Here is a 72,089-nt window from a genome sequence, read left to right as displayed (position 1 = left end):
CAGAAGTTCCTTTAAGTCTGCATTCTCACTTATGACAAGCAGGGGGAAACAAAAAGAAGTCCTATCATAGAGAAGTCTATTAGGAAAGGAACACACTCCTCACTTTGTTTGTGACCTCAATAAACCTTTTCTCAATGTGTTTATGGTCCTGAGCACTAGTTTGCAGTTTTATTAAGTGCTACACAATGATTGTTTTTATAAATGACGGTCTAATTAAGAGTAAAATAGACAATAAAAAAGGCGGATGCCTTGTAACTCACAAGTCTGCTTCTTGGTCAAATCCACGAGTAGATTATCAGATCACTCAAAGATGGTGATGTACAAAATGTTCCAGTGAAAGCTACCAAACCAGGGCTTGACATCATGGTGGCTATATACATGTTTATATGATGAGATGAGATGACATGAAAAATACTTTATTTATTCCACATTTGAGAAAATTATGTGGTAGATCCCTCTCTGCCTGACAGATATATTGAATTGATAGCATGCTGTACGAAAGGTTTCTCATATGTGTCCTTGTGGTAGCTTAGCTGAATCAGTCTGTTAGAGAAGGTGCACCATGCACTAAGCAACAGACATGTCTGAAAAGTATCTCAACAGACTAGCTGACCTTTTTTTTTTTGCTTTGCATTGCTTTGCTTTTCAGTTTACTGAAACACAATAGGGAGTGTGCACCACCCCCTGCTATTCAGCTTATAATTGTGCTTATATAAGTTACATTCTCAAGAAGGCAAACCACTAAATAGGAAAAATAAAAGTTAAAAATTCAAGCTTCCCTCAGAGATGAAGCTATCAGTATCTAAAAGTGCTCAATACTCATCAAATCGCCCAGTCCTGGTCTCAGTGCACAGAATCTTTAGAAACATTTTAGCCATAGCAGCCTGTGATGGTACATTTTGTTGGTTCATCACTATTAGATTCTGCACAGAGGTCAGTGGAAGTCTGATTATGACTCCCCCTGACTTTGATGAACCACTGACTTTTTTGCTCTAGCGCTATTATCAGGTCAATTTTTCTGGTTTGAGTGAAATGTCTCAAATTATTGCATGAATTATTCACTTTCCTGTGCTATAAGGTTGTCAAATTTTTCAAAACAGTCTTTGTTTATAGCACAAAGTGTGCAGAGGGAAACGAGAGGATCGCTAACGTGTTAGCTCTTCCAACCATACCTCCTAAACAATGGTTGCCTTGGTCTGGTCCACTTTCAAGTTCTGCTTCAGGTTCAATTTATTTTCTAATCAGTCCATCCCTGTGGACCTTCCACCCAGCCCACATCTCACCCTCCTCCTTCCTCCCCTGTTCCCCTTCAACCGTTCCTGCCCCACCCAAAAGGTTCTCCCCTCCTTTCCGCTGTCAGTACAGCACTTTTAAGGGAATTGGTGCTCTTTGAAATGCATATTCTGCAAGGCCCAACACTGGCATGTGTACACTGCTGAGTAATTGTGTAGGCCAAATGTTTAATTACACATGGCAGGCCAAGCAGCGGGAGGCCACACCGCAGCGGGGCTCAAAAACAACGGACTAGCTTCTCTTCTCTCGGTCAGACACGCCAATAACAACCAGCCCCTCCACACCCCTCTCAAAAAAACATACTGAGAGTACAGATGGCGGGCCTAGGGGAGGTGAAGGGAAGGGAGGGAGGGAAATTTGTTTTCATGTTTATGTGCAACAGCAGATTTAACTATTAAAGTCCTGCACAGTTGATGTTTTATCAGTTGCAAAGTGCAGATATCCTTTGCAGTTGCAGGCAGACACTTTATGCAACAGCACAGCTCACTGAGCTGTGCATACCTACAGCCACAAGGTGTGCAAACACTTAGCCTAAATGTGCTCTTCTGCTGAATGTGCTTAAGCTTTGCATTAGCCCCGCGGTGGTCTTTGGTCTTCTCAGCAGGCCTGGGCTTTGTCCTGGTTCTGCTAATGGATCCAGACTGGTCCTGGGGTGCAGCACGGGGGAGACGGGGAGACTGGGGCCCAATGTCTGTGACCTCTGGATGGCGGGGTCGGTGGTAGGAAGTGCAGAGCAGCGGGGGAAGTGGGAGCACCTGTGCAGGTCAGTGGCAGCCCGTCAAGCTTAACTAATTTTGAAATTGACCTTCAACCTCCATTCCCACGGTGCACCGGGGCGAAGGCTGAGAACGGTCTGCTCCGGTCTCCTCTTCCAGCTTGACTCCTGTTTCTAATTACCGGCTAGAACAAAGTTGTTATCTGATTAAGCCTCCTTATAAAACCATATCATTGATTGTATCCTTTGCTCAGTGTCGGTACAAATTAGCCCATTAACACACAACAGGGACGTGGTGAGTGATTTAATAAAATGAAGCTAAAGCCGATAATGGCTGCAGTTCTTTGAGTGGTTGACCTACTGTGAGGGATTAAGGAGGCCCGCTTTCAGCCTTACACCAATACTGGCGTTGTCTACACACACACGTACAGGCCAGACTAACTTTACACTGAAGATATATGTTTGAAAAACTTGGTTCGCACAAACCAATAAAAGGTCTGTGTGTATTTTTGTATCTCTACCACATGGCTACTGTTGATGGTTTTACAGCTTGCTGATCGGTTAATCCTGCATGTCAAAATCAATGACGCGGTGAATCACTCTAATCTGCCTGCAAGGCCTGTTAAAACTTTCTCCCCCCGTGCAGCCACACTCGCGTACAGTATGTCGCACCTGTGAGCATCCATGCATGCGTGTTTGCATGTGTACATTAGACCTGTGTGAGTGCATTTCGGTCCGCCGGTGTGGTCTGCAACCATGTGCCTACAAGCTGGAACATGCTCAAACAATCACATAACAGTTAAACTGCTGTGGCCCCTCAATTTTCAGCCACACTCGGTGTCACGGGGAAAGCCGTCTGGCAGAAGGAGCGCTGCCAGATGTCTGGATGCTGGAGTCTGTACATAAGAAAGGGTTGTTGGGGGGAAAAGCATTTATTCGTGTAGTTATCTGATTGTATGATCCTATGATGTAATGTAACTTAAGTGCAACAAAAAATTATTTCTATACAACAATAATTATGTGCTTACTATTTCATTTAAAGTACATATAGCAGAAATAATGTAATTATCTATCGTTACCTAGAAGTGGGATCCATTATGATCAGTTAAACCTTGAGTGTATCTCAGAAAGGAAATGCACTGAGCAGATGGCACATTTCACTCATTCATATGGGTGCTTTCAGGCTCCTGTTAGATTTCATACTGATACATTTTTAGTTTTTAGATGGGCCTATTCATTTTATTTAGTTTTATGTGGATGTGTTGCTACAGTGTTACAGTTGGGGACCATTTATGCCACTAAATTAACCCTTTATGTTCAAACAGCTCGGCAGCGGCTCTTTACATAACCACAACTCTGTTACCGTTTGTGCTAGATATAAAATTTCAATGGTTTCAGAAAGACGAGAAGATGAGCTTTATGGGGATATTTGGTGGATGACAATAGCACAAAGCATTTACCAGGTACTGCTGTTTGAACACAGACAGAAAAATCAGCTCAACCTAGATTTAACCATGTGCGCTTCACATTACAGAGCTACAGAGAAAGTTCCTAAAATTTTACACCCAAAATGAGAACAAATAGGTCCAGACAGCCTGTCTGCCAGTCATTGCATTGAAGGTTTTTGCATTTGGTGATCAACTGGTTCCTCAGTGGTTTAGATCAGCGCCTTCAACCTCTGGACAACCACTATCAACATGCCAGGCATTTGCACAGGACTCCTGGTAGGATGTAACCTGTCTCCGAACAATCACGGTGCAACTTGGACTGCCTGCAACTCTCTCACTCTCTCAGACAGACCGGTGAGGATTTGTAAGTCATCTAATTTATCAAAGCAGACAGAATCCCAACATGGTGCAATTAACTGAGTGTTGTCTGCCTTGTGTTTCTGTGCAATATGGGACTTGACCCAACTGGTTGCCAATTGGTTGTATTCTGGGTGTATTTGTATATACATGAGAGGATATATATATATATGCTATAATTTGAGTCTCAGTGGCTACACTGACACCCAACAAGTGAAAGATCCATGATTGGATGCTGGGAGAAGACACAAATAAGATCAGTTTGAATCTCGTTGGCCAATAGTTTTTTTCAATGACCTTGTTTTGGACAAAAATAAGACAATAACTAAATAAAAACTATTGCACAAGGACTGTTATGAAATGCGTTGGTGCTTTTGTCAATGATTAAAAATGAGAAACGAGATCCAATCAGAACTAATTAAGTTGTGTAGAAAGGTTGTACTAGTTTTGAAATGATGCTATCAGGAGTAATCTCCTCCCGTAGTAAGGCTAGACGTGCACATTTGATCACCCCCTGGGAAGCCGTACAACAAGCTCCCATGCTCCCTGTTTCTCATGAAAACACGGCACAATGTCCACACTTAGGAGGAAGAGAAGAGCAGACATGTGCGCACATTGAGACGACAAACTTTTACGTTTTAGCCACTGAACCAACGTTAGTCTACTTTTATCTCATCATATGTAGTTGACTAAAACTAAAATTTGATATCAAAGGAAGCACTCAAGAGCAGCTAGTCTCTAAGATGAATCTCAAGCCAATGATAAAGAATTGCAAAACAACACATTTCTGTGTAAATCTGCCAAAATCTTAACTACGGAGGTTAATCAACCAGCCAATGACGCTCACTCCTCTGCTGCGGAAAAGACAAGGATTCAACTCAAGATGTGTTTTAAGGTGGGCTGAGAGGAGAGTTCTGGTGGAGGGTATGTGAAGGATGACAACCAACAGACAACAACATCCGACAGCGGGCTTATTTTTCACCCTAATTGCCAGCGCCCTTTGTCAGGTTGGGTGGGGGGCAGCCAGAACGCTTGGCATTCTTGACTTCCTGCCAACTCTCTCTCTTTCTCTCTCTCAGTATCCATCTTCCTCACTCGTTTTGTGCCGCGCTAATGGATTTTTTCCTTGTTTGTCATTGCCATGGTGAAGGGATCATTGCCAAATGTGTTGTGTGTGTTTACACATCTTCTGCTATGCGATTTAAACGTCATGAAGAAGGTGGTGGTGGTGAAGGGGGGGTTGGCTCTGGCAGATGGGTAGTGACAACCTCTTTAAGGAGGATGGGGAACGTCATGTGCTGATGACTTCTGAACTCTTAAGTGCACGTGCAGAAACAAAACACTGCCATAGAGCAACTTTTAGGACACCTGAAGTTAGATAATTGAAAATATAATAAATTAAAAAGGATAAAAATCAAACTTGTTTCTTTTTTATCAGTTGACATTATGGAGATTTGAGCTTTTCCTCAAAAAAACAAACAAAAAACGAAACAAAAACCAGACCCTCATCTCCTCTGTTTCCCACAAGCATAAACCCTGAATCCCAGCATTCTCCTGGCATTGTTCCTGCACTGCTAGTCATTACCATCATAAAAGCTGTGAGGATATGCATGGCTTCATTCACAAAATCATCTCCCAGCGTATGGGTGATGAAATCTCTGGGAGGAGTAGGAAGAGAGACAAAACTGCCCCGGGAGCAACAACTAAATGAAAACAGCAGTCTCAGCCCAAAGCGTGTTCACTCAAGCAGGAACCCCCCAGAACAAAGGGGCTGTTGTGTATTTTCAGCAACCCTGGTGTTGTACGGGGGCCTTGACCTTAGCCGGTCTTGACCTCAACCTGCAAGAGAAGCGGCTGTTTGTTTGGAAATGACACATTACACCTCATGTGTTGGACAACAAAGCTGCTGTCAGTCACAGCGGTGTGACTCCAGGCGTGATCGATTCTCGTAAGCTGGTAAATTCAAGCTAGACACTACGTCAGGATGTTTTACTTTCAGGCAGAATTTCATAAAGATTCATTCGTGTAGATGATTTTATTCTTTTTTTGTTATGTAGTCACCTCACAACCTATTTTTTCCTGTTTATATAGAGCTGGAAAACTATTCTCTTATTACAAAGCTACTGACATCTATCAGTCTGGAAAGGGTTACACAGCCATCTCTGAGTCTGTGGGACTCCAGTGAACCACAGTGAGAAACATTATCCACACACGGAACAAACCTGGAACAGTGGTGAAGATTCCCAGGAGTGACCAGCCTGAAAACATTTCTCCAAGAGCTTTGATGGCTCATCCAGGAGGTCACACAAGAACCCAGAGCAACATCTAAAGAACTACAGGCCTCACTTGCCTCCAGTGTTGGGTAAGTTACTTTAAAATAGTAACTTAGTTACATTACTAGTTACTTCTCTCAAAAGTAACTCAGTTACTTCAAGTTACTCGTTACTTTCAAAGTAACTAGTTACTAGGGAAAGTAACTTTGGTTTTACTCAGAATTCTCTTGTTAATGTGTTGCTTCCATAACTTTGACAGTCTTCTAGCTTGCTTACTTGCCACAAGTGCACTGTGCCACCTACCAATAGAAAGGAAAAGATAATGTGCATATTTCCACGAGAGAAATCCCACGCCTGGACCGTCATTGACTGCTGCCATGATTCTAGCCTACCTCACAGTGTCATGTGCGCCTTTTACATCCAACACAAAAACTGCAGTCGTGGTGCTTTCGATTGTACTCAGAACTCGGAAATTCTGCCTTCTGAATAGGAAGATGTAGGTAACACCAGGCTGCAGATGAGCTGCATACAGGGCTGGACTGGGACAGAAAATTGGCCCGGGCATTTTGACTAGAGACTGGACCGCCATTATAGGAAAAATCATAAAGCCTTTGAATGAAAATAAACACACAGTGATGTACACTGTTTTGATGGTATATATGCATCAATCTATCAATCGTTTGTTGTAAGATTCAGATAATTATTTTTTAAAAGCTAGACATTTTAAATGAGAATAAGAAAGAAAAGTATTTCCTTGTGCCCACCTCTCCCTGTTAATGCCCTACCTGGCCCCCCTGGCAAAACTTTGATAGATCCGCACCTGCACAGTTACCAGCTGTCAGCTACTTAGAAAAGGATCCTGGTGTTATTTGTCTCTCAGAAACAGTTCATAACTTCTCCATCACCTGTTCAGCTCTGATGATTCAGTAAGGACATCTCCTGGTTTCATCTTCATGTTTCTCACCAGATAACCAAACCGATATCATGACCAGCAGCTTTTTTGCAGCTGTGGCTCCAGCAAACATCAGCTGATACTAGAAATGAATATTAAATAAATTCTAACAACAGCTGATCAAGCTTATACGTGCTGCTGTTGTTTAGCGCGACATCCGCTGGTTTCCTCTTTCGGGGCAAAGTGGCCGATAAACAAACAAGAGAGCCGATCAGCAGATCATTGATCAGTTTTCATGATTGAATTAGAAACAGGAGAGGGAGGGGGGAGAATGAAAGAAGAAGAGGCAGCTGTGCAGCAAAGACACAGAATAACTCCAGCTTTGTGTCTTTTTCATTGTAGCTGAATTACGGGACAAACTGTTCCTTTTCACCTCAATAAGAAACGCGTAATATTTTCTCTGAATACCAGACGGGACGGTTGGCAACTCTAATAACTTATGAACAAAATAAAGTTCAACATCATTAACTTCATAGCACCCACCCAGCTGTATAGAAACTCCGTCATGCTAGCTAGTACGCAGTACGGAAAAAGTCAGAATAACGAAAATAAACTCCACCTAAACTTGGTTTATATCTGACCCAGATAGACTGCAGGTCATAACTTCTTACCCGAAGTTCAGTTCACACTTGGACCGGCGGCCGCCTCGGGTCTCTTTTCCTTCTGCGTCCCCTTTCCCTCATCCACCTGCTGGCCTCCACCACTTGCTAATGTTACTGAATCTGTGGAAGCTCTGCGATAGCCACCACACTAAGTAACGAGTAACGACCCTATCTAAATCCCAGTAACGACTAACGCGTTCCTGATTTTGGCATAATAACTAGTTACCGTGCTCGTTACCACAATAATAACGTAGTTACTGTAACGCGTTACTTAATAACGCGTTAGTCCCAACACTGCTTGCCTCATGATTCAACAGTAAAACAGAGACTGGGCAAAAATGGCATCCACGTGAGAAAATGGCATCCTCCACAGCAATGTGAAAGACTCTGACCTAACTTTGCTTTCTTAATTAAACAGTACTGGCAACTTTTTACAGAATAAATAAGACCATTCTCTGTAAACCATAGAGATAGTTGTGTGGGAAAATCCAAGAAGATCAGCAGTTACTGACCAGGCATCAAATATATGGCACAAAATATCTCCCACACCATTACATCAGCAGCCTAAATTCTTCATATAAGACAGGATGGATGGATGTTTTTTAATGTTGTTTACACCAAATCCAGAATTACCAAACCAGGCAACATTTTTACAGCCTGCTATTGTAAGATGTCTCAGAGTCTTTGTGAACTGTGCCTGCTTTCTGCTCTATCACCTACCTGATAGGAGTGGCATCTGGTGTGGTCTTCTGCTGCTGTTAAGATGCTCTTCCGCATACTTTGGTTGTAACAAGAGATTATTTGATTTGCAGTTTCCTTTTATTAGCTCAAAGAAGCATTCTCCTCTGACATCAATGGGGCATTTTAACCCAGAGAACTGCTGCTCACTTGATATTTTCTGTCTTGAGACCATTTTATGTACCTCAGAGATGGTTGTGTAAGAAAATCTCAGCAGATCAGCAGTTTCTGAAATGGCAACAACCATGCCACATTCAAAGTCACTCAAATCACCTTTCTTTCCCATTCTGATGATCAGTTCGATCTTCAGCCGACTGTCTTGACCATGTCTACATGTGTAAATAAAATGATTTGTCCTGATTGCCTGGTTAGATAATTGTGTTAATGAAAAGTTTAGCAGGTGCACCTAACAAGGTGGCTGGTGAGTGTTAACTGCTGTCGTATATGCCAGTTGCTAGACTGAAATGGCATCTAGCATCTGGCAATTCAAAAGCAGCCATTACTTCACTGTAATTTAGCAGGAAAAGTTTTTATAGTGTCGTTTTTAGTAAATGCTGCTCATACCTGAGGAAATATACGCATTACATCCCAGTGGTGTTCTAGCAGGTATTTACACCATGTGTGTGTGTGTGTGTGGCATTGAAATAAACCACAATGTGTGTTTGTGGTAATTAACGAACACTGATATCTGTCAGGTTTATCTATCATCTCTCAAAAGCAGTCCAATTTTGTGAGTAGACTCAATAGATTGCCATTTTTAGTCTTTATTACCACCTTTACCTTGCAAAAACTCTAACCTCACCTCTGTGACTGACATCCCGGGTGAACTGTAAATACATTGTGAGTGTTTTTTAGCCATTGCCCTGCTCTATGCCGGTAAGCAAAGCTCCCCCACTGTCCTGAAAGACCTGAACATGAGGCGGCACTCAATGCATGCTGGGTCTTCCGATCTGCTGGGAAACATGGTAAATTCTTCACCCCAGAGAGGAGGCAGGCACACAAAAGGCCTGACCTTCTCACTTTAGGAGGGGAATAAAAGTGCAAACAGCTAAAGGTGGAGAAACAAAAAATATAACCAACAAAAAAAAAGGTGGTAAATCAAGTCCATAATGAGAGAACAGCTGTGAAAAAGGCTGTACTTACAAAAACGATACCCCCTGATTGTTCAACTTCCACCTTAAGACATTTCCACTTCTAGTCGTCACATGGACCGGCTCCTGCAAGCACTTAGACAAATGCAATTTCACTTTATCAGCTAGAACATACTTTAGCAATCATCTCATTTTCCACTCGGTCTCCCTCTCACGCTACTAATCTATATTATTTTCACATGCCGATATGGTGATCATACAGCTCATCCACAGGCAGGGGGAGGGATTTGCATCCAGGATGTCGTGGTGAATGATGAGACTGTACTGTAATCAGTGCAGGGGGTGAAAACACAATGCAGGGACATAATGTGTATTCAGTGTTTGTTTTTTCAAATGTTTTATGATGATACATATGCAGGCATACATATACAGTTTGCTTGCACAGGCATAAACAAAACATACTGCTTATGCAGATGCAAGAAATAAGTAACACAGTATACTGAAATGTAGAAATCTAGCTCTCATCAGATTTAACACAAACACAAATGTTTGCAGTTTAACCATTTTCGTTTTAAATTAAAGGTACATTCCAACCATTTTACATTTAAATGTCATAGAGATGTCATCAGGTTTATCTAGGATTGGGTCCTAGATATTCATAATGTTAAGTCATAATAGCAGGCAGTGCAGTCAGTGCAGAGGTCATTTACACAAGTGGGACACTGAAAACCAATATATCAGATTATTGACATGTTGTAATATAAAAAAAGCACACCAACCCTCTTCATGTCCTTCTTCCATTCATCCATGAATATATCTACCTTCCTTTCCGTCCTCAAATCAGGGATTTCCCTCCCTTTAACACTCATACTACCTCCATTTAAAGTTCCTGCTCTCACATCTACACTCCTACCTTTCCTTTTCTCTTGCTTGCTTCCGAATAGCAACAGCTTCCACCAGCACCCTGCTGGTCAAAAATGGAGGCGGTCATTGTTAACCTCAAATTAACCTTAATTGTTGTATTGCAGCTTCCTTCAATATTGAAGTCAGATTTTTGATGATCCACATGACTGATTTGCCAAGATTTTATGCCACAGACCCTTTCTTGCACAACCCTCCCCATTTATCCAGGCTGTTGACCGGCACTAGGAGTATGCTGGCTTATAAGGTCACTTGTAGCACCAAAAATCCAACATGGCAGCAAACAAATTGTTAATGGCAAAACTCCAAAATGCCTCAAAAATCAATGGGAGGTGTCACGTCTTTCTTTTACAGTGTGAATGGTAACATGAATTAGAATGTATCCAGCTTTATTATGAACTCATGCAGAATATAGATGTCACTTACTAACTAAGACCTCACAGAGGCCAGTTGGTGGCTTTTGGCTACCAATGGTTGTTATTCCCTAAACAGTGGCTTTCATAGCAGTTGCTGTGAAATCTGTTTGTAAGCCCCATTTACACAGACCATAAGGCTGTGAGCACCGATTACAAGGGAAAAAAATTGTATTCCCCAAACAGGTGGTCAGTGGTTGCTAGAGGCTGCTGGCATTAGATTTTTTGCGAAGACGTATATGATGCTGCATTGTGATGGTGACTTTGTGACTCTGGTCAGAAACAAGTTGCCACTGCCACTGTCAGTTTGCATAGTGGATGCTGACTTGTTTGCAAACACTCGCCAACTACTTGCTAAGTGGTCGTGAAGCTATAACACAAACTGGAATCAGACACTCATTAGCTTCAAAGTAAAAGCTGGACCTTTTGAAACCTGTCTTACCAAACATGCAACATTTTACCTTTTTATTTCCAGATCAGTCATACTTCTTTAAGTTTCACTATCTGTTAGCGAGTCGCTGGCAAGTGTTTGCAAACAAGTCGGCATCCTTGAATCTTGTTGGTAAGTGTAGCAATCTGTTTTCCAACCAGAGCAATCATAAGGAGAATTTTTACGATGGAATGTTAGGGGCACGTTAAGAAAAAAATACATAGTTGATCATTTTGAGAAAAAAGCTGAAATGTTGAGATTACCGTTGTTGTTTCAAGACACAGTTGCTGTACCCTCGACAATATGTCTTGTTTAGATTTAATGAGGTAGTGAAACAGATTGGTCAGCTGTCTTATGAGACAACATAATCCTCTTTATTGCGCGAGGGTGTAACCATTGATAACCTCACATCTGTCCATTACCAGCCAGTTCCTTTTGTACAAATCCACGGTCTGTGTCTTTGTCAATGTTTATGTGCTAAAATAGAAATCATTTCCTTTGCAGATTTTAGTCCAGTAGACTCTTCATGATGGATTTCACCTGCAACCAGCCAGAAACCTCAGCATCTGCTTGGCCAGTCAGAGATATTTTCCACTATCCAAGAGATCAAGGGGGTTGCCAATGGGTCTCTAGCCTTAGCTAACATACATATACATATGCATTGCTCCTTACTCCCCAAAAAATCAAGGTGGCTGCGACTAAAATGCTAAACATGCACTGCATCCACTTTTTATATGGCCTTTAGGGGAAGACAGGGAAGCTAGGGGAGGGTGGGGGCTGGAGGGCTTGGTACTTTATGACACAGGTGAAGGAGTGAAGCAGAAAATTGAGCTCGAAAAGTGAAAGCCTTACATTGCACATACTGACACAACAACATGTTGCCTGTTCCCAATTAAATATCCATATATGTTAACACCAGCTTGCTAATACAAATGATAGCTCATGCTACATGCGCTCACCTGTATATTTTACATTGACAGAACATTAAAAGTCTCATCTCATATTTAATGGAAAAATGCAGATAATTGCCCTCTTCTTCTTCTTCTTCTCTCCCAGCAGAGCTACTCTCCACTATCAAAGCAGGCTGATCGTTTCAATATGTATGCATGTTTAAATTTTTCACTTGCGATATGTAATATGTGGGGGAGGGGGGTGTAGAGCAGTGAAACAGCCCTCAGATAGTGAGCTTGATAATCAGAGGCTGTAGTTTCCTTTCCTCTCCTCTCTTGGTTTTGCACACCTTGCAGACCTGCGTTTACCGCTGACTTCTGAGTGCCTTTGTTAAACAGCCATTTGCACCCGTGTCCCGTGAATACATTTCCTCGGGGTGAATTCCATAATTTTTCATGTGCCAACGTGATGGATCGTCCCCGATTTTAGATCCCAACTTTGACAAGCATCCGAGGAGGGACCACACCGCCGCTGTGGAGTGGCCTTTGTTTTGCATTGCAGCCCATTTAGTGATAGACAATAAATCTTCCCCATGCAAATTTTTATCTCCCCCTAAGTGCATGATGCTTCCTGAAGGTTAACATGGATTGCGATGGGATTCAGCATTTTTGTGGCCGCAAAACGGCGTCCGCGCTCGTCCTCGTGAGGAAATAAGCCGTGCAGATAAACCGGCAATCCAGGCGAGGATTAGTGACGATGAGTGATTTTATGTTGGTTGTTACAATTTGATGGCTCTTCTGCTGTAAACGCTTGAAATAAAACCCATTAAAGTTTTTTCTTTATTTTTGTGTGTAGCCTGTCCCCCTATTCTCCCGCACTTTTACCAAACCATCTAAAATTGCCCCCTTCAGGATTTCTGTCAGCCAATACTCGAGGTGTGCGCTACGTGCGTGCTCGCGTGATTAAAATGAACCCGCCGGCTTGAGTACCTGCAACTGGCGAATCTGTGCGCCGAAGGAGGCACAACAAAAGCGGGCGGGCCATTCTCCCTCTGATAAACAGACATAATTCAAATGTCAGCATTTGAATGTCATCCTCAAAGAGCCCTCTCCATCAACGCGCGAGTCATTACAGACGATAGGGAGAGGGAAGAAAGGAGGGGGACATTGTTTCATCTGTTTGAGCTTTCTACCCCTCTAATTATTAAAGCAGCTTTCTTCCCCCCCTCCTTCTCCCCTCCATCTTTTGAAAATGCACAGAGGGAGAAAGAGATTAGAAGTATTGTTGCCTTTTGACAATTCTATCCCATCACCAGCACCACCTCTCCTCCTCCTCTGCGTCATCCTCTTCATACAGGTTTGAGTTTTAATTTGTGGCCGTTGAAGAAACAGAGCCCAGATGGCGAGGCACACAACACGTCATCCCTCTGTCTGTCTTCTTCCTCTCTCTCTCCCTCAGAACCAGCACCAGATAACAAAGATATGCAGATGAGGCCGAGGCGGCGAGCTCTGGATCGGCGCCAGGAAGATCGTCTCTCACAATAGCGGGGGACAAATTGATGTGTCCTGCAAACTGTGCCACAGTAGCAGCGGGGTTACTCCGCCGGCCCTGCCAAAACCGTCACTCCACTGGTGCCAGGCAGGCGTGCCCCCGGTGGCAAAGTGAGGACATCAGCTGCTGAGTGATTGCCAGAGGCCCGTGACACAATATGTAGCATCAGTGTCAATGATGTCATTAGACAGAGAGCGACGCTGCCAGCAAACTCATTAGCCCGAGTGGAAGTGCCCCAACTCTTCATATAGCCACAATACGAGCAACAAATGCACTTCTAGAGGATGCGTTGATAGTTTTCGAGTGCTGTGATTCCTCTCAGGTTGGGGGTTATTGGGTCAGATTGATAAGATGAAGCATGCATTACAGGACTACAGTGAGCTGCATATTATGCCAAGTGGTAGCCTGCCATTCGGCGTGGAAAGGTTCAGAAAAAGCACGACAATACAGATGGTGCGCTGCGCAGAAGATCCAGTGAAGTGGGGCTTTTTATAGGGATAATCATCAGTAGTTTCTGGCTTTTGTCAAACTGAAACATCAAGATGTTGGAAACTTTGTGCATTTGCAAGCCTGCCAACACAACACTCCCATTGTTCCATCTACCCATGTTCTCCTGTTTTGATGTTTCCTCCATCCTTTGCACAAATTTACATTTGCATGAATTCCGTGCTTTGCAAAAGTCTTCAGCCGCCCCTCACACCTTTAGATTTTGCTTCCAAGGAGCCTGACTTTGTTGTCATTTTTAAAGTGCTCATGAACAATAGTTCCCCAGACTTTCTGACGGTCTTTCAAATGGTTTCTTTGGACATTGGCTGCTTTTTCACTCGTTTTCCTGTCCTTGTACCTGACCATTGTCAGAGGAATGTTGTTGTTTGTTAACCCACTTAACTCTGACCTATGAATGAACCCACTGAAGCATAAAAAAAGTCTCTTAACTCAAAGGATGAACCGGTGTTGTGTCTACATATAACAGATAACTTAGCAAAGAACCAATTTTAAATTGTTACTTTAGGCTCTTTGTTACTAGCAGTCTGTCACAAAAACACATAATTTGTTTCCATTTCTTTAGTTGAATCTATGAAAAATGCCAAAGATAACACAGTTTGACAGACAAACAATAGTATTTTTGCACCAACAGGGGGATTCCCAAAAAGCTATTAACTGTAAAGTTGGTATATCTCAATATGGTGTACAGTGTGTTGTTAAAACCTAAAAAACTATCTACATTAGATGAACAGTATCTGAAACTCGTGCACAGTACTGTGCATGCCTCTGTGTGTTTAACATCAGCCAAGTTTCAAGATCTTCTATGAAATACCATCTTCAGACAGCCCACTACATATATTTTAACTCCACATGTGACCACAACCTGGCAGCCTACAGTGTAATTTATGTGTAACCAACAAATCCCTGCACAGGCATACAGATTATCCACCCATCCATTCTCTTCCATCATGGAGCCTATCTCATTTACCACAGGGCAATAGGCAGGATACATGGACTGTCCGGCAGCCTGTTAGCAGGGTACACTCACATTCACATGTATGGGCAACAACCCAGTACAACCAATCAACTAAATACATGTCTGTGGAAGGAAGCCCAAGTACCCGGAGAACCTAAGCAGACACAGTTAGAACACGAAAACATACTCCCTTAGCCTCTTTGTTGCTTCACCACTTTGTTCCCATTTATTTCTATGGTCTAAAGCCAAGAGTTAAAAAATATGAAACTAATGTGCAACTAATCCAGACTAAAGTTGGAAAGATATTTATTGATCAACCTTCTTTAATCAATAACTCATAAGTGAGCCATTGTAAAAAAAAACAAACACAAACAGCACTTCTTTTCAACCGTATCAAAGTAGATAATAAAATGAAACTTTAAAATTCCATCAAAAAAGAGCAAACCTCAGGTTTTTCAAAGCAACAGGGACCGTCTACAAAGTGCAACCCTGAAACAAAAACAAAGATACTTAAAAAATATTCAGTCTACACAATGGGGTGTCACCAAAATCACTTCACATGTGTTTTTTTTAACACAGTTCACTACAAAAAAACCAAAAAAACAATTCACTAACTTCACAGATCTCTCGTCATCTTTTGGTTAGGCAGCGACAGTCAGTTTGGAAAACCTCCCATACTCTCAAACCTAAATGTTGGCAGGTGTGTACATGTGTTCCTGTTATCCTAACTACACCTACGCAAGTCAGTTTGGCTGTGTAGGCTGGCTTCTCACAAGAACTACAACCATGAAGTGCAATGCTACTGTAAGATGCTAAATTCTCTTTTTTCTTTTCTAATGTTTTTTTTTCTGCTACCAACTGTAGATTTTCTTTGGATTAGCAGAAAGAGGTCACAACTTGCTGAGTGGGATCTTCCTGCTGAGCGAACAGCATCAGTTTGGTAAGACTCTCCCATTCTTGACTTTTTTGGACCTGTGCTCTTTATATTATTATGTTTTTACCCTCATTGAGATATGCATACCACTGTCAGCAAACAGCGTATAACCTGAAAATACAGCCTGCTTTCATTCTCAGCAGTAATCTAATGTAACCCTGCTTGGATTTAATTTGCAAAATGACAAATAATTCAGAGCTCCTGATTTTTCTGTTTCTGCTCTTCTTGATTAATACAAATAACATAAAAAAACTGGCTCACAATGGTTTTCCTGCATTTCACCAGTGCTTGCTCCAACAAAGTACACATAATAGCACCTAGACCACAAATTGAAAAACCAAAACTCTTCTTATAATCTTGACATATGACCCGGTAGTAAATACTTTAGAAGGTTAGCGAGGCAACTGGAGCCTAGCATGGTTCCAAGAGCCTGGGAATGAGGTTTTAATGAGGAGCTCAAGCTGGTTTGGGCTCAGTCAAAGAAGCCTAAAGACTGGTTGGTGACCATTTGGCAACCAACCAACTAACCAACCAACCAACCAACCAACCAACCAACCTCAAAAGCACAGTCACCATTTGTCTTTAAACTGGATCAAGATACAGCCAACCTGCTTTTTTCAGTGGATGTCAGAGATCTAGACGTTATATGTAGCTACAGTAATTCATCCATATATGGAGGCATCTGAGCATGGAGAGAGATAAAAATCAATAATAGCTCAAATGCTCCAAAAGACCAACAACAGTTCAGCGACTCTAGTTAATGAAAGTAAAGCGTATCAGAAGTGACAACATTTGCTTGTGTCAGGACACCTGTTAACAAAACATGCTGGAATTATGTTCATTTAACCTGTAAAGTTGGACATTTTAACATGGCAGGGTATGAGCACTGGCCTGGTTCTGGAGCCAGTGTCAATCTTTCACTTCCTTTAACAGAAATTTTCAACCCTGATTCTTGTTTGAAAGTGACACGAGCCTGATAGCTTCTAAAATAAAGACGTGATGAAGAACTACAGTTTTCTGAAAAATAATGTTTTTGAAAAGTTTTTAAGCTTTGGGGTAAAGTCAGTTTTGGAGCATAGCGACACTGAAACAAATGGTGAAACTTGCTTCTCCACTTTGCACCAGCTCCTTAAATGTGAAAGCTGAAAATTGCGAGCAACCTTGGAGAGGAAAAAACAACCACTTGGAAACCCATTTATAGGATATTATTCCAAATCTTCTGAGAGCTGATCCTTCATGTTAGAGGAAGTCCCACTGAATCAGCTAAGCTGGAGAGCATGCAGGCCTGCAGAGACACCACCAGGCTCCCAGTAGGCTCTCTCTGCCTCTGCCTCCATCTTTGATGAGTCTCCCTGCTTTTTTTTTTACAATCAGCACAAATCAATATACATGCAACAAACATGCCTTATCCGCCTCTGATGAATGGCCGGGGACTGGAGAGAGTAAGAGAATGCGGAAGAGGGAGGCAAAGGCATGGAGGAGAGATAATCATATCTCCACCCTCAGTCAATAAGCCTACGCCTCATTACCGATGCATGAGGGAGGGCTGCGGGGGGAGAAAGTGATGGAGACAGTATGCACTCACATACTCATACTGTCATTACCTTAAATTAGCGGCAGAACATGATTATCCCTAACTTAATGCCACTCTATTCATATATGAAAACTGTCTGGTGTCATCCACACTTTGCCCGAGGAGAGGAGAACATATTTGAACAAATCTGCAGCAACATTAGAGTGCATATCGAAAAAAATAAAATAAAATCACAGATTATTTATCTTGTGGCAGAAATATTCACCACTCATGCACAAGATTAAAAATGTCTCTCTCAGTATAAAATGATGCAAGGGCAAGATGTTCCCTCCCTGAGCGGGCTTCACCATATTATTATGGCACAGGTCTAAAAATGGCTCTTTTTTTTGGAGCAGGGGAACGAGCTTACTTAATTGCAGGGATTTGGTGAATATCGTTTGAAATGAAACATCATCATCTACATCTTAACAGACACAGGCAGAGTGTGCGGTGGAAATGAAAGCAATTACTGCTCACAAAGGGGAAAATACTCTAAAAATGGTTAAACCACAGAGATCATATCTATTAAACTGTGTGGGTGGGACAGAAATAATGCTTCTTTTTATTTTACTTGCAATTGAAAAACTGACATACTGGAAAAAATAAAAAAAAGTGTGTGGTACAGCTCTCTCCATGCGCTTTCATATGATATGTTACTCAATATGGTTTCTTGAAAAAAAAAATTCAAGGTCAGCTTTGACCTTGGGCGCTAACAATGAAGGTCAAGGTCACCCAGTGAAGGTACCCGTGTCCTCCAAGACCTTGCATATTGTTGTGAAGTTAGTAGAACATCCATAAAAAACTGTGGGCAATATAACGTTTTACTGATTTTCACATTTGGTGTGACAATGACCAATTTTTCACCAAAATTAAATCAGCTCCAGCTGTTATTGGTTTCTACCATCACACAAAATTTAAAAGTGATATCTTGAAAACTGAATGCTAGACTGCTGACAAGCAGACAGACAAACCAACAGAGCTGAGAACATTCTCTCTCCCTTTGGGGAAAAATGAAACAGCTCCTCACCGATGGACATCAGGACCCACTGCATTTGAGTGTACTGTAATGTGTAGGTGTAACCACAAATTTTTCAGTTTGCAGGTTTAACTTTTAGTTGGGGGTGTTTTAACCTAACCAAACTGAGAGTCATTAGTGACAAAAACCAAGTGAAGCAAAGTGCAAAACATCAACATCCCAAATAAAACACTTTCTCCTGGCTGATAAACTTCTGCTACCACGACCCTTTAAACTTTCTACAAAACACCAATGTAGAGACACCACCTCTATTTCACTAAACAGCAGTATTTAACACCCAGATGTGAGAACTCATTGGTTAATGCTGTGCATTTGACCCAAACTGTGATCTTTTACTAAACATAGCCAAGTAATTTTTGGGGCCTGAACCAACAAGTGAGTACAAATCAGTGAGTAAAGCCTACAAACCCTGGTCTAGTGCAGGGGTGATCAATTAGGGCCACAGTTAGGGCTAACTGTAGCATCTACTTTTAGCAGTAACAGTTTATAAAGAGATAAAATTAACTGTGAGCAGAGTTACACTTATTGGTGCCCCCCCCCTTAGAACAGTCACAGGTTCTCATGTGGCCCCTTGGGGCAATTATTGCCCACCCCTGGTCTAATGACAGACTCAGGGATTAATTCACCCAGGACCATTATCTCCTGGCAACCAATATCATTTAAAGGTGACAATGCTAAACAGCAACCAAAGACATTTAAAAGATGTATGTAGCTACCACTGTGTCAGTTACTGGTTTCTGAAGCTTAGAGAGAAACATTTTCCCTCAATGAGGATGTGAAACCACACTCTCATTAGCTAATGACTTGTGATTGGCAGCTTGTTAGCTAATAAATGTGTGACTGAGAACCTTCACAGACATAATAAATGTGTGGTTTTATAGTACAGATAATGGCCTGTTTTCCAAACAGAGGCGGAGTCATTTCATTTCAATAGCTGTGCAATTTGGCCCAAGTTCGCAAACTAAGGTGGTGTTCAGCTGCAAGTAGTTTAATACCAGCTATAAGCGTTTGAATAAAGCTAAAACACGTGTACGTTAAATGTAGGCCTAGCTTTGCAGTCTGGCAGACACAGTTGGTATAATGGAAACATGCTTTAGTAACTGACACCAGTGCAGGAATGTATGCGATGATATTTCGACACTAGCTGTAGCGTTTTTTATCCCTTCAAGGCGTTGAAATGAATTATTAAAAAACCCGACTGAAAAAACTTTTTATCTGTAACAGCAACTGGTGGTTTTAAGAGTAACACTACAATTTTTCTATGCTGGATTTGTTTCGTCTTAAAAAAATGCGGTTTTCATTGAGTTTTTAAGTTTTTGATTGACCAATAATTTTCTTCATAGTTTTCCTGTTTTTTCTTTCAATAAAAAGATGATAACTAATTAAAAACTGATGCGCAAGGACACAAACTACGATTAAATTTAGTGACGACTTCGTTAACGAAGAAAAAAAGAGAGATGAGATCCAATCAGAATTAATTAAGTTGTGTAGAAAGACAACAAAAGTTTGGAAGTGAGCCAATCAATAAATTGTGCAGCAAGGTGAGACACGTACACGAAATAGCACTACTAACTCCCTGTTTCTTCTGAAAACTTTAGATGTAGTCCACTATAAACTAAAAGAATTTAGTTGCCTTAATTATCTGTGTGCTTTTATCTGTGATCTATTGAAATACCTGAATTTGTGTAGATCCGCCATTAAAACAGTTTAAAACCTTGCACGCTGTCCATGGTCCTGAAATTATAACAGTTTAATTAATTTAACATTTCACTGTTTATTTGACTCAGACTTCTATAAGACTGGAAGTCTTTTAGCAACCGCAGTAATCGCCACCAGAACAATCAGGAAGAACAGCTGTATTCAGCTCCTTGATGAAAATGTTAAGGTTAAGGTTTTGAAGGAGTGAATTTAACCTAAAATATGATTTTGTCCTGACCCGATTCGAGTAGCTTTTAGTGCCTAAACCTGTGACCAGCACCTCTTCAGCCTCCCAATTTAGACTTTCTTGCTTTTTAAAAGAGCGACATTACGATCCCAGATCATGTCACTTTACCAGCGCCAAAGGACACTTTATGCATATCCCCGTGACTCCAGCAGTGTCTGACAGAGCAGCAGTATTTGATGCCCTGGTAAGAAAATGGGTTTCATAAAAAGTATGGTTTTCATTTCCCTTGAGACTTCTCAGAAATCACACATGCAAAGATCAGTTTCACCTGTAATTTTGCATGTGCATAAATTTCAAAATTCAAATGGGATTTTTTCACCTGAAGTAGAATTCCAGATGTCTCGGATGGGCTTTTATTCTTTGATCTGGAGTTTTGTCCACCATCAGTCCAAATTCAGCTAAGAAGCTTTTTATGGGGAAATTTTAACATCAGTATTTAATTTATCTGTAAACCTGACTTCACCTATATTATGTGTATTACCCACACACTGGATTCAAGTTCCCAAATTTTGAAACACTTGAATCCTTTGAATTAGAAAAGATGCACAGGCTTCTATTTTTCTTTTCAGTGAGTTTGTTGTTGAAAGGAATCAGCAGAGGTTCATTAGGAGCATTCTTGTCAGTATCCTGGTCTCAGGTTATATTTCCCTTGCCAGCCTCCATCCTTTCTTGCCTTTCTTCTCTTCTCTACATCTTGAACCCCAGATCCTCCAAGATTAGAGTTTTAGGTTTTACAGCTTCTAGGGGCCATCCCTCCTGTGGCTTAAGAAGGGATGCCAAGTCCCCCCAAGAGGGCCACTGATCCAGAAGGTCCCCAGAGTTCGGCTCTTTCAGCCAGATTGACAGATACTAATAGCATGGATGCCTCTCATCCCATAGAGACGGCCTATTAGGGCACAGAGCCGAGGGGAGACCAGGAAAGTGGCCAACTAGTGGCTGACTTATTAGTGAGATTGGCGAGTTGGCGCCACTGCGGGGTGCTGTGCTGATATTCATATGTCCCGCCTTCCTCTTCTCCCTTCACCCATTCCAGTCCTGCAACCCTCATCTTCTCCTTTCTCTTCTCCCTCCCTTTGCCCCTCCTCTTCCCTCCCTATGTCACCTCTCCTGCTCCTCTGCCTCACTCGTACTCTCGTCATTTACTCCTTCTCCCTGCCCCTCCCTTGCTCTGAAGGGCAGGTCCCTTTTCCTAATTGATCTGTGGAGATTTCGGCTAACCTTCTTCCTCTTGCAAAGAGAGATGAGAGAGCACAGATTAGAGGTGAGAAAAGAGGGGGAGACGTGAAAGATGGATGGGTACTCTTTATGCCACTGCTGATATAGTAAGCACCTAACGCAACAGATCCAGTATGTAAACACGGGAAAAATGTTTTTTAATAAGTGTCCACTGTGCTCTTGGGTTTTATTAATTTGTTTATAATATGAATTGGACTCTGTAGCACTAATGATGATGACATTGATGACAATAATCCTGAATGCACTAATTTAATAAGCAAAACAGGAAGAGAAAAAAAATAGAAAAATAGTGAGGATGTCCCTGAATAGTTCTGGCTTTTGCCCCTTTAGAAACCAGTGAGGTGATAAGCGGAACCATTATCCAGGCAATCGATAAAGTGGGGACCGTGATTAATGTCACCCCAAGCTTGAGCATCCCAGGGCCAGGCCACAGGGACTACCTACCATCCCCTTTCAATACACTGCCCACAGCGGCTCATAACAAGCTTTGTGGACAAGCCAATTACGGTTGTTCTATGGTGGGCGATTTACATCGAGACTCTTTTTGGATCTCTTCATACTGGCTGTGTAATATTTCTTTGAGTATTCATTTATGCTCTTATTGTAACTGCAGTTCTTTTGGGAACTATTGCACTTTAAATTAATTTGAGAAATGAGTTTAATTATGTGTGCTTGACCTATGCTGTGGAAATTGGCTAAATTGGTGTACACTACAATAAAGTCAAGAAAAATTGGTCTTAGCAGCAGTAACAGACTTCAGGAACCGGATAAAAAAAAATATAAACAACAAAAGGCACACTTTGCTTTGTCAAGAAAAATGTAAATTGCTTTTATGTCACAAAAAGTAAAAGACAATAATGTTCAATGATGTTGAGGTCCAGGCTCTGTGGAGGCCAATCCATGACTGATAGTGTTCCACTTTATGTTTTTCTATGCAGGTATGATTTTACTGCATTGGCAGTGTGTGTGGGATCATTGTCATGCTGGAAAATGAATCACATGCTTTCCAGATGGTATTGTGTGTTGGATCAAAATCTAATGATACTTTGATAATTTCATCACTTTTCATCAGTTTTTACCAAAAAAAAAAAGTATATATCACACATTGCTCATTAATTTTCCTAAAAGCAATTAATAACATCACTAGCCACTAAAATAAGTAATTTGTGACACTACTCGTTACATTGCTTTTAACCTGAAATGCATTGTGACTTAATTACAAGTTAATATTGTAAACAGACCCACACATAAACAAAAATTGCTTTCCTAGTGACACATACGATCTTTGAAAACCAGCCCAAAAAGACTTCAAAGTGGTTTCCACACTTCAATGCTACAAGCCTGACTGCTCATCACTGCTGTTGTTACCTGTTGAAGCTCAGCTGCTGAGATGGGGTCGGCATTCGCTCAGCTTTAACGTCTCTCTGGGCTCTTCATTAGAGCCGTGTTAGCACGCTGTCTGTGCAGATACTTGCAAAAAAGCCAAAGTTGTGTTAGCAGCATAATACAGTTGTTTCTTTGCAGGACACAGTCTTGCTCCTTTCATGAAAATAAAAATAAAAGTCATGTGTCTGGCTCCTTGAAAACAAAATACAAACAGATGATTGATGGCTCAAGATTTTTGCACAGTACTGTAATTCCTGTACTAAACAGAATTAAAATATCTGGTAATATTCTAAATTTCTTTACAACACTAAACATAAAGAGTTAGCTGTTGTTTGAGAACTGCTGAAACTAAATCTTCATCTTTTAATCCTCACCATCAAAGCAGGCAGATCTTCTGTTCTTGGTGCCACAGAGCAGCAGGGCATCAAAAACTTGGATACAGTTTCGCAAAACATTTTGTATAATTGAATTCACTTTGTACAAACTGTGGCTATTAGACAACATGTCCGGCTCAGTGCCAGAGCAGTGCAGTGGGTATTGTGTAAACAAGGCAGAGTAAAGAAGCCAGGCTTGTGGAGGTGCACGAACGGTCCAGACATGTTTTGGTAATTAGTAAATGCATAACTCAACAGATCCATAACTTCAACCATGGTTTCACAGGGGTGTCAAACATAAGGCCTGGGGACCAGAATCGGCCGGCAAAGACTCCAGTCTGGGCCACTGGACAGTTTTGTAAAATGTGAAGGAGGAGCAATGAGCAACCACATTTATTCCTTCCAATTTAAGCCCAAAGAGTTGTGCTCACAGATTTCTTTCATTTACTACGGCAGGATTTCTTTATCACGTAGAAAAACTGAGACAAACTGTTAAAATTACTTTTTTTTTTCTACATTAAGATATCTCAGGGATTAAATATGTGGTTAAACTTCTTTACAGTGACTGAAAGGAAAGTCTCACTGGTCCCAATGAATTTGACATCCCTCCTCTAGAATGAAAGAGTGCAAACAGATAGTTAGCAGGTAAAAGTGATTCAGGGTTTTACAGAGTGGTCTAATATTGACTATTTTCTCTATATTGAAAGGATGTTTTCTGGGATTCTTATCAGAACACGTGCTGAATCAAATGTGGGAATCACGTCCAACATGCTCATCTTCTTCAGTCAATGAAAACAGCAAAGAACTTTGCATTCGGTGCTTGAAGGCAACGAAGTTTCTGAAGAATGCGAATGCCGAAACACGAGCTTTCTTATTCCAAGCAATTAGCCCATGTTGTCACAGTTATTTTATCATTGTACTCATGTCTGGAGATACTACTTTTAACTGTGCACATTTGCCATGAACCCATCCTTCTAACCTTCCACTCAGCTATCTTCAGTGTCACTCAGCGATCAGAGACCTGCTCTCTCCTCTCGCTTCCATGCAGCTATTATTTACAGGATTAGAGTGGTAGAGATCTTAGCACGAACACTCCTCTGCTGAGAGTGGAGAAAAAAGACAGGCAAATTACCAGCTAATGGACCACCGGGCACTAATATCTAAATCCCCAATCTGTCTGTAATTGCTGCAAAATGCTCCGGCTTGTGCTTTATGGGCGACTTCTAAGTGACTCTACCCCCCTTCTCACTCTCTCATTCCTTTCCTTGCTTTATTAAAGCAACAAGGAACGGGGAAAGAAAAAAAAAAAGAAACGAGTAGTGCTCTCATTTTCCCTCAGAGTCCTTTCACTTTCCCTGGTGGAATCCCCAAGACATCATTAATGTCTCTCCTCTCTTTCATATCTCGACAGAAAGGGAGTGAAGTGACCGTCCCGCAGCTGGCTGCCTTGCTTCGTCGTCTTCCCCTCCGTCGAGGAGCGAGTGATTAATTTCCTTGTAAGGAGAGATACAGCGGGGGGAGAGCGAGAGGGAGAGCTCCGTTTGAAAGGTGCTTTATTTGCATTAGCATTCATAATTACTTAATGACGAATCAGATATGGTTCATTGCGAGTAAGTGCAGAAACAAGCTGTCTGAATCATGTATTTCAATTAAAATACCACTAAAACATGGTCCTCCATGACCGTCCAATATAAGGAGGACTTTATTTATTTAGCTGGGGAATTATTATTGGGGGACGACGAGGCCTCGTTTCATCCTTTGTCACCACACTAGAAGGCAATGTTCTAATTAAAGAAAGCCTGTAAAACACTGAAGGCCTATTAGAAACGTTGAGATAATTATAGATGAAGAGCATACGTTCCACACGCATTAGGCCTTTGGCAGCTTAGGATATAGGGCAACACCTTCTGTAAGGGAATATTTATATTTTAAAATGCCCAGTTTTAATACATTTAGAGATATTGTCGATCAACTCTTGATATGAATGAAAAAAATGCCTCCGTTCTTTATGTAAAGCTAATAGCTGTCTAATATGAGTGAAGAGTTGGACCTTTTCAACTTGTTTGTGGTATTAGTGCCTTTGGGATGTGCTCTAGTTCTGGTAAAGGAAATTATAGTGCTTTCTTTTTAGCAACTATCCGTGCCCATACAGTTTATAGATGCACTTTGTAAACCAAGGTAGCTAACATTAGCCGACAGCATAGCGCCATCTTGTCTAAACATGATCACTTCTGGCTCCAGAAAAACAAGCTAGCACTGAGTATTAAGGCCCAGAAATAGGCCCAAAACAATGGCTCAATTCACAGTAAGCGTGTTCTTCCTTTATATTCAGGTTAGAGGTCACTCTTAAGAAGCAAATAGCTAGTTATGTTCTTTGGGCTAACATCAGTTTTCTATTTAGGGTGTTTTTTGGCTAACTGGCGCTAGCAAACCAAATACATGTTTATTTCATGTCATGTCATTTTAACCTGAAATAGGGAATCTTGCCTTACCTCAGGTATGATTTCTATCTTGAAGATTGATTCTTTCTGAAATAGAGAGCTATAGAGATCTCTATTAAGACCTGGAAGTGCTCGTTTCTAATACAAGAGTCCATTTCAGATCATCTTTAGTCTAATCTGAGGAGCCCACAAAACCTGCAGTACTTAAAAAAAAGAAAAAGAAAAAAAAGAACAAAGAAAAGTCCTTCATAACAAAGTAACTTCTCTTTCTCCTATCACAGTGTGCAAAAAGTGCCTCCTTAGCAATATCCCTTTTAATCAAGCCAAGCCACAATAGGAGACAGCGGGAAGCATGTGTAAATAATGCATTAATAACCATCCCAACCACACTCCCGGAGGCAGCGCCGGCACGTAGGGAGTTTAAATATCTCTAAGGGATACCTTCATCTGAAATGTGCTCAGCTCGCTGCTCAGAGCCTCTGCTGGAAAGAAAGAGAAAATATTGAAACTAATTGTGAGGAGTTCAATGGCAGTTCAACGTGGAGTGCACTTCCCAAGGCCTCGGCACGGAGCGATGGACAATCATGTCCGCAGAGCAGTCATTGACAGTTGCTCTAGAGGGTTGTGACTTTTGATGATGAGCTATTGACAATATTTCTATTTCCACTGATATTAACAGAAAACACGTTACAGAGCTTCCTTTTATTACTAAGACATACTTGTTAAAGCTTTATGTGCAGAAGTCTTAGTAAAAAAAGACAACATAACTTTGTCTGTGGCATCTCTTTTTTAAATGTCATGACACATAAAAATGCAGGGAAATATGCCAGCATTAAGACAAGGAGTGAGCATCAATACATTTTGTTTTCAATTCGATGTTTCTTGGTGTAAAAATATATTTGGCCAAAGATAATCAACGCAATGCCTCTGAGGTACTTCAGCCACAATTAGGTGTCACAAGCATGTAAACCGGCGTATTGGTAAGCCAGACTTTAAATTTGTTTTTTAATTGCTTAGTAATATTTATTTACAGTGTAAGTTTAAATTTAGTTTGGATGCTAAGTTTTTAAGTTATGTGTCATTCTGTCCATAAACACGATAGCTCAAAAAGTTTTAAATGAATTCTAATAAAACTTTGTAGGAGTGCAGAGTGGGGTCATGTTAACAATCTGTTAAAATTTGGGTCACATCCACAGAGGTCTTCAAGGTGAACTTAATGATTTATTGGTGAAAAAAATGACAAAGTGTCTTATAACTTAAAAACTGTGATTCTTACAAGGGTGATGTCCCATATGAAGGTTTAAAATATTATACTACATTTCACTGATTGATCGATAGCGCCATTTAAATACATGTTTCTTACTGCGACTGTTTCTGCTGGCAGCTTATTTTTAAAAGAATGCTTAAAATTCTACTGCCTTTGGTTATTATTATTTGCAACATTTAGTGAATGACACATTGGTTTATGTGGATTCTAAATGTCACGTCATAGTTTGCATCCATATATCGTGTCATGCTTGACCTCTGACCTCACTTTTAAATTTCACATCTGCATTCTTTTCAAGTTCTCCTCAAAGTGTTTTTTATTTCAAAGAAAGTGCTGTAAAGAGAAAAAGAATGAGTTGCCTAGCTACTTAAAAATATACTGTAGTATAATATTATATAATAAACTCAAGTTATTCATGTCCAGTTAGTTACAATTACTTAATACCTACTCCTACATAAAGTTTTTGTAATCAAAGTAAACATCTGTCATGCTAACCTTATCTGACTCTTACTGCATTTAAAGAAAAATAAATGAATGTAAACATAATACAATATTATTCCCTTAAAAGTAAATAATGCCCAGACATTGAACTGCCTGGTGAAGGTTTGTACTCTCGCATTGCTTCTTGTTTCCTCTTTGAACTTTGAATCTTATTAAGCACCATGCAGAATACAAACTTCTCGTCTTATCTTTTAAGGTCAACCAGATGTGTCATTATAAACCAACATATGTTAATCAACATATAATTTGACAAACTTTAATTGTTGGCTGTAAATTCAGGGGATGCATACTTTTGTGGCTGTCAGTGTTAAAAAAGAACAAGTTCATTATTAAGGTGGATGAGATTTAGCTGTGTAAACTCAACTGATTTCCCTCTGTTATCTGAAGGCCTAAAGTTTCTGAAAGTTTAATGTTCCTTGTTAGCAATGTGGGAAATAAATTGGGCTGCAAGCAGCCATGGCTGCCAGATTTGGCTTGGGATGAAATGCTGCAATATTGTCAATTGGACAAAAGATAGAGAATATGGATGGATATATTTTCAATATGCAGGAACAGCTGTCAGGGCTCTAAATAATATGCAAATCAGCTTTGTGAAAAATATATATGCAGTGCTTTATTGGTTTAACTAATTAATATTTCACTGAATACTGTACATTCGCCATACTATGCATACCAAACATGCTTGTCTGGTGCCAAACCACAGTATGCTGGCCTTGCCTTTGGTCCAGAAGCCTTGATGAAAAGCCAAATCAATGTGTTGAAACTTCAACCAGTGCCTCTAATCCAATGCTGTTTATGTCTGCTGCAGTCGATAGCCTGTAACCTTGGTCATGGATGCGGCGCTTGCCTTCACATCACCACTGTCGTAGTGCAACAACCTCACAGCTGCAATTCTGTCAAGTTTTTATGTTCTCACCTCGGCTGAAAAGCTTTGCTGTGGGTTGAGAAAGGTCTCTAACAGTCTCTGGCTTATGAAACGGCTTCAAAGCCAATCAGGGAACGTGGAAAACACACTGTCATCACGCTAAAACTGAGGCTGCTTCTCAGAGTTCCTGAAAAGTTGACATTTTAGAAGTACAAGGCTTTTACCCTAAAGCAATGACATAGTATCCTGCTGTGGAAGCCTGCTGTAAGAATGAGAACATCTGGCCTAAGATGCAGAGACTGTGTGTTTGTGAACAGATGCGTGTTCATGTACACAATGACACAAACCCAGTCAGTCCCTGCCAAATCTTTGGTATATGAAACCGCCACCTCCCCCCTTACAAGTCCCCCCCACACCCAGTGGTCCCATTCAGCACGGGGAGCAGCGGGCGCTTCGGCTCGCCACCAACGAGACCCTCTGCCAGTGTTAAGCCCTTTTAATGACTGGATTTCCTCCCGATTGCCAAGTTCCCGTGTAATTGCTTGATGGTCAGCCCGTTGCTGTGCCAAAGCTGGGGGGGGGACGCTTGGCAGCCGCTTTGGTGTTGGCTTGGACAAGGGTGAGCAGAAATAGCTGCAGCGGAAGCTTTCGGAGTCGCCGATCGGACAGTCACAGCCCGGGGTTTTCACACTGAGAGGCATCAGAATGAAAAAGAGCCTTGTTGTCAGAGAAAAGACGGCATAATGGACAGATTGTTTCTGTTTGCTGAACCCGCGAAGGATTGTGTTACCCCAAAAGCATCACTTCACGCTCACACACATCCAAATCTCTCGCTGTGTTCCTCTTGGTTTCTTTCTGTCTTATTTGCTATTACATACCTACTGTTTTTTTCTCCCCAGAATCATTAGAATCACCAGGCTTTTATCTTGGCTGAGCTAATTTCTGAAAATAGAAAGCATAGGTTAGCAAAAAATCAGATCACTAAATAAAACACAGCAGGAAAGAGATTTTGGAGCGGCGCTCCAATACCTACCATACATAGCTGCAGGTTGTCAGTTTCCTTTGTCAGCTCCAAATGGGAATCACTGCCCTTTACGCACTTATCAGTGACCTTAAACCCAGCATATTTAGCCGCCTTTTGTCTCAGCATACAAAGATATCCAGGAGGCTGTAGTTTTTAAAAGACGGAAGAGGAGGGGGAAAAAAGCCAAGATGTATGGTAATGCCCTGTTCGGCTGCACTGGCGCTGCCACTGTGGCAAACAAAACACTCTTTAAAAGACCCATAGAGCGAGAGAGGTAAGGAGATACATCAATCAATTAACAATTACCCCTGCTGCTAATCAGCTGTCCCCGGCCTGTGCCGGCCGGCCCTTTTGTAATCCCGTTGGCAGCATCAATTAAATTCTTAAGGTTAGTCTATTGAATTTTCCAGATAGGGGAAGATGGGGGTGGGGGAGTGTGAGGGAGAAGGACAAACTGTAGCCCAAACCTTCACCAGCTTCTCTTCTCTCATACACTATATCAGGCTTTCATAGCACCTAACTGAAAATTGGCTAGAATTAGTAGAAAACTGACGAAAAGACTATAAGCAGAGACGATAAGACACCCCGGGTTAGGACAGGCCTACAACACAGCGTAATACAGCGAGACAGCTGTGAGCAGCAGAATGGGAGAGGCGAATTGTAACTTGTGCAAGGGCTGCAGTTTGAAATAAAAGTGAACAAGGTGATGGTCTTGTACGCTGAAGGGTAAGAGGGTGTGAATTATAAAGCGAAGAGGAGAAATGAGACCAAAAAGTCGCTCAGCGCCGTACCTGTGTGACTGTGTGGGTGTGTTTGTGTCTTTGTGAGAGCCAGTTAGAGAGTTAGAACCTGAAAAGTGAGGACTTTTTTTTTTTTGGAAAGCAAGGCAAGTTTAGGCTGTTCTACTTTCTCATCTTCTGATCTTTACACTCTACTGTCAGTTTTACAGGCAACCTCAGAAAAGTTAGCTAGAAACTTGGAGAAACCTGAATTCATTGGACATATAGGAACAATGTCACTCATTGCTTTCTTTTCTGTTGGCTATTTAGTTTTGTAATTTCATGTGTGGCATACAGAAAATGTTTGGCACGCTTTACATCCAATTATAATTCAGTTACTAACTGGGCTGAGTCCCAGTTTTGTCCTACTTATTAGCAGAAAACTCGCTGGGTTAAAGCAGTCAGCTGTATACCCTCAGTGTCCTTTATAAAATGCACCATCAAATGCATTTACACCACTTTTAATACATGTAACAGCTTAAGGTTAAAATTAACTTCAGCTTAATCCATCAGTAAGTAAGTAAGTCTACATCTCAGACACCAGTTTATGTAACTCATCTGCGTACTGAATCTGAAGGCAAGTGATGAGATTTTTGGTACCAAGAGGTTACATGTTTCAAAGATAAACTTGCTGTATAACCCAAGTGCTCTTGAGCTTCAGGCCATGAACTGATGGTCGGACATCCTCCTTCAGGTTTTTCTGAATTCGTGGTTCCATCAGTTACAGCAAGTCGTCCTGAAACAGCAAAGCAGCCCCATCACACTACCACTACCAAGTTTGACTGTTGCTGTGATGATCTTTTTATGAAATGCTGTTAGTTTGATGTCAGATGTAACGGGACTTAAGCCTTCCAGAAAGTTCAGCTTTTGTCTCGTCAGTTCACAGAATATTTTCTTGGGGATCATCTAGATCACGTGTCAAACTCAAGTGAGTGGTTAATGTGTCTTATAATAGGTCTATAATAGGTCTATATGTCAATATGTCGATTGTGTTACCAGTGCAGTGACAGTATTCCGCCACTAGGTCGCAGTTTATCCATATCTGTGTTTAATTAATGCGACAAGTGATAAGAGCTATCCACAAATGATCCCAAAATGTCCAGGAAGAGAAAGATTGATGCAGACGGAAGGATGTTTCAAGAAAGATGGGAAGGTGAATACATGTTTATGCTTCAAGGAGAAAAACCAGTATGTCTTTTGTGTCATGAGGCATTGTCGGTAGTCAAAGAGCACAATATACGTTGGCATTTTGACACCAAACACGGAGCCAAGTATGCCAAAGTTAGCCTTCAAGAAAAACAACAAAAAGTCAAAGAATTAAAAGACAAACTGTGATGGCAGCAGAATGTGTTCACAAAAGCCAAAGCCAAAAATGATGCGGCAGTGAGAGCTAGCTTTATTGTGGCTGAAGAAATCGCCCGCGCTTAAAATGTTTTTTGGAGGGAGTGCTTTTGAAGCAATGCATGCTGAAGGTGTGTGTGCAGGTGTGCCCCGACCAGATACAGACTTTTCAAAATGTCAGTTTGTCAAGAAACACCATCGCCGACCGAGTCACAGAGCTAGCAGGGAACCTTTCAACACAGCTAACTGAAGAGTCTCGCAGTTACACAGCTTTCTCATTAGCTGTTGATGAAAGCACAGACAACACGGATACGGCGCAGCTATTCATTTTTATTAGAGGCGTTAAGCCGGACCTCTCTGTCACCGAGGAGCTCTTGGATGTAGCTGCCATGCATGGGACCACAACGGGACGGGACATTTATAATGCGGTGGAGAAATCCATAAGTAAAACTGGATTGCCCTGGGAAAAGTTGGTGTCGTTAACTACAGATGGCGCTCCTGCTATGTGTGGGGGAAAAGCAGGACTGGTTGCTAAAAAGTAACTGTCACACACCACTGATAACGTATCACTGCATTACCCATCAAGAAGCTTTGTGCGGAAAGGTGCTGGAGATGAATCATGTAATGAACACGGTCATGAAAACTGTAAATTTCATTCGGGCGCGTGGCCTGAATCACCAGTTCCAGCTGTTCCTGCAGGAGATGGATTTGGTGCATGAAGACCTGCCATACCATACAGAAGTGAGGTGGCTGAGTAATAGCAAAGTCCTCGAACGACTTTTCTGAGCTTAGGAAGAACATTGCTCTTTTCATGCAGAATAAAGGAAAACTCCTGTCTGAACTGTCTGATCCAAACTGGCTGTGTGATTTTGCCATCTTATGTGACATAACTGAGCATCTCGCGCAACTGAATCAGAAGCTGCAGGGACGCAAACAAGTCATCGCACAGATGTCCGATATGATCACATGTTTCCAGCATAAACTGGATCTATGGAAGTGCCAAGTGGAACAGGGCAATCTTGTCCACTTTTCTGTTTGTCAGAGGATCTCAGCCTCATTTCCGGGTGTTTTTTCATGTGCTCGTTTGGCTACAAAACTCAGCCGGTTAATGAATGAGTTTGATCGGTGCTTCTCGGACTTCAGAGCACAACACTCGGGCTTTGCCATCTTTACCAGTCCTTTCACCACTGATGTCAGCAAAGCCCCCCCATCACCTTCAGCTCGAGTTAATCGAGCTTCAAGGCGACAGCGGCCTGAAAGCAAAGTTCCAGGATGCTGCAGTCGTGGACTTTTACCGTTTACTGTCCCCTGCTGTAATGCCACAGCTTCGACTTCATGCTGCCCGTGTTTTGTCCATGTTTGGGAGCACCTATTTGTGTGAACAGATGTTTTCAACAATGAATCTGAGCAAAACCAAGCACAGATCACGCATCACTGATGACAACCTCCACGCTGTTTTGTGGATTGCAACAGCACAAGAACTAAAACCAGACATTGACACGCTGACCAAAGGAAAACAGTGTCAGACATCAGGCCAGAAAACACATAGGTAAGTAACTTTAAAAACCTATTTAAAATATAATAAAATGTATTTCAACCAAGTGCAATTTAATGACAGTACTTACATGTTGTTTTGTGTTTGTTGTTTTCAGAACATGATCAATGGATAAGGTTGGTGGAGAGCGGATCCACTTGATGTGTTCAAGGACAGGCAGCATGTCATTTTGAACTCTTAGTTGTGAGCTGAGACAATGTTTATTTGTTATTTTGAGTTATATTATACTACTTTATGTGCAATAATGTTTTTGTTGTTTACAGGTTTTACAGGTTTATGCAGACAAATGTTGTTTTTGTAAAATTCTACATCTGTCACATGTTCTTGGTAGCTCACTATTTATGGTCGTATGTTATTCTGACCCTCTCAAACGAGACCAAAGTTATTATCATAACTTGTTTAAATATTTTTCTTTATTTGCTTAAATAGTTTGATTGTTGAGCAGTGGAGTAATGTGGGTTTCTTAACTTGACAAATTAGATTAGATGTATGTTACAGTAACAGAACAACAAGCAAACACTTTTTAAATGCACAGTAATTTTTGTAACTTGCATGAGTAATAAATACATTTGTCAATATGTTATGAAGTAGTTACATTTATTTTATGTTATATTTGGTTACATTGAATTACATTTATACTATTTTACAGTTACATCTGGCCCTTTGAGGGCAACCATTATGCTCATGTGGCCCTCAGTGAAAATGAGTTTGACACCCCTGATCTAGATGTTTTTGGTAAATGTCAGATGAGCCTTTGTGATCCTTTTGGTCAGCAGTGGTTTTCTCCTTGAGCTCTCCCATGGACGACATTTTTGCCCAGTCTCTGTCTTATTGTTGAATCATGAACTGTGACCTTAACTGAGGCAAGTGAGGCCTGCAGTTATTTAGATGTTGTTGTGGTTCTTTTGTGACTTCCTGGATGAGTCGTCGATGTCCTCTCGCTTCACCACTGTTCCAAGTTTTCTCCATGTGTGGCTAATGTCTCTCACTGTGGTTCACTGTAGTCTCCAAAGACTCTGAAATGGTTTTGTAACCCTTTCCAGACCCTTTTCCACACTGTTTCTCAGCTGTTTCCTTAGATTGTGGCATGACGTGTTGCTTTTTGAGATCTTTAAGCCTGCTTCACTTTGTCAGACAGGTTCTATTTATGTGATTTGTTGATTCAGCAGGTCCGGCAGTTGTCAGGTCTGGATGTGGTTCATGAAACTGAACTCAGCTTTCAAAAAATGTCCTTAATCACAATTAATTTGTGATGTAACACAGGGGTTCAATTACTTTCACCACAGGGCCAGAAAGGTTTGAAAACGTTCTTCCCATAATAAATGAAATCTTCATCTATGAAAAACTGCATTTTGTATTAACTTGGATTATCTATTTTGTACTATTAATATTTTTTTAAGGATCTGAAACATGTAAGTGCAACAAATATGGAAAGTTTTTCCAAAAATAGCTAACAGACTCAAACCAGTTATCTAATAACTATTCTACTTTTTAGCATATACAACAACACAAATGCCTTTGAAAACAGACTGAACAACTATTGTATCTCACCTTTAGCAGTATTGTTAACAGCATCTAGCCAGATAGAAGCACCTATCTACACTCAAATAAGAAAACAAACTCCACTGTATTATCTTTTAAATAATACTTAAAATACCCTGTGATAGATTATTGACGTGTCCAGTGTGTACCCTGCCTTTAACCCTGTCACCACTGTGATTGGCCTTCCACTGATGCGGTGCTGGTACTTGAGTCAGTTCTGACTTGGTGCCTTTTGAGGATCAGCCCACATTTTCAAAGGTTAGAAAACCTGGTTTTACATACAGTAGGTTGGGAAAATTTAATTGGAAAGAAAACTGTGGACAGAATCTGCAGGCTGCACCTACCAATCAGTGGTTCCATGATTTTTGTGTCGAAAATGAGCCAAACAGTTTCGAGCATTTAAACCTTTGGTTTGGATGCTTCTGCTTAGGGTTTGCAAGAAACCTTTGCATTTGTTTCCCACTGTCCTCACAAGTGTAGAAATTCCATGTGTTGAATTGCATGTGTGTCCCCTTTGGCAAAGTCAGCACAAATACGCACAAACATGATGAGAGGCAGCCATACCGCGCATGACCAAGACAAAAGGTGGAGTCTTTGATCTGTCCATAATGACCTCAGGAAACCAAGAATCACATCATTATGTTAAAACAATCCACCCTTCACACACATTTGCTGACCATACTAATTACACATTGCCTAATCAATACATTATTTAATCAAACCAAATGAGTCCTTTTTGTCCCTCGCTGTGCTTTTATGGCTTGCTGTTTATTGTTCGCTTCCTCCAAAGCCTATTTGTAATTTAAACCAGGAAGCATGTGAACCTGATAGGAGCACCGCTGCAGCCTGCTGGAGGATGAGAGCGGAGAATGCTGACAGCGCTCCTATTTCCTCAAGTGAAACTCTAACTGGCTGACCCTCGGAGGCCTCTGGCGTCTCGCTGAACTCCTGCTGCCTGCGATTGATTCAGATGCCGAACTTATCATCGAGGGAGATGTGGCAGAAGAAATGAAGAATTCTGCCTCAGCATTAGACGGGGGGAGGGGGGCACCAACAGGGTCCAAATATTCAAATACTGAGAAAAGATTAAGGAAACACAGATGACTTGCGTGCTGACTAAGAGCTAGAAAACACAGAGGAGCTAAAAATTAACTGTCAGTGCTTTGAGCAAACACCCAATATATGAATATACTTTAATATGGATATAGTCAGATAAATATTATCTACTTTTTAGTGTGACATAATGGCCATTTCTAGGTCCAGATGCTCCTTCTGTTCCCCAAAAAATGTAACAAGCATATAATCACTATTGGGAATGTGAAAAATTCCAAATTCTTTCAACTGTTAAAAAAATAGTTGAGTGTAGCCGTTTTCCCAGGTGTCATAATTAAGTGTAGACCAGACATCAGACTTGTAACATTGATTGGCATTAGAGGTTAGTGGTAAGCTCATCAGTTGACCTTTACAGATGATAATCCGTGTTCTGGTTAAGCATTTCAAAAATAAAAAAAATATACAGGGCTTCTTTAATTACAAATGTAAACAAAAAAATAAAAAAAAACAGCAAGGTTTTGAAGGTTAGTGAATATCTATAGTGAATTATAAACAGGTCCATAATTTTTGGACAAAAACACATTTGTTGTTTTTAGTTTTCCCTCTCTACACTACCACAGTGTATTTTAAATCAAACAATCAATATGGGACTGAAAATCAGACTTTAATTTTAAGTTGCAAAAGTATTGTGTCAACTGTTTATGAATTGCATAAAATAAAAAAATTTAGAAATTCCTAAATATGCAAAAAAAAATTGTACAACCTCGTGAAATAAAGCTCAAAGTCTGCTCTTCAGTCATACAATGATAGATACACCATAAAAATGTGCCTATGAAACTGTGTACCTGTAACGGTATGGTTAGCTACAGATGTTTTGTTATGCTAATATACTCTAAAGACAGTGGCCCAGGTAATGTGTTTAGGTTTTAGGGTGAGAGTCAAATTTTTGTAAAGTGTATGTTTTGGCAATTGTCAACATATTTGGATGATGGGGCCATGCAGGGAAGTCATCTGCTAATGCTAGCCCTGGTGAGCTTACATACTGACAATCAGTTGCAGTATCTGCACAATATTATATCACAAAGAAGACAAGGGGAAATGGAAGAAACTGCAGCCACAGTGAGTTTGAGATTACAGTGTTAGAGGTTAGTAATTGACATGTGGCTGTCTGATAGCCTGAACCAAGTCTTAGTTAGCTAAACAGCAAAAATGCTAGCATGAGCCTGACAAGTGGAGTATACACCATAAAGTTTTCAGAAACATATAACAGGATTGGTTTTCCTTGTAAATTACTATCTTATTTTGCCTCTTTGGGTTGAAAACCTTTACATGGTTAGCACACTCTGTAATAAATCCAGAACGACTGTTTAGGCTCCACACTGGGTAAAAAAAACTAGCCTCAAATGCTCTTTGACAAGACAGAAACTACAGGCCAGTTTGGGTGGAAATGCTAACTGTGTTCATACACCTTAACTGTGCTGGAGCTACTGTAAAGAAAGTGTCAACCTAAACAATAGCAGAGGCTATGTGCTCCTTCTGCAACATCTCCCCATCACGCGGCCTCCATCAGCACGTCTGGCTGCGCGGCAGAGCGTGAACGGGTAGATTTTCCGGTAGCACAAGCCTGAGATGTGCTCCTGCGTCTCGGTGAGCTCGTTTTGCCGGGCCTCCTGCCGAGTCTTCCTACTGCCACTGCAGGGAGACGAGACTTTGCAGCCCCAGGACACAGTCACTACGGGGGGAAAGAAGGGGGTAGGAATAGAGGGAGGGGAAGGAAGAGCGATGGAGAAAAGAAGAGAGGAAAAAGATGCATGAAGGGTTGGGGGGGTGATAATGAGAGGTAGAGAAGATGAAGGGACAGACATGAGACAGAGGGGAGCGAGGGGAGGGGAAGCAGAAAGAGGTAAACAGAAAGCAAGGAGAAGTCGACAAACACAGAGAGACAGAGGGGGGGAAGAAAGAGAAGGAGAGAATGATTGCTCGCGGCTCATTTCTCCACACATGAGCCCATCTGTACAGCGCCCAGGGTGGGACGGCACCACTGCTCTGTCTGAAATGACTGAGCGAGCCAAAGACACCCCAGCACCACAGGAAGCCAAATGCAATCCCATGAATCCCGGGCTCGCCTATTATTCTGCAGAAAGCCCTTTTAAAGTGCCATTTTTTCTCGCTGATGGTGCCTTGTTGATTTACTTTCTTTTCCATCATGATTTAAGTTGTTCGTAATGTGTCAGAAAGACACTCACAGTTGAATTTCATGTTTGAATATTTGGCTTTGTACACTCTTATGCCACAGACAAAGATATATGTATGTATGTATGTGTATATATACATATATATATATATATATATATATATATATATATATATATATATATATATATATATATATATTTATATATATATATATATATATATGAGTGTGTGTATTTGTATATACAGACGCTCACACAGGCTGAATTTCTCTCAGACTTGGTTCCATCAGCAGAGCAGCACCACAGGGGTAAAAAGGAGAAATTGACTGGCAGAGAGCAAGAAATGGTGTTTGCAGTGAGCATCTTGTGGTATTGTAATATTTACTGTTAGCACCTCAGGCTACATGATACGCTCCACTGTCACCATCAAACAAGCAGCTCTCTGAAGGAGGGAGCACATCTGTTGTCACCCCTCCAATCCCCTCCCTCCCTCTCCCTTATTTTTGCCATCTCTGGATTGAGAAAAAATTCCAAGTAAGAAGAGAGAGTAGCTGAGGAAGTGAACCCTGGAGTAACAGAAAAAACGCACAACTTTCTGACCCTCTTTTCTCTTCACCTTTCCTCTCCCTCTGACCGCGGCTTAGGATGCAGCCAATTCAAATTGATCATTCCTCTGACCAATAATTCATTGTGATGGAGCAGACGTGGTCTGTGCGTGGCGAGCGCCCACCGCACAATGGCACCTGCATACTAAATAGCCTCGCCAACCAATCACGCCATTGCATTCCTGGTCAGGTGACCCGCTGTTTATCCTCTGATAAATGGCAGGTCAAGTCGGGTGGCGCTCAGCGCCACATCTCTCAGCACCATGTCACCCGTACTCCCGACCGCTCATCAAACCCCCTCGCTCCCTTTCCGCAAACCCCTCTCAGCCCCCTCCACCCCTTAAGCCCCTTCTGCAATCACAGACCCCCCTCCCACCACCACTAACACCACCACCGCCACAACCCCCCCGGCATTTGCCCCGCATGCATCCATTATTCTCCATGCTGGCTGCACCGTCAGCACAGTCATGATTGCTGACTTCTCCTTCCACTGCCAGCCTCCACTTTGAACACAATTAACTTAGTAATTGCATTTGTTTTAGGAGTATGTGAGTGATTATCAAAGCCACCTATGATCCTCCAAGCATACACACTCGCTGCCTTGCTTCTCTGTTGATGGACGCTTGTGCAGGCAAGACCACCGGGGGGTACAGAGATAGGGCTGGGAGCACTTCAAAGCAAAGCTCGCTTCCTTGCTCAACCTCATATACCTTATTAGAATCCCCTGATTGCCAAACCCCTCTGTTGCTATTGTTTATCTGTTTGTTTCTTGGGTGGCCAGCGAGCAGAGGCTTTTCAAATGCAGGGGGTCATTTTCAGCACAGCTGCCACTAACAATGCAAAACACAAGGAGAGACTGAACGGTGGAAATGGCACACACCTACACTGCAGACGCGGGCTTTTGATTTGCAATTGAAGAGGCTGATGTGAAAATGTGTGTTTAGGGTGAAGTGTTTTGCTTTTCAGTGGCTTTTCCACCACAATCAAAGGAGGGAATGGCCTGTATGCAGCTTTAGATATAACTTTAAGTTGTAGTCAGTGCAATTCAGGGGTTATGAATGAAAAAGACTCTTTCCAAGCTCTTCTTGTGATTTCTGTGTTTTCTTCAGCAATGTCATACAAATGAGTGTTGTTGTATTTCTAAGCATGTTTCATGCTGGTTTGAGTTCTTTCTTCATGAATTTCAGAAGTTTAAAGTTTATTTACTTCCTGCCTTTGTTCTTTTCCCCACCATTGTCATTTCCTGATTGAGCTCACTAGTGCCTTATTATCCTTTTCCTTGGTTCATATTCAGCCTTTGTGTCTTCACTCAGTCTTTGTGTGTTACCTTTTCATGCTTTCCACATGAACTATAGACGTCCATAGCACTATAAATGTTTGAATGTAGGTGTTTTCAGCCCGGTTCCCACAGGTGTATAAAATCAAGCAGCTAGCCATACAAACTGCCTTTGAAATCACTGATGCTGTAATAGGACTTCTTTTATCTTAGATCATCCACAATCAAGGTTTAAGTGCTATGGGGTTAGTGAGCTGGGAGCTTCGTGGCATGGGTTTCCATGTGCTGTAGGTGTAATCTAAATGGAGCCTAGGACTTTTGCCCATCTTTTGCCAGCCTGGTTTGGATTTCTGATTCAGGTTTTGGCCTTTTCATTTAATTAAACTAAAGCGTTAACTGTACATAATAAAATCAGACTTTTTCGGGGTGACACAACCAATAGATATTATTGAAACTTCCTCACAGCAAGGAACAAACCCCTCTGAATATCAACATGAGTAAGACTGGAAAGCAGTGAAGTAGAATTTCTGTAAAAATCCCAGTTTAATATAAATAAAGATTAACAGGTAAAATTATTAACTGCTGTTGTAGTTAATAATTAGTTGTAGTTAGTGTAGTTGTAGTTGTAGCTGTGAAACTTGAAATCTTGTGTTTGAGTATGGATTTATATAAATGCATAATATAAATGTCTAAATGTATATTTTCTTTTGTGTCTTTTAATTGTTCGTCTAAAATAAAACGCGACAGGAGAGAAAAATGTATTTCGTAAATCTCAAAATTAACCGTTGCACAAAAAAATTAGTTTTTGCCTGTAAGGCTTCACTTTTTGAGACAAACAATAGAGCCAAATTCAGCTGTAATTTCTCCAAATTTGCCAACACCCCCATGCTTGTACAGAACAATCCCAATGTAACACGGGGACATGAACTCCTCGTCAAAATCTCAAACTCGGCATCATCAGCCTCCGTTGCCTTCTTCCACAATTCCTACGTTCAGCCGTGTACATCCCTTTTGCACTTGAATACTGCACCTCTGCTTCTTTGTGATTCCAAACACCAGCTTGTGTGATGTTCCTGCATTATTACACATACATACACAAAATACTCTATTCTGGCCGCATTTTGTGGATCCCTCTTACGACAATGACTTTGAATAAAAGACCAGTATTGCAGCCTTTTTTTAATTGAAATGCAAACTACATCAACGGCTAGGCGGCGGAATTGGCAATACTCTCCTGGCGGCGTGATAAAGGCTTTTTTGCTGTTTCTGTGGCTATCGACTTGGTCATGTGTGTAATTGCCTAAAGCGTTTCTGAAGCCTCCGATGCGCCAATGTAAATATTAAAGAGAGCGCTCGGCTTAATAAAATGCTGTTCAAACAATATGGGGGCCCGAGTTATCTCCTGTCCGTTTTTCAGCGGGGCCCGTGCGTCTAGGGGTTGTGCGAGGGGAGACGGGGGGTCAGTATCAAGATTGGACCTGCTCCTCCATAAGTGACGGCGCAAACGAAGGGGAGCGAGGCGGCAGCTGATTAAATGAATCCGCTGTAAAAAAAGAAAAAAAAAGAAAGAAAGAAAGAAAGAAAAGAGAAAAAAGCAAAGAGGGCAAGAAAAAGGAAGTGAAAACAGGAGATATTTTAGAAAGTGAGAACTGTACGGGGAGAAGTAAAGGAGGAGGAGTGAGACTGAAAACAGCAGGAGGGAGGGGAGTGGTGGATCAGACAGAATCTTTAATGGTATTGATCCTGTCCAAGGCCACGGTGGAGATGAAGGCCTCCCTGCACTCATACCCTGCTGTTGTCACCTTGACCTTGGGCCAATCCCTGACCTCTGATCCTTTTGATCCCTCCAGCCTCGCTCCTGCTGACCCTCTGGTCGCCACCACCCCTCACCTACTGGTCCCCACAGCTGCTGCACCACCTTCCTAAATGAGAATTGACTTTGCTGCTGTGTGCAGGGTGGAAATGTGAGTTAAAGGGTGTCAATAATGTTTCAGAAGAACAATTTCTGTGGCCGTTTCTCCTTTTTTGTCTGGCACGGCGTAACATTTTGACATTTGCCCGCTGCCTGATGCCGTAGCGCTCCCAGTTGAAGGGAGTGCTGCAAGGCCACTAACTGCCTTTAGCTATTGATCCGCCGGTTAAATTGCATGCACACAGAGTTAGTGGAGAGGGAGCATTGAGAGTCAGCTGCTAGGCCGATGCACACTTGGCTCACGATAGCCGCCATCTAATGGTAATTGCTTTCGATCTCTCCCCGCAGACATGCGATTTACAGCGCCTCTTCCCCTGAATAGGTGACACCAAATATTTTGTGTGCATAGCATGTGTGTATGTGGAAGAGGAGGGACAAGGAAGGAAAAATGTATTAGAGTTTGTTGTCATGCTCAAGCAGCTGAAGAAATAAAAAAAAAAAGCCAGAAGAGCCATCGACATCAATAGGAGGGGGGGGGGCAGCGGTTGTAAAAACATGATAGTTGATCATCTCTAAAAGGGACACTTGGCTTTCTCCTCACCCTGCACTTCATCACCGTGTCGCCGCTGAATGGTGTTTAGGGAGCGGAGGGAGGGGTGGGTGAGGCTTCTCCAGCAAGCCCCCCAGGTGATTACACTGAATGGATTACAGCGGGAAACGGCTGTCCTTCTTTCAAACTGCCAGGTGGCGTCCATTTTTCTCCAGACCTCATTGTTCAGCTCCGCGTACAGGACAGATTTAGACGGCCCAATAAAGTCCCGTCTTTAGAAGAGACAGCTTGATGCAACACCTTCTGATCTGAATGGGGGATACAGTAGATCAGCCTCCTCGGCGTTAACTTGGGACGAGCTAAAACAAAGGTAGAGTCCGGGATGATATGCGGCGCTCGAGCACGCTTGGAAATCCACCATAAGCTATTAAAAACTGACCCGCTGGCCATTTTCCAAACTAATCAATCTTGTGCCCATTCACTCGTCCTCAACTTTTTTTTTTGCCCCCTCCACCACCGCTCATCTCTTTGCCTTGTTACAAACAGCAGCCGAGTTCATTAGTTGGTATTTGCATCAGTCCATTCCCTACGGAGTGCCGAGCTGTTTGTATCCCTCGTAGCCCGATACCTGCCAATGCTAATCCTGTTTACAGTAGCACTAAAACACAACTTAGTGGGCCATCCATCCCAAACCTTTGTGCCTGTCAATAGGCTTAGCACGTCGACCAAATTTATGTCAGAGTTGTCGCACAGGATTATGTAAGCCATTTGTACCACTTGTCTCTGCGTTTGCTGGCTGTTAACCAACAAATCATGGTTGCCGATTTAAAAGTTCGAATGCCTTTTCAGAAAATATCTAAACAGCATCAAAATGTTTCTCTTTGGATTGCTTACAAGTAGTCCAAAATGTGGCTGCGAGGCTACACCTATTTTGTCATCTTCGTATTGGCTCCCCATATGGTTCAGACTTTAAGATCCTTGGAGATCACTCTCAGAGCTCTGCATGGTCACACATCTGCATAAACAGACTCTTGCATTTGCGTACAACCTGAAGGCCGTTCAGGTTCTATGACTAAAACCTTGTGATGGTTCCTCTTTCTAGACCGAAAACTAAAGAAGACTGTGAATTTGAGGTTGCCGCTCCTTAACTGTAATACAGTGCCGTTACAACTGAGATCTGTGGACTCTACATTAACTTTTTAAGAGCAGGTCAAGACAATATTTGTACTGTTGTTATGAAGCACTTGGCCAAAGCTTCAATGCGAGCAAAAAGGACCAAAAAGTCATGCTTCAGCCTGCTGAAAACTCTGTTTCTGACTGTTTTTCTACTTGAGTTCACAAAGCAGTTTGTGATAATGTCATGAACTATAATCCATTGATTCGTGTTCGTCAACATGTCTTTCTTGGCATTATTTAGTATTTCTGAATATGATTTTATTCATTAAAAAAAAAAAAAAACTATGAGAAATGCAAGTCGAGTCCTACCTCTTACAATTTTTCACACACGGTTTTTAAATACGTTGTTAATTACCAATATGCTGTTTGGTTAGAGTTATACACCAATCCAAACCCTACTGTGTTAGGGTTAAGGAATTAAAAAGTACTGATTTAGGGTAAGAACTTAAACACTACTTGATTAGCTTTACAAAAACATCATTGTTTGTTTGAAATAACAGCTAGCTGGCACGAAATCTATGTCCCATTCAGATCCATTACTTGCAAGTTAATGCTTAATAATATGAAAAAAAAAACTTAATGAACACGAAAACATAGATTACTTTTCCTGTGACTATTTCACAAACCTCCGTGAGTCCAGGCTGAAGAGACGGTCTGACATCTGTTCATTGTATCAAAGTAGTTACGACCAATAAGATGACGCCATTTCAACCATTTGCTGGGAAGTCTTTTTACAACCACGAGAGTCGCCCCCTGCTGGCTCTGAAAAAGTAATGCAGGCTTAAGCCTTTCTGCATTGCTTTCACTTTTCACATCAAGAAGCTTGTCCTTCATACTGTTCGTACTCTACATGATGGCACACCAAGTGTATAATGGTGTTCATTCATTCAAGGACACAAAAGCCCTGTCCACATGTGGTTCAAACTTGTTTACGAGGGGCAGCCAGCCAATCATCTCCAACCTATAGTAGTGCAAAGGGAACTAAAACAACTTGCTTTGGACAGAAATTCACCTGAGGGATTGCATCGAGGCCCGGTATAAGATAATTCTATTATTCTGAAGTGTGCATCATGCGAAGTCTGAGAGTGAAGATAAGAGGCTAGAAATAAGCACACGAGGTCCCCTTTAAAAGATTTCTTCGTTCTCCTCCATAGAGTTGCTTCTGATGCGATAATGAATGAATATTTGATGCCAGATTCGCAGAAGCATCAACAAATCAACAGAGCTGGAGTTGTGAGGATTTTACCCAGCAACAACAAAATAATGAGGCTGACAATTAGTCATCTGCTCCAAGGGGGAGCTTGTTATTCATCGTCTCTTAAACTTGGATTTGCGGCTGCTTGGGAACAATATTATTAAAAATAAATAAATAACTAAACAAACCTCGATATGAGATCTTATTTGAATCCATATCAACTGTATGGGCTTTTTGTTGTTGTTGTTGGGGTTTTTTTTGCTTTTCCTTTCAGCGACTGGAAAGGTTGCGTGCTAGTTTCACGAGCACCTGATGTGTCCTACTCTAAAGTGTTTGATTCACCCAGAGCTGATGTTAAAATGGATTCCTGGAAGTTTTCCAGCACTGTTTTGTTCTCGCTTTTGTTACCTTTCGAGTATTGTGTATGATAGAGGGACCGCTGGGACTGTTTGTCACACTGATCCTCTTATACTGCCTCAATCCCTTTGTTTAAAGCAACAATTAAAACTGTTAAGCCAGCCACTGTTGTATTTTTCCCTCTAAGAGCATTTTTTATCACTTCAAAGAGTTTAAGAGCCTTGATAAAAAATACCATATTTCAACAGCACTCATTTTTATGTGAGCAAATAATGTCACTTTATATTATAAGCAGGGGAAGGGGAGTGCTGTAAGTAGCAAGGTGCAACTGAGCTGTGTGGTTCTGCCTTTATTTTAGCCTCACGCAGACCGCGCACCTCAACGTCTCACTCCGTCTACACCAAAAGAGCCTAATTCATTCATTTACAGCATAAATATAAAGTTTCCTGCAGCGGTTTATAATCACCCCACTCAGCTTGTGAGATAGTTCCAGCTATTCAGTCACTATCCAGTGATAATTCCCTCATAATGAAGTCATTTTCATTTTTTGGAGTATCCTTGGCCTTGCTCCAGGTTCCCTCAGATGGCGACCAGATGTCGAGACGTATCTCTAAAGACTCCCAACACTTAATTTTTAGGGGATTCTTCTCTCAACATGTGAATCTGTCATTCAAACACGAGGGGGAGAAAAGCATGGAATCAGTTTTAAGCTCCATCTTATGTTGTTTTTCTTTTTTTTCCTCCGCCTTCGTCTCTTCAGCGAAGGACCCTTTAGACTCGAAAAATATTGATCGGTATCCATGAATCCTTTTGAGCGAGAGGGTCTGATTGTTGGCAAAACATTTAAACATGCAATATGGTAGTATCTGCCTCTCTCATTAAGCCACTGCACAAGGCTGAATTTAAAGTGATGACAAGTTAGTGGCGAACGTAAACAGGCAGAATTTGCTTGCCAACAGAGGCAAGTGTGTTAGTAAGAGGTCTAGGGAGCAAGAAATAGTCTTGAAATATTTATAGGGTTTGACTTGGATCCCTCCCTGAGGATCAAGCATTGAAAACTTGCAATCCGTGGATTGCCAAAGGCAAACTGACGCGGAGGTCAAGCCTATAGGTTTTTCTTTACATGAAAACAACTCGTAAAAGGGACAGAGACAGAGCAAGGAAGAGGATAATATATTCCGCGCCCAGGAGCGGGGTTTTAGCTTGAGAGGGTTATGGATTTTTTTTACTCCTTCCCGCTTTTTGTTGTTGCAGACATCTCCCCTCATTTTCCCTGGATCAAAAATCCATTTTGGATCATCCATTCGATATTAAATCTGGCAGGTACTTGTATACACAACAAACTCAATTTGCCGAGGCGATTTTGAGATCTTTTGCGGGATGTGTCGACAACAGACAACAAAAAGATCCTTTTCTTTCATTTGTAATGCCACGGCAACGGTCGAGTCACATCGAGTCGTCCTTCTGAGGCGCCGAGGGAAGAGGACCGCGCTTTCATTTACATCATTGTTTCAGGGTCGCCTGCCTCATCGCAATTCAAATATTATAAATGTTTTTTTGTTTTTTTTAAAAGAAGCTGCTCATGTCATATCATGTATGAAATGGGGTGCAAGATCTTTATTGTGAATTTATCTGAAAGACACTCAAATCCATTTCATACCAAAACAGGCGCCCCTCCTCTGAAATGCCACCCGTGACTCTACAAACCCAGAGAGGGGCTGGCTTCTCATTTCCTCATGGTTACGCACGCAATGAGGCCAGGAAATTGGACAGTAGGAGGCAGCCCCTCAGTGTACCACATGACATGCCTCAGACCCTTCTCCTTTAGAGAAGCCAGAAATGTCCCTGATTACTTTTCTTTATTTCAGCCTCACCCTTCAATCTGAAACATTACAGTTTTTTGTATGGAAAGCAATTATTTTTCATTGAAGCCACAAGAACTCTGTCAGCAATTGTCTGTCCAGCGTGCGGTGTAATCTCCTGAAATGAGGCGAGACTTGTGTCCTGCGGTCTCGAGTGCTCTCGTGCAATATTCACACGGCAAAATCGCCTTTACGCAGACCCCAACACAACATGTGAAGTAATTGTGAGGCAACAATTACCCAGGCGAGGCCAGACGTAATCAATAGGCCATCAGACAGACGGGTCAAGGGTCAAATGTCAGGGGTCAAGGTTCAGCTTCTCTTGGAGACTGTGTTTATATGCATGTGTGTGTAGGCACTGCTTTCGTGTCCTCTGGAGGGAGAGGATGCTGATTCATAACCAGCAGGGGGATGGACAGTGAGGTGGAGTCCAGCTGTAGCTCCGTGATCTATTCTTCTCCAGGCGCTGAGTATTGATTAGAATCTACCACATTATTGCAGCCCCGAGGAGAGGCAAGCCAAACAGCTGGGACAACACTCGAGGTCCCTACTCCAGCACACCTGGGGAATGATACAGTGGAACTGATAATCTCACATGCATAAAATGGGCTGTTTAATGGCTGCGCGGGAGTGCAGAGTGCATCCATTTCCATCAGGTGTCCCGATTTTGTGCTTCAGAAAATCTTCTCCGAGTCAGGTTTAGCTACGAGGATTGGACACGTGTTTTTCTTTTTTTTTAAAAAAGGATAAACCCTGAAAACGACATGGGAATGTTTCATGATTTAAGCTTGGAAAAACATCATTGCCTCATAAATGCTCAAAATAAAAGCTAATACAAGCCAGGCTTGCCAGTTCATCACTCAGTAACATCAATTACATTAATAAAGCTAAAAAAAACAGGATGATTTAGGAACAATATACAGAGTAGCAACCAAAACATCCCAGTGACCCAGTGTTAAAACAAACATTTGCCTTTTTTTTTTTAAACCATAATCTTGATTCTAAAATGTTCACAAGTTTAACTACATTTGCAAATGTTACGATTTGATTAATATGTTGATATTTCTTCCTCACCAATCACCTGTGTCTGAGTCTATGGCACCATTATCCTAATTCATGTTACTAAGCAACCAGCTGGCACACCTGGTGAGTATTAGCTGCTGAAACAAAAACAGTGGTGTTGGGAATAGATTTACTCTTACTTGATATTAGGGGGAAAAAAAGTTTTTGTGTAATCTCTATAAGATCGTTTAATTGTTGTTGTTAATCATAAATGAGCTGGACTCGTGCCACTGATGTTTAGTTTTCTCTCATGTTAAGTGTCTTTTGTCACGTGTCATCTGATCTTTTACATCTTTCTTTTCTTATGTATCCATATTTCATGTCCGCTTTTATTTTGAAGGGTATTTTCTAATGCGACTGCTGTTTTCACTTCCTGCCTTTGTTCTTTTCCCACACTTTTTATTGTCCGATTGAGTTAAACTGTGCCTCGTTACCATTCTCTCCCTGGAACATATGTATTTAGCGATTGCCAGTAGTTGTGGCAACACAACAACCTCAACTTCTGCACAACCGTTTTTGGTCACAATGTGATCGCACAGATTGCCTAATAGGAAGCAACCTGTTGCCAACCTATCATGGTCCAAGAAGGTTAGCAAACAGTGTCTCATTTATAAACACAAACAGATTGCCAACACGTTGTGATTCAATCTGTCCAATGAGCATAAACTTGTCTGTGACGTATTGCAATACAACCGGCTGCCAACTGGCTGTTTTCTGGCTATATGCAAATATAGTAGAAGTATATCTGAGTTTCAGTTTTCAAGTATATTCAGCAGCAGATTTGAAATTTTTGACCATTTATCACAAACAGATTACATTAAAAGATCAAATTATCGCTGCAGTCCTGCTTTATTGTTTCAATGAAGTGAAGTGTAGTCGCCCTGTCTTTGAAGCAATGAAATTGCAAGTTTATTCCACACAGTTGCAATAAGTTTGGTCATGCTACAGTTTCCAACCATGATTTCCCTACTGTGACTGTAGCATGAATCTTTGCTGACTTTTTGTTGTTTTTCTCTGGATCTTTGTAGCTGATTTTCCCATTTTTGCTTTGTACACTGCAGTCTCCTTGGTGCCCTGGATTTAGACATTTAGTTAGTAACACAACACACTAAATCCGTGTTAAATATCCGTTCAGTTCTTTTATTTTAAACCTTTTGATCAGAATTATTTGATTTGCATTTCAGAAAGTGCATGTTGAAGTGATTGCTGCAAAAACATCCCTTTTGGGAAGCTTTCGGTTTGTGTTTCTGTTCTTTTTTAAAATATCTATCTGCTCACTGATTAGAGATGTTGTTGGTCAGTGCTGTACTCTATGACATTCAGTACATTTGTAGTGCCTCTCGAACTCATTATTTCACTGTTTGGCTGGACTCACACATTAAAGTTTTAGGCTTCAGCTGCCTCCCTCCTCAGTCACATTGCACAGGGTCACACGTTGCATTGCCTAACTCAGAGATTCTGACACATTTTGAGGCCAAGGACACTTTACACAGGAGGAAAGGTTTTCCCCTGATATTTTGAAATGCTTACCAGCTATCTAACTGGCTAATAAGCCAAGCTATGCAAAAGCTGGATGGATTTGTTGCACTGAGACGTGAATGGTGGCAGCTGATGGCAGACTGCTGTGATTTGTCACAATCATCTGCCAAAAATACGATTGCAGGGACAAACTAATGTGTTATTCAAATAGCCACCATCTGTAAATATACACTTTCTAATGATACAGCCAATTGTTTGAAGGACTATTTCAGACTTCTAGCATCCCCACACCCCCTTTTTGAGAACTAACAACTGAGTAAAATTGTATGTTCTACTTCTGGCGGAGAGGTGAGAAAAGTTTGGCTTTTCAAGCATCGGGACAGACTCAAGCCATTTAAATCACATTGAAAAGGATCTTTAGGGAGCAGGGTGTGTGCAAGGCAAGCCTGTCATGTAACCTTCAATGGAGAAGCGGTTAACATCCAGTTTACAGCTAGGTAAACTTAACTACTAAACGAAGGTCCACTGGCATGCTAATAAGGTGGTTGTTGCTCGAAAATACATCGCCAAAGACGTCATGTGTACATTTGAGTCCTGGAATAACAGATGTGAAACTTATTATGAACATACTTATGCTTTTAAAAGAAAACCAAAGTAGCTGCATATTTATTTGAACAGAGTTGTGAACCCAGCACCTTACCAGAACTGCTCACTTTGAAGGATATAAGTTGTGAATTTTCCAGGGAGAAATAGTGACTATGTGTCATCCACATTTTGAACAGCCTGAACCCCACACTGAGCTTTCTTACCCTTCATCCAATCAAACAGTCAGGTGACCTCAAACTGTGTGAGCTGTAGAGCAGCCAGCGGCTGGACCAAATGATCCAGAACCTTCTGTTGTAAAGTGGATGGCCTGCAATGCACAGGAGGAAGAGGCACAGTCCATCATCAGCCTCCTCCTGTGCGAGACCAACCCGCTACTCTTATCCATCCCTCCCTCCTCGTCTTCCTCTGTAGCAGGGATGTGTCCATGAAATATGTGCAACTTCCCACTGAAATTAGGGGGCCCTGAACCATGAAAGGCACCACAGGTATTGGGGTGTATGGTGCGCAGCAGCGACGGCAGCAGTCCCCGCTACATGCCTGGCCTCTATGTAGTAAAGCTCTGACGGCAGAAAGACACACGAGCACTCGTCTGTAACATATTAAAACCAAGGGAAATAAATTACCCCAGTGCGCTGATGAATTATGAGTTGTGTCTCAGGAGCTCGCAACGCTTCATAACTTGGAAATCTTCTTTGGAATATGGTGAGCATCACCTGATTTTTCTTCCTCCCTACGGACTCCTCAGATTTGTGGGTAATAATTGCATTTTCTACTAATCTTTGGGTCTAAATCCCCCAAAAAACCCTAAAAAAAAAATATATCTGCATTCAAATCAAACAGAGGAAGCTCCAAACGCACACACAGCTGGAGCTGAAAAGTTCATGGAAAAACCTTGATAGTTACAGGTGCTAGTGCGCAAGAGCTTTTTGTTTCATAAATGGAGTGCCACATTACTATAAAACCTGGCACTACAAAGAGTTTCGAGGAGCTAGAACCACTCCTGAGCTTGCACTGCTCCCAGAAGAGTAAACAGAGGAACTAACCATCGAAGCAGCAGGTTTAAATTAACACAAAATGAGAGTTTCTTCTCACCAAGGCTGTTGATTAAACCCGAGATGAATGCTCAGTCATAGCTAGCGCCACAGATAGATATTTAGATATTTACATCTCAAAGGAGCTTGAAATGTGACTTTGACCCTATTTACAGCGACAGGAATTATATTGACATTTTGGGGGTAATTTGGGCGTGCAGCACAAATACCGTTTGGCAGTAGCTTAGTCACACATCCATGTTTACACATCTGTACCCAGTCTATATGTTTCTGTTGGCAAATCAATAGAAGCATGCGGTGCTTGTGCCATATATGAGGCCTTTTCCTCATGCATCGTTAAGAGGTCTTCCTTTGGCTTGTGGATATGATTCGGAGCGATGCAACTTACAACAGTAAATGTGTAGGAGGAGAAATCCATAGGAGAGTAATAAGTTTAGGCCGCTGGCAACAAGGTAAATATTTGTGGAGTTAATAAATCCAATCCATTGTCCAATTCAATTAAAGGGAAACCTTATTGCAGGCTTAGCCCTCCAGCTGGTTCGTCCGGCTGCTTATTGACTTGTATAGTGCAGCTCAAGGTGGTTGCTTGAAACGTCTTCATCAAGAAGATTGTGTACGTGAATGCGGGAGATTGGTGCAGGTTTTTGGCAATGATTCATCTTTTTTTTGAGGGCACCCCTGACGAGCCGGGCATCAATCTACGCACCATTAAAAAGTGAACAACTTTATTTAGAGCATCACCTCTGTGCAATCTCGGAAGATTGACAATGTCAGAAGTGAAACATTGTTGAGCCACATGACTGATGGGCCGTTTGGAGGAAAAGTGGAGCGCTTGATGAGATATTAATCAGGCGGCGGCGGCGGGAGGGGTGGAGCAGCGCTGTTGCGCGTGGATCCTAAATGCGAAATGTGATGGAGATGTTGGAGATCTGAGGTGTCTTCTGCGAGGCGGAGCTTGTTGGAGGGGAATAATGAATCGACCCATTAGCATATTGTCACTGGTTGTCTTGTTTACTCCGAGGTGTTTGCCAAGCAGCTCTCCCCAAGGAGAAACGGGCGCTTCACAGTAACTTCTGGAGTAAACACTGATATGCTAATGTGTGTGCAAATACACACAAATACCCGCACACACATAGTGTATGCTCGCAGACAGCAAACACACAATAAACTTTGCTTTTAACAACCTGTGACGGGGCGATGGCTCACGTTCTTTGTCAATATTTATTGCAAAGAGGGAGGATGGGAGGGCTCAACATGGAAATGCAGGGCCTCATACTTCTCACCTAATACTGCCTGTTGTAGGGAATCAAAGGGTATAAAACAACCGAGTTTACCCACAGCAAACAACCGAGATGTGCTTTCACATGCTTATATCATCCAAACAGGCAAAACAATCAGGCACAACAGGGTTCCCGAAGGTATTTTCATTGACGTTCTCATGACCCATATGTGCTTGTATCATCATTTACAGCTGATTGCAGTTGTATCTGCAAAAAAGGGCTGGGACGTTCAGCTCTGTCAGTCCAGTCTGTCACTTTTTTCCCTCCTCTGTCTCTTTTACCACATTTCTATTTATCCCCTCATCCCTTTGTCTGGCTACATCTCCATCCTAAACTCTCCATCGGCACTTGCTCAGGCTCTCATAATTGCTGGTAGTCTGCTTAACAGTCACAATGCCTTACTGTAATCAAAGAACTGACAAAAGACCTCTTTCATTTCACTGTCTGCCTCTGTGTACAGTATAATAAGCTTCCATCTTGCTCACATGTCGAGAAGCCAAGGACCCCACCGCAGTAATTTTGCACTGAATGAGATGCAGGTGATCAAAGTCCGCATAGTCTTTTTGATTATCTAGAATAGCCAGGCCCTCCCTCTGCTATGCCTTTTGAACATCTTAAGATTCCTCAGACAAAAAAGGAGGACAAAAAATGCTATTCCTGCATTCTTCTTGTAGATATTCCCACTACACGCTTGCCTGGGAAGCTGGTTGTCCAACATTTTTTGGTGAAACTTTGAAGGAAAGTAAAGGACAAGCAGCTTCTGGAGGAATGAAACCTGTGCTTTGCCTATATATTTGTTCAAGTGCAATATGTACAGCAGTGGTGAGAGGAACAGAATCTAGTCTAAGTCTAGTATAAAATCATCTCTGATTGCCTACAGTTAAACTCTGAATGCTATTTTAATACTAACAATAATATACTAAATATATTTGCATTGCTTTAAAAAGTTTCATATGGGATGCTCTGTCCAGTGAACTCAATAACCCTTTCTTCACACCACAGTTTTATTTATATAGCATCAAATCACAACAGCAGTTGCCTCAAGGCTTTACCTTATATTGTAAGGTAAAGACCCAGACAATCAAACTATCCCCCTTTGAGCAAACTTGGCGACAGTGAGAAGAATAAAGTGCCTTTTAGCAGGAAGAAACCTCTGGCAGCGAGACCAGTTGGGTGTAATGCGATGTCATGTTTTGTTGTACTAACTTGGAACTGGACTTTGGGCTATAGAGACCTGATGGCGAAATGTATATCCCCCGACCGGTTGAGAGTGGTTGCTGGCAGTCGCTGATTTAAAACTGGTCGCAAAGGGGTACAACTTTACAACTTTTTGATTTGCTTTAGTTGTTAGCATTTTGGACTACTCCCAAGTAGTTTGTGTGAGAGACGCTGACTTGTCTACAGCCATTCGCAAACTACTTACCAAGCTGTAGCGAAACTGTGAAAACTAGAAAACAAGAAAGAAGAAAGTTTGCTTTTCAAATTAAGCAATGATAACATGTATCAGTTTTAGATGCTACCCTAATTAATAACTATTTCTTATATTTACTGATTACTTTCAGCTGTTTATTTAGCATTTTTGTTTAACTACTGTATAAAAGATAAACTGCTGAAAAAGCAAGCTAAAAATAAACATTGAAATTATTAGCTAAAACTGTCGCTAGCATCTAGCTAGCAAGTTAGCACCTTTCTAACTTTTTAGCTTAAATATTTGCTTTTTGTTGAAATTAGTTTCCAATTGAGCTTAAATAATTAAATTATTTTTTTCATCCTTGGCCTTTTTTGTGTTAGCTATCTAGTTTATCCATTCTGTTTATCTAGGCATACCTTTAGGTATTTATCTATTTTTAAATAATGGTTTAATTGCTTTAGCCATCCTGTTAGCTAGCCATGTCTTTTTAGTTTTAGCTGTCCATTTAGCTGTTTATGCATTTTCTTTAGCTATTTCATCTGCTAGCAATAATTTTAGCTAGTAAATTTCAGTTGATTTTTGATTACCCAATAATGTCCACTATGATCCAACAGTTTTAATTGTTAGCCAAACATTTACCAAGCAGATTTAATGATTTCTGTTAATGCCTCTGCTTTAATTATTTGTGCATTCTTTTTGCCTGTACGTGACATCTGTTAACATTTACTGTTTAGTTAACTATTAACCTTTTGGTCAAAGTCAAATTAGTTGAGGTAATTTGTCCATGTATCTACTGGCTGCTGCAGATTTACCCCCTGGGCCACTTGTAACTCTGGTTTAGAAGCACAAAATAAGAGGTCTGGAATTTCTCTATATTCCCTCTGTCAGTTTCTTGGATTGTTTTCCTGTGTCTTTCTCCTTCTTGTTTCCTTTTTGCCTATGATCAGTTTTCACAGGAAATGTCAGATCCATGCAGCTCATGTGTGTTTTGGCAGTCGCCAGTGTCTGACAAGCAAGGAGGCTGAACCAAGTTTAGGAATACCTGCAGGGCTGTGCGGCACACTCCAACATTCAATTAGGGGATTTCTCAGGTGATAAGACACAACCAGCGGGGCAGTATCCTGGGGATCCCTGCCGTCCCCTTTCCTCCTGTCCCTCCATCCGTTAGGGGCTCCAAATCCATTGTCAGAATTATGGCGAGCAGTTCAATAATTCAGATTAGAGCTCATGTTTATTAATGTCCTACATCTGTGCAAACAACGTGTCAAGCCGAGAGTTTATTGTAATTGCCTGAGCAAACAAAACCTGAAAGAAGCAATTTCCAGTTACAATGTGCTATGACAAGTAATGAGGCCATTGGCATTCCACTCCCATCGTCACCGCTGCTTCTTTTCATCGCCCCAGTATTGTGTGTGATAGATATTTTTATAAGGAGTGAAGGTGCTGGATAATGCGGTGGTGCCACTAGAGGCAGGTTAGTGATTAAAGATAATCATCATTTTCCCCCCCCTGCAAGATCTTATTAGGTTTCCCTTAGCATTACTTACTTTGACTTCCACGTGGGACCGAATGGCGGCACGGACGTCGCCGCAACAACCACAACTACATGGCAACTATTAATTTGCATTCTTGGATGGAGGAAAAAATAATAACATTGCCTTGTGCCACCTGAGGGACACACGCTGCCTCGCAGTCACACTGTTTTGAAAATAGGCATTGCGTAATCTGCCAAAGCAGCTTTAAAAGGAGAGCTCCAAATAATTGGAATTGACACAGGATATCAACCCGGAGTTTCCTATCTGTGTCTAACATATTAGCCATCTCTCGAAATTAGCTATTATTGCCTAATTGAATTTTGGCTGCCAAATGTTTAATTAAATGGCAGTTGTAGGTTTATTGAATTTGCCCTGTGTTTGTATAATGGCTGAGACCTGTGAGCAGATTATGGAAAGTGCTGCAGTTTGATACATTTTTCCTCTTCCCTCCATGGTGTTTTAATGTGATCACAGTCTTTGTTTTCAGTCACAGATGGTTGAGAGCAACCAGGGGCTTGTTCTGCAATAGACAGCCATGCTGTTACACTGGAGCTGATAGACCCATGAGGACTTCGGATGCCGATTGATGTCTCTACTTAGCATTGTGCAGTGTACCTAAACTCCTCTCTTTTGGCTCAAATAGACTTATAAAGTGCCAAAATGTCAGCTGGAGATGTTTTTCTAGCCTACGCTTTCTTAAGCATTCTCACCATGAAGGACATTGTGGAAATGTTCCATAACATACATCTTTTAAGGGTGAGGTTGCCTTTTTTATGGCCAAAACTTGCAATATAAGTGAAATATTTGCAGTTTTTTCCACCATTCTTGAATTTCAGAAATCCCTCATTGAGGGGTTTCTTGCTGAATCATGCTAAATATGAAAATGCTTCCATACGTAGCGACCTGGAGGCTGCTGTGTCGCTCAAAGCGCTGTGTTCGCTGTATAAGCGCATGTTTACAGCGAGCGGAGGGCAGCTCGCTCGGTGACAAAGTGTTTAGGCTGCAACTCTGTCTGATGGCTCGGGGATTAGAAAATCCCTCTTATGATTGATAGATTTATTTGTCACTGCTGTCTGGACGCGAGCGGCTTACACCCCGCTGAAGCTGGGGACCATTAATCAGTGTAAATAACGCTCTTCTTATACACATATCAGGAGTCTGTACGTGGAGACATTTGACATGGAAGGGGGTGGGGGGATATTTACCGCAAATAGGCGTGTGAGCGGATGATCAGAAAAGTGACGCGGGGACGTACGGTGGCGAGGAGCTCGAGGACTTTTGCTGCTGATGCTAAACAAGAGGAAATTGGTATTTTATTTTGCCGCTCAGATTGTGGAGTTCGGGACAGTGGGGCGTGATTTTGATTAATGGCTCTATCGGATTTCGCCCACGTTAAGGACGGCATCTTACTTTCAAAAATATGGATGGGTTTAATATTTAACTTTTGGTACAGGAATGCAGCCAAAGTAGTTGCAGAAAGTTCAGTCAGCACTGAAAATGCACTTCCAGCACAGCCCCCCCCCCACCCGGTAGCATGTTTAATAATAGCCTGGTGATTATTGCTCTATTAATTATAATTCTAAATACATTCAGGGCAAATAGACATTGCGATGATTATCGGACGTGTTTAATGCACTGCATAACAATGGTCAAACATGTCTGCTTGATGCATTTAATCTCACCCCATTGTTGTCCAAAGAAATGATCTGATTGGGCAACTTCTCCGGGGTATCACTTCACCCAGGGTTTGCTATTATCTTTGCATAAATGCGCACCTTGTCATTATTTATTGCTTAATTAGCACACCGCTTAATTAAATCGGCATTAATCAAGGAGACAGAGGTGGCGCTTGGGGAACACTTTACACATGTTAGCGATACTGTACTTTATTATCCAAGGAAGCATAAATCAAGCATCCCTCGCTGGAATTAACTGATAACAGTCGGCTGTTTGTGAAATGGAGGGAAAAAAATGGTTCCCGAGTTCTCCCGCACTCAGGTACCATCCCGGTGTAATAGAGGCTGGAGGTGGACGGGTATAAAGTGGACAACAAAGGTGATTTTATCACCTTCCTCTTGTACGATATAGATTAAGAAGTCTTTTGCTTCTTTTTGGGGCCAAAGGACGGAGATAACATTGCAATCTTTACTTTCTAATCATCCCTGGGACAGCGCGAACCACAGTTGGTGCTACGTTTTTGACATCTGAGCTCCCGATTCAATCTGTCCGACTTTGTTGAAAGCACACCCACTTTCCCACACGCATTTCTTTTTCATACACTATCACACGCACCCCGAGTACGCTCAAACACATGAATCATTTTTAATTTGCTTCATAGATCAAAAAAAAAAAAAAATCTATGGAGAAAAATAATAAAATAAATAAATAAACCCAATCTGTGAAAAGACATTTGAAGCTGAAAATGGTATTTGCTCCCCGCTGAATGTGTGGAAGTGGTAGGCTCTGCGGGCTCCTCTCCCCTTCACTCTCTCAATCTTAATGGAGAGGAGACAAGGAGTGCTCCCCTGTGGAGAGGGAGAGATAGGCGTGGGGTGTGGTGGGGAGGGTGGAGGGGTGTTAGTTGGAGGAGCAGGGGAAGTGGAGGAATCATCTCTGTAATTAAAGCTGCTTTAATAGGAGGTACCAGGCAGTGGAAGGGAGGTCAGTCCCGATGGAGATGAAGCCCCCAGAACGGCCAGCCTTGCGCTACACCCACCCCCACAAAAAAAAAGCCATCCCAGGAGGCAAGGTGGGGGCAAACTCCTCTTTTAGCCTACTGCCACTAAGAGGATTTCACCGGCGGGCCCTCGTGGGGAAGGGTGCTTCGGTTAGAGGGGAAAGAGTGGTGGTGGTGGGTGACGGCAGCAGTGGTGGTGGGGGTAGAGAGCCCCTGCTATGGCACAGTGGAAAGCCCTGATTAACTCTCACCACCAGTCCAAAACCCCGTCATGCAAATGAAGGCAGCCCGGCGCTTTTATGGAGGGGGGGAAGCGCTTGTCAGTCAGGCTTGGCCGTCCCTTGATGTGCTTCCATTGTAATTCTAGGTGTGCTGGTTGTACCGTCTTAGATAGGAGCGCAAGGTTGATTCATCCCCATAGGATTGTTAAAAGGTGGATCTGCTAAGTTTTCAAAGTGACTCAGACGGAGGGGGGGCGGGGGGGGGGGGGGGGGGGGGGCGGCTAGCGCTCTCTTGTCAGCTCTTTCTTAGCCCATCACAGACACTGGTTTTGAAGATTTTGCTGTCTGACTTTGTGATAATGCATAATGGGAATTCTTTGACAGTACAGTCGTCCCCCTGAGGACAGGCGGTACACTTGGGCCCCTGAAGGTATGGCGTTGCCAGGGCGTCATTCGCAGCTGTTTGAGCGCTTCATCGAGCGCTTTTTTCAGTACTTTTTTTATTGTTTCCACTTCTATTCCTAGGCAGAGGTCACTTCAATCTGCACACCTCTTAGCAGTGAATGGAATTTAAATCAATTATACGAATGTTGCCGAAGAAATATTTGGGGTCACAGGCTCACATTTTCAACTGTTTCTCGGTTCTGTGTTATCTTTGGTCCTACTGTAGCTCAGCTCCGATCCTCGTGAAACCTTTAGATGCTGCCTGAGAGCTAATTTGGAGTTAAATGTAACCTTCTGAGTAGCCTGAAAAACCAGTGTGGGAGAGAAAGGCCACGTACAGCTCTCCCTTTTTTTCTTTTTTAAAGACAGCTCACTGTAAATTAAGACCTGGAGGTAAAGTGTGTTGTAGTTTCTTGAGTCACACACACATTCAGGTTTCTCTGCCTGTCACAGATTGTAGCTTAGCAACCTTTATCACGAGCCCTCTTTGACCTTGACAGGGCTTTTCCTCCTGCTTCGGCCTCCTCTTAATCACTGCCAATTCCTCAGGAATTGGACCATCGTTAGGAATCTTGGAGCCAAATTTGAACTCTGTATTTACCCAAACATGCCATTAAACTCATGACCTCTCTGGCCTTGTTGAACTTAACATTTCTGACATGTTTTCTGCCTGAGCTACAAGAAAATGTGAACATTATCACACATTTAGACGAATAATCACCAGAAGTGTTTTATGTTTGCGTTTGGTGCTTGTTTTTCCATTCTGTGCATGAGCTAGCGGGGTCCAAAGCGTCCTGTACTGTAACGTTGAACATATGCAAGCAGTGCACTGTATATCGCTTTTATACTGTAGGTATACCTGAGTGACAGTATAGGGCTCAGTCATGGAGGCCTAGAGAAGGGTGGTGACCCCCTGGAAACCTTCAGTTGCTTGGTTAAAGTGTGTATCCCCCAAACACCAGTTGGAGGTTGATGGATGTCATCAAAAATCTCCATGCAAAGAAAATAAAATATTGTTATTATTATAATTATATTAGGGTCTTTACCTTACAATATAAAGGGGGAGACTATTGTTGTGTAAAGTAAAATATGCTTGGATTAAATAACTTCATACCAGATGCATTAATTTAATTTGATCAGTTAAGTTTTACATTATAATCAAAATAACAAAATAATTTACATGTAAACAAATTAAAGTCAGAATTCTGGGGATACATTTGTTTTTCAGTGCGACTGATTTGGTTAAATGTAGTGCGCACATACTCTCCTTTTACTCTTTAGCTGTAGTAAATGCTGAAGAAGTGAAATATTTGCCTTCAAAGTAAACGCTGTGTCATACCAATTTAACCAGTGTGTTTCAAATGTGCAACTTTTATTCTGAAAGTGAACATTCTCTGTTTCTCTGCACAGCATTAATTTTAAGCACATTGGAAAAATGCTCGACTTTAAAAGGACCATCACTGTGAAATAATTAGTAAAAATTGCAGTAAAAGTGTCACTGATTTGTTCTTTAACGCACACTGGAATAATGTTAGGAGGTTGAAACTATACACCTCTATACTGATATATATTTATATATTATACTTAGTAATCAAAGGTTATAAGCTTAGAGACACCTACCACTGTTTTATTAATTGTAATTAATATTTTTTGTTGTCTTCTTAATGGTGTTTTTCAAGGCGTGAACAGTAAAATAATCACAGTGAAGCACAAGCTTCATCTCTCAAACAGGTCACATGTTACAGATGTTGCAATGATTTTATTTTTTATTCTAGTGGATTCCCTACACTTACAGCAGACAGCTGGTGTTGAGAATGCAGTTGAATAAATTCTCAAAACACATAATTTTAAGATTTCTGGAGTTGACATCAGTCTTCAGGTTCTGTCCATGAACAGCATCAACATGCTGGTCCAGATGTTTCTGCTCCTGGTGAAAACACTCTCACTTTCCTTCCTGGATTAAAATACTTTAATGTCAGTTTTAATTCAAAATAAGATGGTAAAACAAGGATGACAGATCTGGACATCAGGAGATAGAGATGCGTGAATGACTCAGTTCAAAACACACCGACAGCATTCCAGTAAGGTTGAATAAAATGATTCAGTTTTGAAGCTTAACTTTAATCTTAGCCAAAACCGGTTAGCTATGGACCCAAATGGCACCAGTTCAAAGCAACGTAAGCTAATTGTGTTTCGTGTTGAACTTCCATCACTGTGCAAAGGCCAGCAGGGGTTTTTAAAGAGCAACGGGCCGAGAAGCAGGACATCACGGGTTCAAACAGATGATAGCTGACGAGGCGTTCTGGCTGTTACACTAGCAGGAGTGGACACCTTGGAAAACAACCTGACAAATCGGCCACAGATTTGAAGTTTACGCCATTACATTCTCACCTAAAACATCTTAATGCATTAACACCTAAGATGCAAGCACACACACAAGCTAGTACTGGGTTGTAGTCGATCGATCTGAGTAGGTACTAATGAAAAAGGTGCTTTAGAGAAGCAGCCGAGGTTTGGATTTTTGTCCTAATGTGGAGTCGGTGTTGTGGTCCAGGATTTCAGGAGGTCGTCTGTTGCGACCAGTGAGCTACATATCCAGGCTAAAGTTAGCTGTTGCTTGCTGTTAGCATTGTGCGAGAATGTAAGAAGGATACTGAGGCTAGATCCTCTGGATCGCGGGGTTCTCATTTTTACAGTTAGGTTACGGTCTAACCAGGCGTTGGCAATAAAGCATCTTTTAAAACATGAAAAATGCTACATATGCTGCAGTTTAAAGAGTCAAACTGTTCAATATGCTTTATACCACAAAAACAACCCAAAGGCATCGACTATCAGGCTTTCTTGTTTCTTCTGCTACTGATTAGACTTTAGTTTCCACAGCTTGATATGTTAGAGTGAATTATTTCTGCAAAGAGAAACCTGCGCTCTGCCTCACCCCTGGCAGAGCAGCAGTCTTAATTTTAGGAGAGGAAAAAGAAGTGACTCGAAGCGAACGGATGGCAACTCTCCCATCTCTCGCATTTGTCATTTGTTAACGCACTTGACCTCATAATCAGACTGCCAGCGCAACAAGGCAGCAAACAAGTTATGTCATGTTATCAATTTATCCAACATGACAAAGTAATAACAGCAATAAATGAACATGTACTTTGGAGAGGCGGCGTTGCAAATTGAAATGCCGGAGTGTGAGATGTGCTTCTCGGCAAAAGACGGAGCAATGAAGATGATGGAAAATCTAATATGAAGGAAGACAAGTGTTTACATTGCGGCTTTGTGCGTTTTACATCCTAAGTACTCTCCGTCTCTTTGTTAGCATCCCCAGGGCTGCTCTCACTGGTAGCAGAGCAGCAGAGCGGAGGCACAGTCGCAGTTCCAGTATGGCAAATAAAACAGCCTGATCTGATGGAGAAAATACTGCAAATTTATAAGCCTCACTGTTCTCGTTTTGACTGTGTCTGGTTGATTTTGCACAGGGATGGCCTGCTGGGTGTGGCTTTCCTCCCGGGGCAGTACAGTTGGTTCCAGTTTGAGAGTCTAAATCAATCCATCAATCACCCGAGGAAAGGAAGACATTCTCGCTGAAGCTGGAATACACCTCGATACATATTTCATGCACCTGACCAACCTCTCAAGTCACTCTCATTTGACATCAATTCTCCGGGCAGCCCTCAAAGGCCCTGGGCAGTTCACCTGCACACAGGACAGGCTGGCTGGTTCATATACTGCCAGGTCCTTCTTTATTCTCAACGCCCCCGGCACTTCACAGTTCAGCAGCTCTGCACACCAAACAGCACATCAGCCTGACAAATACAGAAGAGTGATAAAACAACATGTTCTCCTCTGTGTCTCCTAGCACGCTGCAAGTAAGCAACAGAGCTGCAAGACCGCATGGAGGAGTTACCTGGAATCATGAAAGGAGGCGTCTGGGGAGCTCGGAGGTAGCTGAAATCCCCTGCAGGTCTGGGATCAGCTCAGGCCAGAGACCTCTCTGCGTTTCTTTGTTGAAGAAAAGAGAAGTGGAGCAGACTGATGGAAGCAATCAAAGGAGAATGTGTTATAGTCATTTTCTTATAACTGTATACATGTGGCTGTGGACATGTTCAGTGAAGCCATGAATCTATGGCTTTTTTGTGGCAGCTGCTGCCATAGACATTTGTGTTAATGGAGCTGATTCACAAAATGACAAAAGCTACTTGACAGCGGAAAAAAGTGATTAACATGGATTGATGCAACGCCTTTAATCATGAAGACTATCAGCACTGAAAGAAACAAAATGGATTCTTTGTCAAAACATGAAAATAGTCTTTTAAAACACCCAGCATTTTTACAATGAACTAACTTTTCCAGTTATGAAAATACACATTGTCTCATTTTAATTCCCTCTAATAGTTTTCCTACACTTTAACCAAAGAGATGAACAGCTAACCCTTTACCCACAAACACTCACATCCAAGGTCTAGATCGATGGCTGTGTAAGCAAACAGTTAAAGGAAGTAGGGGATAGACGGTCCTTTGCATGGACACAGATACCAGCTAATATTTGCTATCATACGAATAAAATACTAGAAATACTAAAATTTCACTCACCAAAACTAGTTAGTCTACTTATTGACACATTATTTTCCAAACAACTGCATTCAAAATGCTCCAAAAACACCACAAACATAAAGGGGAGATCTGTCCAGCAATTAGATGTGGTGACCAGTGGCATTCAGGTTAATATGATTTTTAACACCCAGAGAGTTCTATTGACCAACCCAGGCTTGGTATCAGGTGGTAAACACATTTTTTTTTGCTATTAAATCAGGCATTATCATGGGTGCCTATGGGGGTTAACTCACTTTTGAAGCCCTTTTTTCATTTTTAACCTGGTTTATAAGTTTCTGCTTGGTCTAAACTTATTTGAACCTTAATCAAAGATGTGTAAAATCCTGCGTATTTCTATATCTAAATGAATAAAAAGAAGAAAAGTCATGACTGGAGGGTATGTCTATCCTTTTCACTTGTAAAAGTCATTTAAGGTCATTTATAGAGGATCATTCTGGTTACACAGGCTTACATACAGACTTTTATGAAGGCAAACATAAATACACAATTAAAACAAGTGTAAGAGTCTCATTATCCATTTGTAATAAATACATATTACTGGTTATGAAGATGCCGGTGCTGCTAATGTAAAGAAATATCGTATTTGTGGATGTGTATGATGAGCTATGTGGGTTTTTTGCAATCTCTGTCTCTCTCTCTGTGCAATTAGATTTTTAAATGTGTAAAGGATTCTCTAAATATGCTCTGAGATTTGTGGATGTGTACAAAAAGTGCGTAAATATGTATTCAGAATGTGCGCGATTACAACCCAGACCGCCAAAAAGTTGGGACATGGTGTAAAATGTAAATAAAAAAAGAAAAAAATTTGCTAATCTCATAAAACCAGATTTTATTCACAGTAGAAAAAACATATCAAACATGTAAACTGAGAAAGTTTTAAAGAAAGGTCTTCTAGAGCATCCGCTCTACTTTTAACAGCAGTCTGTGAACATCTGGGAACTGAGGCGAGCAGCTGATGGACTTTTGGGAGAGGAATTTTGTCCCATTCTTTTCTGGTAGAGGATCGTAGCTCGACATTCCTGGATCTTCTAGGTCGTATTTTTGGTTTCATGATGCTCCAAATGTCTTCAACTGGTGAAAGGTCTGGACACCAGGCAAGCCATTTCACCAACTAGAGTTTCCTACTATGAAGCCACGCTATTGTAAACAACTTAGTATTCAGTTTAGCATCATCTTCCCCAGGGCTGTACAGTGCAACATATACGTATATATGTGATGAAAAAAACTGTCTGTGCCATAAATGGTCTTGCATACGTAACACTCGCGCAACAGCTTTGCTACCCACTTAGTTTTATTGTGAAGCCATGGTACGTCACAATGCTACAGAGTATTTGCACTGTGTTGTGGTAGTAAATCGTTATCATGTCAGTGTTATTAGCCTTAACTTCTAAAACAATTTCCACAATTCCTTTTATGTTTATCTCCAATCCACTGGTAGATAGGTTAGGGTAGGGTTGCCGCTCAGAGAATCTAATGGAATTTAAAAGCTGTACTTTGACTGTTTCAAGTGATGTTTTAAACCTTTAAAGGAAAACAGGCCCATCAGGATAAAACTAACACACAACCTTCCAGTTGAGGGTATGTCTGACAAGAAAGTAAAAGTTGGCTATTAAGGAGCAACTTTAATTTTTTTCAATACTGCTCAGAAGCAGCAAAAAAAGAGTAAATTAGACAATCCTTACGTTGTGGGAAACAAGATATTTAAAAGAGAGAATATTATGTTTGTGTTACGTTTTGGTAGCACAAGCATAAAGCATAAGACTCTTTGGTCTGTGCTACAAAGCTAGCAACTTTTGTACCATTAGTGGTACAAGCTAACAAAGTTATTTTACAGCCCTGGTCTTCCCTAAAAAAAAAGACAGCATCTGCATGTGAGCCCTAAAACCTGTAAATACCTTTCCATATTGCTGGTGTCTTTCCACATGTGCAAGGTGCCAGTTCCATAGGTTGTCATACCATCAGAAAGGCAAGCTTTTGACCTCAGCGATAATAAGAAGCTGGATGGTCCCTCTCCACTTGAGACCTGAGGACACGGCAGCCATGTTTTCCAAAAAGAATTTCATATTTTATTTGTCTAACCACAGAAGAGTTTTCCACTTTGAAGCATTCCCATGCAGCGATTTCCACGACAGAATCGCGCCTTTGTTTAATGCCTGAGGGCCAAAAGATCGGAGGCATCCAGTGTAGATTTTTGGCATTGTCTCTTGCACACAGAGATTTCTCCAGATATTCACTCTTTTGATGCTATTTTGTACTGTAGATGATGAGAATGTCTCCACAACTTACTAGACAAAGTTTCTGCAGTGATTTGGAAATCACTGCATTCCTTTGTTAGTTACATTTCATACTGGTTCCCATTTTTTTTCGAATTGGGATCGTAAATCTATAAAAGAAAATGTTCAAATTCGGGTGTGCTGTGATTCATAAATGTGTGGAGAAAAATGTAAACTGTGTAAAATTTCTGACACAAATTAATACCTGTATGCACATTTATATATTTTTTTACATATGCACAATTATATTTTTGTAAGTGTGCACGCATGGATTCTAAATATACATTAGCACATTCCTATAGACAGGTTTACAAACATGACTGCACACACACAGTGAGATCCAGGAACACACCTCTCCATGTAGATTTGCTGGTAATTCTGCCACAACAATACCAGCAGAAAGCTGCTTACCTGGGAACCAATTCCTGAAAATAAATACTCATCATCTGATGGGTTGTCAGTAAAAAGTAAAACCAAAAACATTAATTAGCCAGCAGATTTTAGGAAAAGAGGCGTTTTTTTTCTCCTTCTGTTAAACACAACTTCTAAAAGTACCCAGCAATCACAATAACCATGACAACAGTGATGACCAGCTACGTTGACCAGCACGTATTTGCATTTCATTTGTTAAACACCTGCTCTCTCCCACTCGTGCCACCTACCAGACCTTTCTGACGCCATCTCCTCCCAACTTTCACTCCCAGTTTCAAATGGGATCTGAAGCTAAAAGTATACCCTGTCATCTTTAGCTTGTAATTGCTCGACTTGCCGTTGGCCCTTCGTTCTCCCGGGCTCCAGCAATTACAGAAATACAATGAGGCTTGGCTTTTCTCGCGGGGTGTAGAATGTATATACTAATTCGCAATAAAGTGCTACAGCTGTCAGTGCATTTTCTGCTCGGTTACTTCAATAAATTGGAACTCCGAGTAGGGAAAAAAAACGGGAATATCGTATTATGTGCTCCCCATTCCCCGCTACACGTGCGCAGCCCTCTCTTGCAAACACAATTTGAACAATTCCATTTTCCTCCGATGAGGAAATGTGACTTTTTCATTTCAGAGGCAGACAAACGCTGATGCCCCAGCACCCTAATAATGGATTTCACTTCTCAAGAAACAATTATGAGGGGTCTAGAAGTAAAACAGCACAGTGGTGATATGTTTTATTTTCAAATTATGTAAATTGACAGGAACAAAAGGGTTTGATTACAGTTGGTGACCTTTTTCTTTGTCTTGTAGAAGGGCCCATACTGAACGCGTTGTGCTCCTGCTCATGGTGCTTTGAACAACTATTGTTAAGTATCAGTGATGGCCAAGGCCAGCTGGAGGGTCAGAGTCATTTGCAGATGATTAGTCTCCCCCCAAATCCTGCCTGATTTGCTGCAATCTCTTCACCCTTTCTCCGCATTTCCAATTTCTATCACTCACATCCGTTCCCAACAGCTTGCTAAACTCGTCTTGGAATCCGAGCCGACCAGAACCCATGAAGAAGAAGAAGAAGAAGAAGAAGAAGGAGCCAGGTCACAATCCAGCAATGGTGCCGGAAGCGTCTGAAATCGAGGCTCTAATGATGGCACTGCATAATGCAGGATCTGCAGGGGTGATGGTGACGATGATGATGATGATAATACAGGAGGGGGGAGCGAGGGTACCCAGCAGCCAAATGAAAGCAGACGGCCTGAGAAGGAAGTGGAGCCAGAGTCGGTGTTAGCAGTGTTGTTCTGTAACTGCATGGCGTTAACAGCTGCCCCTGCCATTAACACAATGGGAGAGAGAAAGAGAGCGCTCCTTGTTAGGGATCATTTATTAACTGAGATCATCTTTTCGTTAGCCTTGGGGTAATGACTAATGTCAATGGCAAATTTCACAGTTGTCTAGAGAAATGAATTAGATTTGCAATAAAAGGCCCCTTGGCTTGTTGTACACACTCATTTGCTGGAGTTGGTGAACTTGGAGAACTGTAAAGAAACCAAGGATCCTGTCTTAATACCCTCCCCCTCCTCCCTCTCACCAGACACTGACCTTTTTCTCTCATTATGAGGTGAAAAAAAAAGCAAGAAGGGATCTATAAAAAGAAGCCTTACAGTATGAGCCGTGGCGTGGGTAACATCATTACGGTGTATTTGGCGATGCAAATGAGACCTATGGATTGTGGCGTAACCATCGATGTGGACGTTTAGCGAAACCGCACACACACACATGCACACACATGCTGCGTGGGATCCGACCTTGGCGGACTCGGTTCAGCTGCGTGTGTGAGTGTTTGTGCATCTGTGTCTGCGCAGTTCAAAGATTAAGACTCAGGCGTATTATTTAATCCGCCCATTGAGCAGTGGCAGAGTGTGGAGACAGAATGGAGTGGGTACAATGACCCCCCGTCGGTGGCGACTCACGCCATCTCCAACGCTCCTGACGGCACCACAAAACATGCCCTCACCTACGCACCCCCTCGCCCTCCTTCCTCCCTCTCTTTTCTGACCCAAAGCCCCCCCCCCACACACCATCCCCAACCCCTTACAAAAGAACCTGTCAGGATGGGACCCTCCCTCCCTCACTGCACGCACACACAGACGCAGAAACAAACCCTCCACCCTACACTGCTGTCATCGCCCCCGGGGGTATCCTTCCAAGAATAGCGGACCCCCAAAAAACAGCACTCTTTCTCCCTCTCTGTGTCTCATTCTCCTTTCTCCCCAGTCCTTTCTTTTGCAGGACAGATGACACAATGCAGTGATTCACACCGGGCTGGGCACTCACATACTGTAGGTTAGCCTCTATTGGCCCATGTGTGGCTGGCTCGCAGCGTGGGGTTAATTGCGAGCGAGGTTAACAAAATAGGAGACAAAAATCAGTTTCAGAAGAGGCCGGGGACCCAGGAGGCTGAACTGACATGAAGTGGGACCTGGAACACAATGTGTGTGTGTGTGTGTGTACATGTGTATATGTCTGCATGGGTGCACGGAGCTGGGTCAGATGTTGTTTCCCCTTAATGAGTGGTGCTAACAGAAAGGGCAGGGTTTACAGGATGGCCAAAGTTCTAAACCATTGACACAAAATCAGCTTTAAGCCACGTCCACTGTGATCGACAGTCACACCATCTACTTACTACCGAATCAGTCAGTTAGTTGGAAAATAAAATGTTGAGAAATTCAAGTTGTTACTGCTTTTTCAGCAATGTTAAGCTGCTTGATTCTCTACTAGGCACCAACCACAATAACTGTATTCATAGTTTAGTGTGAGTACATTTTCACTGAAAACAGATATTAGCTGGATCTAGAAATGTAGCTGATATATGATATATGGGTGATAAAGGGTTACATTATCACCCATATACAGCCTGCCTGCTTTCTTGGTGCTAAATAACATGCAAATAAAACCCTAAAATGTCCCTCACCAAAGTTGGAGTGTAGACTTCTTGGATGGTGTCTCAGTATAAATAACCATATACCTAGATAATAACAAAGGAGCAGTTTTTAGCACATGTAGTTGACCTTTTTTTTTTTTTTTTTACCCCCTGGAGATCGCCATGTGAAAATGAGTTTATAGATGCTGAAATGCTAAAAATGCAAAGACCTCAGGCTCTTGGTGATTCTTCTTTGTGGGTTTGAGCCATTAAAGTCATGTAACTCATGTGAGAAGTTGATCAACTGTAATGTAGAACTATCGTTTACAGGAGCCCTTAGAGATGGAGAGAAACGTTCAGTCATTTATCTCATCCTAATCTTCCACATCAAGAAGCTAGAGTGGTTCGGGCATCTGACTATGATGCTTGTGATTAGGTGTGCTGGGCATATGTCCTGGGAGGAGGTCCTGGGGTAGACCAAGCATACATTTTTTGGCTGCCTTGGATCACCTAAAGGCGGTGGTAGGGTAGAGATAGGTCAGGGCTTCTTTGCTTAGGCTCCTGCAACGTTTTGCTTTATCTCATCACCATGTGCCTGGCTTCCTGTTTTATTTTGAAAATCTCATGTGGCTTGCTGTATTTTCTTATATTTGTTGTTTTCCTGCCCAGTTTGTTGTCTGTATTCAGCTGTGTCTTATCTAAATCGAGTGCGTCGGATGTGTTCAGCTGCTTCTCTTGTGTATCCTAATGGTTTTATTTCTTTGATTTATCTTGTTAGACTTGTGTTGCTTCCACACTGCACACTTATGATATTCCATAGGTACTTAGGTACTCCAATTCATATTTTCATTTTCATTTCCTGCTGACTTGTGTGCCATTCCATTTGGGTAAGTTTAAGAACTTTACCTTAAAATTACACACAAAAAATGACAAAATAAGCCCTGATTTCAGCTTCTTGAATGTGTTTTTCTCTGATATCCAAAGCGTGCAACAACCTTCTTGGTTCCTGAAAATCCCTGCCACATTTCACTGTTTTGTACCAATTCATTGAAAACTCAATCATGGTTTTTTACAAATGCAGACAATAAATAGTTGCTGTATAAACAGAATCAGAAACTATTTTTCACCTTTATTAATCAGGTTTCTGGCTTTACATTGAGTCTGCATTGGGCTGAATGGCAGCACAGTCAGCAGTAAAACATCTGCATTCACTATCGCACAAATACTTTAACAAAGCAGAGCACAAAGGCTATAAAAAGCAGCATCTGGAGTATTTGTATTTGTAACATCAACATACCATGTGGGATTGGTGCAGTACAGTGCTATAAAGCCTCAGCTGTGTTATTAGAAAGCACTATAGCAGTCAGTCACTTACTGTACAGTTTCTCCACAATCACATTTTTGAAAATGGATGTAACATTTAGCTGTTAATACCAGCTGCTGGAGTGTTCGTCTTTAGATGATTTAATTGCCCAGCAATTTTCTCCTGTCAAAAAAGCAATGTGCACCTCGGATGAAAACGAGCGAGCGCAAGTGGGAGAGTTAATTAGCGACCTCGTTAGGGACCTGGAAGTGTCTGGTGGGGCCTCTGTGTGTGCTTGTGCGTGCCTCTTTCTATCTTTGTGTGTGCCGTCTTTGTCTCTGTGTCTGTGTGTATGTGTGTGTTACTTGATGACAAGGATATACAGAAAGGCACGTAGTAATGACCTAATCTCTTATTGTATGTATACATGACCAGCTTATTCTGTGTGACTGACAGGAAGTACTGAATGTAAGCCAACTGATACACATGTGTGACTGAAGATCATTTTATATTTGCTTTAGAATTATTGAATAGTTTAACATATATGTGTGTATGTTTGTTTCTGTACTAGTGAAGTATCATATCAGTCTTACAGTCTTGAACCCCCCAAAATTCTCAGCATTGGCCTTTTTTACATGATACTTCATAAAACTCAACCGAGGTCCTCTTTCTGCTTTGCTTCGTTTAATTTTTTCTTTTGCTTTATTTCACAATAAACCTTACTATGTTAAACATGCTTATATGGCTACTGTAAGTTTCTTCCTTTGAAACAGGGAGGAGCATGATGAATTGGGGGTTTGTCTGGAATAACAGTTAAAATCTTGAGGAGTTCTCTTTAGACATTTCCAATGCTTTTTGCAATGCTATGTCAGGGCTTGTGACCTCAAATGAAAACAACAAAAGTTGTTTCAGGATCATGGGATAGCTGCGATTAGGGCTAAAAGCAGTGTACACGCCTGACAGGTCGCCAGTCTGTCGCAGAGCTAACTTAAAGAGACAGACATTCATTGTCACATTCAGACCTATGAGTAATTTGCCAATTAACCAAACATGCATGTCTTTGGACTGTGGGAGAAACCAGGAGAGACCATGCAAACACCACACAGAACTCTGGATCTTCATGTGAGATTGGGCAGCAGTATCTATCAGGTTACCCATGTTTAGAAATTGTTGAAGTGTTCCGGGAACATGGAAAGCTTTCAGGAAAGTGTCCATTTTCTTAGATCCATGTGTAGAGCTACAGTAAAAAGTAGCCCTGTTAAAAGTGTTTGCAACTGTCAACAGTTAAAAAACAACCTCCTGCTAGCAAGTACAGTCAAAAAGAAACCTGCATTAACCTGAACATTGATCATTTTAATTCAGCTTCAATGTTCTTCTCCTCAACCTTGGGTCACCACCATCTAAAGATTGTTGATGACTAATGAAATGCTTGTTATGTTAGTGGCACTCTCCAGTGGCACAAACTTCCCACAGCAGGACAAGATAGTGCGCTACACTGCAAAACCTTTTTGTGTTTGGAAGAGTAACAAGGCATTATCCTCCAAGAACCGCATTTCATGACCCCTTTTAGCGTCTGTGGGATGCTAAAAGGGCATACAGGCTTCACTTTACAGTCTCGAAGGGTCTGCTGCCAACGTCATGGTTCCAAACAATACAGGACGCCTATCCTGTATTTATAT

At 41.6% G+C, this 72,089-nt stretch overlaps 1 long non-coding RNA gene across 1 annotated transcript; it reads left to right on the top strand.

Moving 5' to 3' along the window:
* The first annotated feature begins 15,999 nt into the window (after positions 1–15,999).
* LOC146361376 (uncharacterized) lies at positions 16,000–64,234 on the top strand. The gene is made up of 3 exons (XR_014799525.1): positions 16,000–16,077; positions 25,033–25,169; positions 62,738–64,234. It is a non-coding gene; the product is annotated as an uncharacterized LOC146361376 (long non-coding RNA).
* Positions 64,235–72,089: the final 7,855 nt, after the last annotated feature.

This window comes from Perissodus microlepis, chromosome 23, assembly GCF_051167445.1.
Source record: "Perissodus microlepis isolate ML-2025 ecotype Zambia chromosome 23, ASM5116744v1, whole genome shotgun sequence".
In the NCBI taxonomy this organism is placed as follows: domain Eukaryota; kingdom Metazoa; phylum Chordata; class Actinopteri; order Cichliformes; family Cichlidae; genus Perissodus; species Perissodus microlepis.
Note: the sequence above shows the minus strand (reverse complement) of the source record. Positions and strands in the feature narration are given on the sequence as shown.